A 60,948-nucleotide genomic window follows, 5' to 3' on the forward strand; every position below is an offset into this window, starting at 1 on the left:
CGCTTCTTATCCTTTCTTAAGATACCGCCGCAATGAAGTGCAGGCGCGGCTCCGTAACGTTCTGTTCTGTTCGCTAGGCCTCTGTCAGGATCCTGTTGTGAATTCTATTTTTGGGCTCCCTCTAGTGGTCACAAGCGGTACTGTGTAGTGTTGTCTTTCTGCAGGTTGGCTGCATCAGCTGGTTCGTTATCCTTGGTTGGTTTCCTATTTAGCTCACCTGGAGACTCAGTTCCTTGCCTGCTATCAATGTATTCAGTGCTCTTCAGATTCCTTGTGTCTACCTTGCTCCCAGTCTCTCCAAGACAAGCTAAGTTTTTGTTTGATCATTTTTTGATTATCAGTGTTCATTATGTTTTTTTTGTCCAGCTCGCTAAAATGTGATTTCCTCGCTTGCTGGTTGCTCTAGGGGACTGAGTTTCTCCCCCCACACCATTAGTTGGTGTGGGGGTTCTTGAAATCTCAGAGTGGATATTTTGTAAGGGTTTTTTACTGACCGCATAGATTCTCTTTTCTATTATCTGCTATCTAGTATTAGTGGGCCTCATTTGCTGAATCTGCTTTCACCCCTGTGTATGTGCCTTCCTCTTACCTCACCGTTATTATCTGTTGGGGGCTTCTATATCTTTGGGGATTATTTCTCTGGAGGCAAGAGAGGTCTTTCTTTCTCTCTAGGGGTAGTTAGTTCCTCAGGCTGGCTCGAGACGTCTAGGATTTTTAGGCACGTTCACCGGCTACTTCTAGTGTGTTTGGATAGGTTCAGATTTGCGGTCAGTCCAGTTTGCCACCTCCCTAGAGCTTGTCCTATGTTTGTTACTTAGCTGGAGTAATTTGTGATCCTCAACCTCTAAGGATCATAACAGGATCCCACCCCTGACAGGGACCCCCCTGAATCTTCCCCTGCAACACCCTCTGCCACAGGATGTTGCCTGAATCCAACCCAGTCAGCTTCTGACTAACTTCCTATCCAGCCCCCAGTTTTACCAGATTGTGAGGAGTGGCCTAATCATGTTGTGCATAAATATGTGATTCTTCAGAATTTGTTTTAGTCTTTGCCTGATGAAGAGACGTATGTAGTCTCGAAAGCTTGCAATTTGTTACCATCTTTTCAGTTAGCCATTAAAAGGTATCAACCACTGAGGACTCTCAATTCTAAATATTTTTCTATGTGGATTAAAGGGATAATCATTCAAAGTTTAAAAATTGCAAATTTTTTAACAATTTTCTCAAATTTCTGACATTTTTTTTTATAAATAAACACAAAACATATCAACCTAAATTTACCATTATCATAAAGTATAATGTGTCACGAAAAAACAGTCTCAAAATCACTGGGATTTGTTGAAGTGTTCCAGATTTATTACCACATAAAATGACACTGGTCAGATTTTTAAAAATTGGCTCCGTCACTAAGGGGTTAAAACCCTTTTTTAAAGCACCATTACAGTGGTTTTTATTTCACTTATGCATATTTTCTGCCCCATGTAATATACTTACCAGCTCTGTCTTCTCCTGTTCTCTGCGATGTTCCAGTCGTCTTCTGCTGGTTATGTCCTGCTGGATCGCTTCTGAGTTTACTGGGTGAGCTGGAGGGCACTTTCAATATAAGTCTATGAGAGCCACAATGAGGCCAGAACAAGGCTCAATAGACTGAAACTGAGAGCTTGTGACCAGTAGCTAACGGGGGACAGAGGGGCGGTCGACCCAGGACCTGCGCTTTATGGGGCTCACCCGGAGCTACACTACACTTAAGTCTATTGGCATCTACAGCGCGCTATTTCAGTCAAGCACTGAGACAGAGCAAGGAGAAATGGTCTCCCCGCACTGCCACTATCTGTAGGCCGCAAACGGTGACCTAAAAACGGTGGGTTCAGGGTGCAGCAACGCAATGGCAATATCTCGCCACGCACCACCCGTCAGATTGATCGAAACGTGCAGCTGTCTGCTGGATTCACCAAGTTTAGGTGAGTATATGATCCATGTTTTTATTTTAAGATTGTGTGTGTTTGTGTCTTTATATATGGGTGACACTCCTAAGGAGGCAATAATAGAGTTTATTATGCTACATATGGGAGCCATAATGGAGTGGTGGATACTACTGAGGGGGACATAATAGGCTGGGGGCTACTACTAAGGTGGCCATAATAGACTGGTGGATACTACTAAGAGGGCCATAATAGACTGGGGGATACTACTAAGGGTGCCATAATGGACTGGGGCTGCAACTAAGGGGGCTAAATTGAGTGGGGGATACTACTAAGGTGGCTATAATAGTGTGAAGATTACTAATAAGTGGGCCATAATAGCATGGGGCTACTAAAGAGGGCCATAAATAATAGCGTGGGGGCTACTAATGGAGCCATCATATTGAAGGGGCTACTAAGTGAGCCCTCACACATAGTGGAGGTTACCAAGCAGGCCCACTCACATAGTGTGTTACTAAGGGGGCATGATAAGTGTGTGAACTACTAAGTGGGACCATCATACAGCATGGGGACTACTAAAGGGGCCATGATACAGTTTTGGGGTTACTAAGTAGTCCTATGGAGTTTTGGCTACTAAAGGGGCCAATATATAGTTTGGGGGCTACTAAGATGGACCATCATACAGCTTGGAAGTTACTAAAGGGGCCATGGTACAGTGTAGGGGCTACTAATGGGGCCCCCTACAGAGGGTGAGCTACTAATGGGGCCCTTCTACAGAGTGGGAGATGATAAGAGGGCCCTCCCACAGAGTAAGGGCTTCTAGTGGGGCCATCAGAGTGAGGTCTATTAAGGGAGCCATCTTACAGAGTGGTGGCTACTAAGGGGGTCAACATACTTTGTGGAATACTGTGGAGGTCATCATACAGATTAGGGACTACTGTTAGGGGGCCTTCATACAGTGTAGGGGCTACAGGGAGGCATCCTATAGTATGGGAGCGATAAAACAGTGTGGGGGCTACTAAAGGGCCATTATACAGTGTGGAGGCTACTGTGGGGCCATCATATAGTGTGGGAACTACTGTGGAGGCACCATGTAGTTTTCGGGCATAATACAGTCTATAGTAGAGCTGTAGGGACATACTGTCTAGAGCTGAGCTGTTGGTACATTATACAGTGTATAAGGGAGTTCTGACTTATTGCGTAGAGGGAAGCTGTACTGGGGAAGACTCAGTGGACATTACTAATATTAAGTAAGAACTTATTGTTATAGGGGCACACAGGGTATTGTGACTGTCAAAGTGGCACACAGGGGACATTATTATTTTAAAGAGGGCAAAGCATGGCTACTGTTTTCTAGGGCACTTGCACATGGGCATTAATACATTCTAGAGGTCTATTTTCCCATCTAAAGGACACAAAGGAGGCATTTTCCTTTGTAAGGAGCACAGTGGTAGCATTACTACATGGGGCACTGAAGAGCACTGTTTTTGCACCACACAGCAGGTGCAGTAATAAAGTAAGTAAAGAAGCCCACGTGAAACGCGCATTGGGGCTGCTTGTCTTTGCTCATTTCCACATGGGGCACTATGGGTAAGATGGCCCTTTAAGGTGTATACTCTCTCCCATTCAAAACTGGCATGTGAGTTTTTTGTACTTCTACTGCATAGGACTGACATCATGCTACATGTAACCCTCCACGTATAAATATTGCTAACCTGTTCCATTTGTGCATACATAATGTCTGGGGGATATAATCATGATTGTACTGTTTACCTTATAGTGTTAGAGACTAAGACCCTTGCCAGTCATTGACTTTTTTCACTTTGACTTATATGTCTCCTAATTGTAGATAATATATGCCATGTTGAATGTACATTTACTGGCCCATTTTTGTCTGTACCCATTACAATATTGTGGATCTGAAGCATGCTAATACCTTGTGTCATGACTGTTGACTTTTTATTATATTTTTTGCCAGTGTTTTTGTAATTTTTGTAATAAACATATTGTTATATTTTAATTATATTTTATATTTTAACTCATTTGGACTTGGACTCCTGATCATAGAATGTTAGAGTTGGAAGGGACCTCCCGGATCATTGTGTCCAACCCCGTGCTCAATGCAGCGCAAGATTCATTAAACCTTCTCGGACAGATGACTATCCAGCCTCTGTTTGAAGACTTCCATTGAAGGAGGATTCACCACCTCTCGTGGCAGCCTGTTCCACTCGTTGATGACCCTCACTATCAAAAAGTTTTTTCTAATATTTAATCTGTAACTTCTCCCTTTCAGATTCATTCCATTGTTTCTCATGTGTCCATGTGCAAACGAGAGTAAGGGTGATCCCTCTACACCAGTGTTCCTCAACTCTGGTCCTCAAGAGCCACCAACAGGTCATGTTTTCAGGATTTCCTTAGTATTGCACAGATAATGGAATTCTTGTCTGTCCAGGTGATCCAATTATCACCATGACAATACCAAGGAAATCCTGAAAACATGACCTGTTGGTGGCTCTTGGGGACCGAAATTGAGAAACACTTCTCTACCTTGTAACAGCCATTCAGATATTTGTAGACAGCTATTAAGTCCCCTCTTAGCCTTCTTTTTTGCCCCCATACATATCATGTTGTTTGCAACGCATCTCCTGTTTAAATGGGATGATATGCTGTTGAGAACAATGATTTTTTTATTCTGCCATAAATGATCCAACTACCCAATGAATGAACATCATTTTGCTAGTTGCTTTGGCGATTGCTGGCAATAATTAAATGCCCTGTTTATGCCCTCCAAATGGTAAAATTGTCTCTAGATAATATGAAGTAATTTACTGTAATCTGTAAATGCCTCAGAAAATAATACTGCCACGTTACAGTATGATAGCCCCTACAGCCATCCCACACAGTATGATGAAGCCCCACTGTCCCCCCGCACAGTACTATGACCCCCACTGCCATCCAAACACCCCACAGTATGATGGATACCACAGCCCCCCTCACAGTATGATGGCCCCCACAGCTTTCACACACAGTACTGTGTGTCACTATAATATAATCATGCCTCTTGAGTCCCCACTTATCATTTAATATTGTCCCTTTCGCTCCCCTAAAAAGTAATAATGTCCCTTGATGCCCACACAAGTGTCCCACTGTATTATGGATCCCATATTCCCTCACACAGAGTATAACAACCCCGCAGCCCTGCCACACAGTATGATGCCCCCACACAGAGTTTGATGGTAGCCCCCACACAGTATAATGGCTGGTTCCCACAGTCCCATTACATAGTATGACAGTGATATGACAGTATCACAGCTTTCGCACACGCTATTGTGTGTCCCTATAATGTAATCATGCCTCTTGAGTGCCTACTTACCATTTAATATTGTCCCTTTAGTTCACCTAATTAGTAATAATGTCCCCTGATGCCCACACAAGTCTCCCACAGTATAATGGATTCCATATTTCCTTACACACTGTATGATAACCACACATCCCTCAGACACAGTATGATGCCCCCACACACAGTATGATGGTAGCCCCCACACAGTATAATGGCTGGTTCCCACAGTCTCATTACACAGTATGATTGTTCCACACAGAATGCTGAAACACACAGCACCCCACACAATATACTGCCCCAAGCATACTTGCAGTACGATGGCCCCGAGATAGACTACAGAGCATCCTTCCCACTATGATGGATCCCACAGCTCTCACACACACAGTATTATGACTGCCACAGCCCCACAGTCTTCTCACATAGTAAGAGGGACTCTACACAGTAAGATAGCCTTCCAGTACCCCCATACGGTATGATAGACCCCGCAGGCCCGCATAACAAAGAATGATGGAACCCCACACACAGTATGATGGCCCTACAGATCATTACCCCTCATAAAGAGTACAATAACCACTCACAAGGTATGATTCCACCATGTATGGTGGCCTCACTGTAAAGCCCACCACACAGTATAATTCCCTAAAAAACTGACTATAATAAACAAAAAATGATATGCTCCCCTAGCCCTTCATCCTGAAAAGTCTGCCGGCACAATCCATAGTCATACCAACATGTTGATGCTTTAGGACCCAGGCCTAAAGCAACCTGTGTTTTACAGAACGGGAAGCTGTAGGGCAGGAAGACAATAGCTTGGAGCTCTACCACAATATTTAGTTGTATTGGCATGATGTGCACACCAATACAGTTATAAGTGGTGATCGCTCTAGGTGGGTCCCAACACGTGAGTGAGCCTGGGGAGACCATCCCCTTTGCTTGCCTATTAGCTACTCCATTGCTTGAGGCCTGTTTGAAGAAGGAGACCCTGGTCATTTGTCCAGTTTACACCCCTTAATGCCGTCCCTGGCCACTGTATGTGTGTTTTTTAAATTATTTTTTACCACCTCATTTGGGCCATTGACACATTCTTGAAATGTAGTGGACCGACCTTTTAATGGGATGTTTATGTATCTACGCATATCTATCTCAATACCTATTTACATTAGGCCACTCACATGATTCTACTATAATATAAATGAAAATTGGTGCAAAGCATTTCACTCCAGGAAGCTGTATTCTCAATACCTTCATGCCAAGTGAAATTTGGCCCTGATCTTTACCTCCTCTTTCATCTGACACCAAAATGTTTCTTTTATTATTACACCTGTGTGTACAGTTTCACCTACTAAATAAATATCATAGATATTCTCCTTCCTTCTGTATAGAGAAAAGGTCACGTATGCATCGGTGAACAGTCTGTTGCTTCTAAACAAGCAATCTAAATTCTAACTGAAAAAAAGAGATGGTCCAAAATACAATTTAATTTTCATTGGAAATACCCACTTATTTAAAATGCCATAATCTAAACTATTTTATAATATACTAGCTGTACTACCCGGCTTCGCCCGGGTTAATGACTGCTGTTAGCAAAATAGAATGTGTTAACAAAAATTTATTCTGCACACAAAAACCACAAAACAAATAGATAGAAATGTAATTATTAAAAGGCAAAAACTAAGCAAATAGAAGCATTTCACAACATATATTAGCTTTGTTATACTGAGAATGTCTTTGTTGCCTATATTAACCAATCAGAGCTCAGGTTAATTAACTGTAGCAAAATAGAAGCTGAGCTGTGATTGGTTGCTATTGGCAGCCTGATAAATCCCCAGCCAACAGGAAGCCCTCCCCCCTGGCAGTATATATTAGCTCACACATACACATAATAGACAGGTCATGTGACTGACAGCTGCCGTATTTCCTATATGGTACATTTGTTGCTCTTGTAGTTTGCTTATTAATCAGATTTTTATTTTTGAAGGACAATACCAGACTTGTGTGTGTTTTAGGGCGAGTTTTATGTGTCAAGTTGTGTGTGTTGAGTTGCGTGTGGCGACATGCATGTAGCGACTTTTGTGAGATGAGTTTTGTGTGGCGACATGCGTGTAGCAACATTTTGTGTGTTGAGTTGCATGTGACAGGTTAGTGTAGCAAGTTGTGTGCAGCAAGATTTGTGCATGGCGAGTTTTGCGCGTGGCGAGTTTTATGTGTGGTGCATTTTGAGTATGTGCAAGTTTTGTGTGAGGCAACTTTTGCATGTGGTGCAACTTTTGTACATGTGGCAATTTTTCTGTGTGTGCAAGTTTTGCATGAGGTGAGTTTTCCATGAGGTGAGTTTTGCACGTGTGGCGAGTTTTGCGTGAGCCTAGTTTTGCATATGGCGAGTTTTGCATGTAGCGAGTTTTGAGTGGTGACTTTTGTGTTTCGACTTTTATGTGGCGAGGTTGGTGTGTGTGTGTGGTGAAATGTGTGCTGAGGGTGGTATATGTGTTCAAGCACGTGGTAGTGTGTGGCGCATTTTGTGTTTGTGTTCATATCCCCGTGTGTGGTGAGTATCCCATGTCGGGGCCCCACCTTAGCAACTGTACGGTATATACTCTTTGTCGCCATCGCTCTCATTCTTTAAGTCCTCATTGTTCACATCTGGCAGCTGTCAATTTTCCTCCAACACTTTTCCCTTCACTTTTTCCCCATTATGTAGATAGGAGCAAAATTGTTTGGTGAATTGGAACGCGCGGGGTTAAAATTTCACCTCACAACATAGCCTATGACGCTCTCGGGGTCCAGACGTGTGACTGTGCAAAATTTTGTGGCTGTAGCTGCGACGGTACAGATGCCAATCCCGGACATACACACATACATACATACACACATTCAGCTTTATATATTAGATATACCTGTATGTAATCTCCTGTATATAGTATATACCTGTGTGTCATCTCACCTATATATAGTATATATCTGTGTGTCATCTCCTGTATATAGTATATACCTGTATGTCATCTCCTCCTATACATAGCATATACCTGTGTCATCTCCTCCTGTATATACTATATACCTGTAGGTAATCTGCTCCTGTATATAGTATATACCTGTGTGTCATCTCCTCCTGTATATAGTATATACCTGTATGTCATCTCCTCCTGTATGTAGTATGTACCTGTATGTCATCTCCTCCTCTATATAGTATATACCTGTGTGTCATCTCTCCTGTATATAGTATATATCTGTGTGTCATCTCCTCCTGTATATAGTATATACCTGTGTGTCATCTCCCCTGTAAATAGTATATACCTGTGTGTCATCTCCTGTATATAGTATATAGCTGTATGCCATCTCCTCCTGTATTAGCCCTCGTTCACACGTTATTTGGTCAGTATTTTTACCTCAGTATTTGTAAGCTAAAATGGCAGCCTGATAAATCCCCAGCCAACAGTAAGCCCACCCCCTGGCAGTATATATTAGCTCACACATACACATAATAGACTGGTCATGTGACTGACAGCTGCCGGATTCCTATATGGTACATTTGTTGCTCTTGTAGTTTGTCTGCTTATTAATCAGATTTTTATTTTTGAAGGATACCAGACTTGTGTGTGTTTTAGGGCGAGTTTCGTGTGTCAAGTTGTGTGTGTTGAGTTGCGTGTGGCGACATGCATGTAGGGACTTTTGTGAGATGAGTTTTGTGTGGCGACATGCGTGTAGCAACTTTTTGTGTGTCGAGTTGCATGTGACAGGTTAGTGTAGCAAGTTGTGTGCAGCAAGTTTTGCGCATGGCGAGTTTTGCGCGTGGCGAGTTTTATGTGTGGTGCCTTTTGAGTATGTGCAAGTTTTGTGTGAGGCAACTTTTGCATGTGTTGCAACTTTTGTGCATGTGGCAATTTTTCTGCGTGTGGCAATTTTTCTGCGTGTGCAAGTTTTGCGTGTGGCGAGTTTTGCACGTGTGGCGAGTTTTGCATGTGGAGAGTTTTGCGCGTGGCGAGTTTTGAGCGGCGACTTTTGTGTTTCTACTTTTATGTGGCGAGGTTGGTGTATGTGTGGTGAAATGTGCACTGAGGGTGGTATATGTGTTCGAGCACGTGGTAGTGTGTGGCGCATTTTGTGTGTGTGTTCATATCCCCGTGGTGGTGTGATTATCCCATGTTGGGGCCCCACCTTAGCAACTGTACAGTATATACTCTTTGGTGCCATCGCTGTCATTCTTTAAGTCCCCCTTGTTCACATCTGGCAGCTGTTAATTTGCCTCCAACACTTTTCCTTTCATTTTTTCCCCATTATGTAGATAGGGGCAAAATTGTTTGGTGACTTGGAAAGCGCGGGGTTAAAATTTCACCTCACAATATAGCTTTGACGCTCTCAGGGTCCAGACGTGTGACTGTGCAAAATTTTGTGCCTGTAGCTGCGACGCCTCCAACACTTTTCCTTTCACTTTTTCCCCATTATGTCGATAGGGGCAAAATTGTTTGGTGAATTGGAAAGCGCGGGGTTAAAATTTCACCTCACAACATAGCCTATGACGCTCTCGGGGTCCAGACGTGTGACTGTGCAAAATTTTGTGGCTGTAGCTGCTACGGTTCAGATGCCAATCCCGGACATACATACATACATACATACATACACACACACACACATTCAGCTTTATATATTAGATTTGAATGAAAACGTCCCTATCCTTCCATAACTACACGATCTAACTGCTTTTCTTTCCTTTTAAGCAATTTACTTTTTGATGATTCTTCGTTTGAGAATCCTAGTGCATGCTGGGATACTCAAATGAAATGTCATCATGGGGCAGAGGTAACAGTTCCTGCTGGAGACCCGGCCCCCTCCCAGAAATGAAGTATCATCAGTGATGCTTGTTTCGGGGGCTGTGCTAGTCCCTGTGTTCTGTGTACTGCGCGATATGCACAAAGTCAGTGCGCTCTCTGGCCAGCTTAGATCAGTAGTAACAAGTCAGCTCTAGAGCACACTGTTAGTATGTGTTGTAAGACTACCTGGCAATATGTTTCTAATCAATTAATCTGTTAACTGTCAAACTACTCATGTAGTCTATCTGATTGAATGTGGTTGCGGTCTACAATACACTCACCGGCCACTTTATTAGGTACACCATGCTAGTAACGGGTTGGACCCCCTTTTGCCTTCAGAACTGCCTCAATTCTTCGTGGCATAGATTCAACAAGGTGCTGGAAGCATTCCTCAGAGATTTTGGTCCATATTGACATGATGGCATCACACAGTTGCCGCAGATTTGTCGGCTGCACATCCCAAAGATGCTCCATACAAGGCAGGATGGATCCATGCTTTCATGTTGTTTACGCCAAATTCTGACCCTACCATCCGAATGTCGCAGCAGAAATCGAGACTCATCAGACCAAGCAACGTTTTTCCAATCTTCTACTGTCCAATTTCGATGAGCTTGTACAAATTGTAGCCTCAGTTTCCTGTTCTTAGCTGAAAGGAGTGGTACCCGGTGTGGTCTTCTGCTGCTGTAGCCCATCTGCCTCAAAGTTCGACGCACTGTGCGTTCAGAGATGCTCTTAGGCCTACCTTGGTTGTAACGGGTGGCGATTTGAGTCACTGTTGCCTTTCTATCAGCTCGAACCAGTCTGCCCATTCTCCTCTGACCTCTGGCATCAACAAGGCATTTCCGCCCACAGAACTGCCGCTCACTGGATTTTTTTTCTTTTTCGGACCATTCTCTGTAAACCCTAGAGATGGTTGTGCGTGAAAATCCCAGTAGATCAGCAGTTTCTGAAATACTCAGACCAGCCCTTCTGGCACCAACAACCATGCCACGTTCAAAGGCACTCAAATCACCTTTCTTCCCCATACTGATGCTCGGTTTGAACTGCAGGAGATTGTCTTGACCATGTCTACATGCCTAAATGCACTGAGTTGCCGCCATGTGATTGGCTGATTAGAAATTAAGTGTTAACAAGAAGTTGGACAGGTGTACCTAATAAAGTGGCCAGTGAGTGTATGTAGGCCGCACCATACAAACGATGCATGCGAGACTAAATAAACATAGACAGAACATAAAAAATGGCTTCATGTTACACAGCTTATCAAAGCATTTTTTATTGATGCACCAAAAAAATTGGAAAGCGATGCAATTAACAATTATTGATCATATACCTGAGTATGTAACAGACCGTTTGAGTGGTTTAATAAAAAAAGAACGCTTCTGGATTTTTAAGCTTAGTACACTGGCCCCCCTGAGGGTCAGAACCTCATGATTGAGAAAGTTATTAACTAGACGTTTATTTGTAATTTTTTTTTTCCTTATTTTTTATGATAATTTTTTATGCTGATTTTTTATTATTATTTTGGTGATTATTTTTATTTTTTTATTCTTATTTTTTCTTTTAATTGGTTTGTATTAATTTGTTGCTGCTAAAATCTTGTAACAAATGACACATGCCCACTATCTGCATGTTATATTTGCTGCTTTGCTGCTAAAATGTTGTAATAAATGATACATGCCCACTTTCTGTATGTTACATTTGCATATGTAATTGCCACTGTTCTGTGATTTGTCCTTGTAAGGTTAAATAGTACTTCCTTGCATATCGTTAATAAATATCCACCTGAAGAAGACAGCGCACGCCGTTGAAACGCGTTGTGGTTTTACCCTAAACTGGTGTCTGTCTTCTCCTTCTGCGCTCCTGAGACCGGCTATTCTGTTCCTGTTGCAAGTCTTTCTCCCCCGTTGTGGGGTATCCGGCTGGAGCTGCGGGGACCTGCGCACTCATTTCCTCCTCATTGGGACGGCCGCTAGCGCTCCTTCCGCAAACCGCCATTTGTTGTTCTATAACTCCATTCTCAACAGACATAGGGGACATCATTGATTCCAAGTGGTATTACAGATTGAAACCTTGGTGGAGAAAAGCCATACGGTGTACAAGTTACTGCCGTGCCTCTAGCGCCTGGTCACCCACTGGCTGGCCCCCTGTGAACTGCACGTTACATATATTGCCAGCATGTGGCCCACATCCTGATTTTAATTGTGCAATCATTTTTTAGCAAATATACCCACTTGAGGAAGGAAGTGGAAGTGGCAATGGCCAGGAAAGTGTCAGTTCATTTCAAGTGATCTTATTTAAAAAAAAGTCACACCCTTCTGGCTTTGCGAAAACAAAATGATATGCTAGAGTGCCATCTGATTTACAGAGTTGTAACCTGCTGCAATCAGATCCTGTATGAGCTGCAGCATCTCTACGAGCACTGAAAAATAGTGACAGACTACATCAGTTGGCAGGCAAACTGCAGTGTCTCCTACTTAAGCCTTTCGAAGACGTGACAATATTTGGCAGTAGAGAAACATGTGGAATCAATTATGTCACCCCTTGTATTTTTCGTGCAAAAATGCTTACCAGAATGCAAGAAAGTATGGTGGAAAAACAGCAGATTGCGCCTGTTCATTGCCGTAATGTGTTTTTTGGGGATCTCAAGGACAATTGGGTCGCCCCGCGGGCAAAGGGGGTATTTACTCGGTACCGGGTCCTGCTGTTCACAGGGGGATGTCTCGGTGGCTGCGATCCGGTCCGTGGCCCTGGGCGCCTATGTAAAAGGGAAGGTCTTTAAAGGGATAAAGTTTATGTTCGTGACGCCACCTGTTGTATTCGGTCAGTGGGGACCGACGCTGCTTTAAGGGGTCCGCTGGGGTGATGTTATGACAGCTAGATGGTATAACTTCCCACAGGTGAAGTGTATCTCCAGGGCTCCCGGTGTGTAGATGGTGGATGGTGAATGGCGCAGAGAAGAACGAGGACACAAGGTTGCAGTCTCTTTACCTTTACGGAAGACTTCAGCGTCCACAGTACAGAGCATCACATCACAGGGCAGGCAGAGTCCAGCCAGTTTGGAGGCAAGTCCAGAATTCCCTTATCCAGGTGGAGAATAGAAGCCTTCCTTTGCGCTGTGGTGGTGTAGTCCCTTACTGCTAAGCTACACATAAGGTCCTCACAGATGATGTCTCTCTCTCTGTCCCCCGGATAGGATAGGACAAAACCCGTATGACTGGTGACTTGAGCCTGTTTATAGGGTCTCTTAGATGACCCGGCTCTGTGGGGTGTCACCGTGCCTCCTGGGTGTGGGTTCAGACAGGTAACGTGCAATTAGCTGTCCTGCCGGTCTCTGATGTAAGGCGTGGAGGTCCTTACAACCTCGGTGTTCCGGCTACCGGATTTCTGCACCTCAGAAGGAGGCAGCCTGCTCGGGGTTGGTCCCCTTCTGGTATCCTCTCCTGTGCTTCCTCTCTGGCACGCTCACTGCAATCAATTCTGCTTTCAAAATGTCTCTTTCCGGGAGCTGCAGCTCTGGGGGCATGCACAGTTCCGCTGACCCTCTGTCCTCCTCAGACTGATGTCGGGAACTTTCTGACTTTCCCTACAGACTATCAGTACCGCACCTTGAGAAAGCGAGGCGAAACGCGCATCGGTGTTGGTGTGGCACATGCCCAGACTCTGATACCCTATGGGTAAGCAAGGTTAACAGTGGGAAGTATGGGCTCCATTGATCAAGCGCGCACTTACTATGATCTCTGGTAATTCTTTTTTGCCTCTAACTGTGACTTCCCTCTGAAGGTACTATGCACTATGCACTTTACTGATTACCTTGTAGTTTATTTGAATATCTGGACACTGACAGCCATCATTATCTGATCCTAGTATGTTGTAATTTATTTGTATATGATTAATAAACTTTATACGATTGTATTGGACATTGTACTCCTATTATTTTTTTGTATTGATAGACTACCGGTTATATATATATATGGGGAGTCACCTAGTAAATAGGATCAAAAGCTCCCCCTGGTGGCCTGGAGTATGAATGTGTTGCATGTTTGTGGTACCTGGATGCAGTTATCCTTTCTTGCCTCCAAATGTAGCATCACGCTCCCTGGGAGGAAAGCAATACCACTGTGATGACCAGGACCCTGTGGCGCCACACAATGTTACATGCTGCAGGATTTGGAGAAGAAGAAAGAGGAGGAAGAGCAGCAGCAGATGGTTGTAGATTGGGACATAAACTTTAAACAGGAAGGGGATGAGGTTGATAGATTGAAAATGATGACCCTGGCCATGACAACCAACAGTTGCAGCAAGGTGATGAAAATGAACCAATGGTGTTTTCAGCCTTGCTGGCCAGCATGGCAAGCTATATGTTGGAAAGCTTGGGAGATGACAGGAATATTGTTAACTTCAAGCAATGGGATGACTATTCCGTAGCCACAGTTTGAGGCCCTATTATAAAAGCAATGAAAGGGAGTCCAAATTGGTCTATTACCAACATAAGTTTTGTTACGTATTCTGCAAAACTTTCACTGAGCATATGCCTGTTGTTGACATGACTGACCAGAAAACACCTTTGAAGAATTGTGCTGATGTAGTTGTTGGCCTATGTCAAGCAGCATGATTTAAAATTAAAATAATAGAGGTATGCACAATGCAGTATATCTAACAGTCTAGGTCTACATTTGTTTGTCTACTGATATGTAGCGTATACTTTTTTTGTCAGAATTTTAATTAATGTCTAATCTAGATGTTAATGATACAGTCAGGACAACATATACGATTTAGACATATTGAAATTTACTGCTATATGTTGCAACATGTCTCTGAAAATAATTGAAAAAAAAATATAACCTCTCATACATTTCTTCCAAGACGAAAAATCTTGGCTAATGATGTTTTTTTGTACATTACTGCCCCACCTCCCCCCAAAAAAGAACATTTGTAAAATTATAGCTTGACCATTTTATAGATATGTTGCCATATACATCTAAACACTGTTTTTTGCAATTGAGGCGTTGTGCATTGTATAAGGCTAGGTTCACACTGCGTTAACAGCAGCCCGTTCAATACATGCGTTAATGGGCTGCTGTTAACGCAACTGCCAACTTGTCATACCGCTAGCGCAGATAGAGCTAGCAGATGCTCTATCTGCGCTAGCAGTGATGGACCCGGAAACGCTGCAGCCCGCGTCCCAGGGTCTGTCACTCAATGACGGCACATCACTAGCGCACGCCCATTATGGGCGTGCGCTAGCGATGTGTCCGCCATAGGGCTTAATGGCGGCCTTAAGGGACTGCGTTACACCGCGTTATGCCGCGGTGTAACGTCGTCCGTCTAGCGGACCACTAAAACGCAGTGTGAACCTGGCCTAAATGGGAACCTAGCATTACCGAAATGAGTAGTTAGGAAGTATTCCTGCATTTACGGATGCAAAAGACTATTGCCCAGCAGGTTTCCAATCCTATATTTTGTGATGTCCTCATTGACACTAGGAAGTTTGTACACACTAACATTTTAGAATTCCTCCATAAATCTGATGTGAAAATGATTCAGCATTACATTTAACGTTATGAAAGTGGTGACAGACTAGTAGTCGGGGATGGCATCCAATGGTGACACACTAGAAGTTGGACATGGCTCCCAGTGGCAACACACTAGTAGTGGGGATGGCTCCCGTGGAGACACACTAGTAGTCGGGGTCCTCTCCACTATGTCGATACACTAGCAGTTGGGGTTGCCAAGTTACTGACAGTTACTCACAGAGTGTGTTGCCCAGGGAGACCTCTGAAATGAGGATAACCTGGTTGGCCTAGTGGAAAGATATCAGGTGGTCGAGAAGTCCCTAAGGAAGCTGGGCGTTATTGCATCCCCCAAGGGGTCGCTGATGGTTTGCCACTGAAAAAACTCATCTGCCTGGGTTACCACTGAAAAACTCCTCTGCCAGGAGTATAGACCAAGAGCTAGTCCATATTTTTTCAACGGGCCTGTTGAAGGAGATGTTGACGGACCAATGAACTCTTTTCATGTTCAAAGTGATGAGGAAATTGTGTAAGGCTCTCCAGATTATAGTGAGGAAAGAATGGTTGTAGATGACGAGGAAAAGGCTAACATATTAAACACCTTCTTCTCCACGGTATTCACGGTGGAAAATGATATGCTAGGTGAAATCCCAAGAAACAATGAAAACCCTATATTAAGGGTCACCAATCTAACCCAAGAAGAGGTGCGAAACCGGCTAAATAAGATTAAAATAGATAAATCTCCGGGTCCGGATGGCATACACCCACGAGTACTAAGAGAACTAAGTAATGTAATAGATAAACCATTATTTCTTATTTTTAGGGACTCTATAGCGACGGGGTCTGTTCCGCAGGACTGGCGCATAGCAAATGTGGTGCCAATATTCAAAAAGGGCTCTAAAAGTGAACCTGGAAATTATAGGCCAGTAAGTCTAACCTCTACTGTTGGTAAAATATTTGAAGGGTTTCTGAAGGATGTTATTCTGGATTATCTCAATGAGAATAACTGTTTAACTCCATATCAGCATGGGTTTATGAGAAATCGCTCATGTCAAACCAATCTAATCAGTTTTTATGAAGAGGTAAGCTATAGGCTGGACCACGGTGAGTCATTGGACGTGGTATATCTCGATTTTTCCAAAGCGTTTGATACCGTGCCACACAAGAGGTTGGTACACAAAATGAGAATGCTTGGTCTGGGGGAAAATGTCTGTAAATGGGTTAGTAACTGGCTTAGTGACAGAAAGCAGAGGGTGGTTATAAATGGTATAGTCTCTAACTGGGTCGCTGTGACCAGTGGGGTACCGCAGGGGTCGGTATTGGGACCTGTTCTCTTCAACATATTCATTAATGATCTGGTAGAAGGTTTGCACAGTAAAATATTGATATTTGCAGATGATACAAAACTATGTAAAGCAGTTAATACAAGAGAAGATAGTATTCTGCTACAGATGGATCTGGATAAGTTGGAAACTTGGGCTGAAAGGTGGCAGATGAGGTTTAACAATGATAAATGTAAGGTTATACACATGGGAAGAAGGAATCAATATCACCATTACACACTGAACGGGAAACCACTGGGTAAATCTGACAGGGAGAAGGACTTGGGGATCCTAGTTAATGATAAACTTACCTGGAGCAGCCAGTGCCAGGCAGCAGCTGCCAAGGCAAACAGGATCATGGGGCGCATTAAAAGAGATCTGGATACACATGATGAGAGCATTATACTGCCTCTGTACAAATCCCTAGTTAGACCGCACATGGAGTAATGTGTCCAGTTTTGGGCACCGGTGCTCAGGAAGGATATAATGGAACTAGAGAGAGTACAAAGGAGGGCAACAAAGTTAATAAAGGGGATGGGAGAACTACAATACCCAGATAGATTAGCGAAATTAGGATTATTTAGTCTAGAAAAAAAACGACTGAGGGGCGATCTAATAACCATGTATAAGTATATAAGGGGACAATACAAATATCTCGCTGAGGATCTGTTTATACCAAGGAAGGTGACGGGCACAAGGGGGCATTCTTTGCGTCTGGAGGAGAGAAGGTTTTTCCACCAACATAGAAGAGGATTCTTTACTGTTAGGGCAGTGAGAATCTGGAATTGCTTGCCTGAGGAGGTGGTGATGGCGAACTCAGTCGAGGGGTTCAAGAGAGGCCTGGATGTCTTCCTGGAGCAGAACAATATTGTATCATACAATTATTAGGTTCTATAGAAGGATGTAGATCTGGGGATTTATTATGATGGAATATAGGAATATAGGCTGAACTGGATGGACAAATGTCTTTTTTCAGCCTTACTAACTATGTTACTATGTTACTATGATTACACAACTCAGGATGTCGGTGTACCATCTGCAGATGGACAACCTGGTGAAGAGGTTCAATAAGACCTTGAAGTCCATGCTTAAGAAGGTTGTGGAGAAGGATGGTCAAGATTGGGATAGCCTACTCCTGTAACTGCTGTTCTCTATAAGGGAAGTTACACAGTCCTCTACGGGGTTCTCACAGTTCGAGCTATTATATGGATGGCATCCTCAGGGACTTCTGGATATTGTGATTGAGACCTGTGAAGAGGTTACACTCCACCGGAGCATCATCCATCATGTTGTCCAGATGCAGGACACGATCACAAGGGTGATGCCGATTGTGAGGGAGAGCCTCCTTCAAGCAGAAGAGGCCCAGGCAAGGGTCTACAATCGGTCAGTGAGGCTGAGACAGATTAGCCCTGGAGATCGGGTGTTGGTTCCCAAAGTTGAAAGCCAGTTTCTGGTCAAGTGGCAGAGGTCATACGAGGTGGTCAAAAAGCTGAGTGATGTGAACTACAAGTTCCACTAGCCAGGGCGAAGAAAGCCACACCAGGTGTACCAAATCAACCTGCTTAAACTGTGGCGAGCCAGGGAACTGGTGGAAGGTATGTTCCTGGGGGCCAATTCAGAAGCCAAGGTCAACCATGTCACAGTGGCAGAGACACTGTCAACAACCCAGAAACAACAGTGATGAGAATTGCTTCAGCGAAACTGGGACCTATTTTCGGAGTTGCCAGGATGTACATAGGTTGTTGAGGATGAAATCCTCACAGAACCCCATGTGTGGGTGAAGCAAATGCTATATAGAATTGCTGAAGCCCACTGCGAGGTACTTTTGAAGGAGGTGAGAAGATTGAGTCTGGGTATCATCAAGGAGTCAAAGAGTGACTGCTCCAGCCTCAATGTCACTGGTTCAAAAACCTGATGGCGTTTTTGTAACGATTACAGGAACCTAAATGAGGTGTCAAAAGTAATTAATTTAGTGGATAGGGTCAGCCAGATACATCACCACCCTAGACCTAACGAAAGGGTACTGACAAATTCTCCTGTCCCATAGTGCCAAGGAGAAGATGGCCTTCTCTATAACTGATAGTTGCTTCCAGTATGCCAGATTGCCAATTGGGCTGCAAGGAGCCCCGGCTACCTTCCAGAGAGCCATGCACTAGATCCCAGCCCCTCACAAAAAGTGCGCTACAGCTTACCTGGATAATATTGTGATCTTCAGCCCAGAGTGGGAAGTCATTTGAAAATGGAACAGGCGGTACTAGATGTGCTGAGGAAGGGGAAGAATGCTTGAGTGACTAGGTGGCTTCTAGCTCTCCAGGGCTTCAGCTTTCATGTTTAGCACAGGCCCTGGAAACTACACGGTAATGCAAATGCCCTGTCTAGAGACTTCCCTGTTTAGTGACTGAAGGTGCCAAAACCCCTAGCTTTGGGCATGTGACAACATAAAGTACTGGAGGGGAGATAAGTATTGCTGATGATCTTACATTAAGTGATATGAACCTGGGGAAAATGCTCCAGCATACTAAGTGCTGAGGGGGATTGATCGGCCATGTTAAAGACTGTTTTTTTTGTGAACATGTGAAGTGTTGTGAATTCCGTTCTTGGGCTCCCTCCGGTGGTTGTAAATGGCACTTTTGTGAATTCTGTCCTTGGGCTCCCTCTGGTGGTTTTGAGTGGAACTGCTGCTCCTTGGGTTTAGCATTAGCAGCTGCTTCCACTGATCGTCTCTCCTGGCTCTGCTATTTAACCTGGCTCTGGTCTTCAGCCAGTGCCAGCTGTCAATGTTTCTTGGTTGGATTCAGATCTCTCCTTGGATTTCTCTGATTGCCTGTCCATTTCAGTAAAGATAAGCCCTTGCTTTTTCTTTTGTTGTCCACTTGCTGTGGGCTTAATCGCTCAGCTCATGTTATGTTTTTTCTTGTCCAGCTTTTCAGTATGATATATTCAACTTAGCTGGAAGCTCTGAGGAAGCAGATTTGCCCTCCACACCGTGAGTCGGTGTGGAGATTATTTTTGTAAACTCTGTGTGGATTTTTTAGCTTTTAATACTGACCACACAGTATCCTTTTCTGTTCTGTCTTTCTAGGTAGTTTTGGCCTCCTTTGCTAAATCCTGTTTTCATTCTGTGTATGTCATTTCCCTCTCCACTCACAGTCAATATTTGTGGGGGGCTATCTTTCCTTTGGGGGTTTTCTCTGAGGCAAGATAGCTTTCTGTTTCCATCTTTAGGGGTAGTTAGTTCTCAGGTTGTGACGAGGTGTCTAGGGAGTGACAGGAACATCCCACGGCTACTTCTAGTGTTGGTGTTAGGATTAGGAACTGCGGTCAGTACAGATACCACCTCCTCAGAGCTTGTCCATGTTGCTTCTTAACCACCAGGTCATAGCAGTGAAGAGTGCGTGGAAGGCTATTCACCATATCTCCACCCCAGGGTGGGGTCTAGAAGGTAAAATAGTCAACCTTCTGAATTATTATGCGTTCGGTGTGCCTGAAGACGAGAGCTCCAGAACTGTGTTTATGGTAAAGACAGCTGAACCCTATTGTTTTCCCTGAGTGGGCGGATCCCTGCAGCCACATAGACTGTGCTATATGTTATCTTTTGTTTTCCTGTTACGCCAGAAAGGGTGTGTTCATTTTGCTGAATTTTGCACTGGTTTATGCCGTACTTTTTTAATAAACCAGTAGATTCAAAGGAGAAACGATCCTGTGTCTACCTCTGTGAGCAACCGAGTGAGCCAATCTAACACACCGTACAGAGAAACCAGTATGAGGAGAGCTCTTGTTCAGCACTATGTCTCCTGACTATATGAAGCTTTACTACTTTGTGGAGGCCACTATTTGAACAAATGTGGCCCCCCAGCATGAACTGAAATAGAGATTCTTGGAGAAATGGGGCTTACTCTCCGCTTTCAAGACTAGACAAGACTGAACTGGTTTGTTCCAGTTTAAAGGAAGTATATCAGCACTGACTTGGGAAGCTCCTCCCAGCCATTTCTATGGCAGATTGGGTTGAGGAGATTGAATACCTAACTTTCATTCACATCTATCTATATAATCGTCTATGCAGCATCAATAGTAAAAAGATATAATGTTAAAAATAATAAAAAAATAAAAAATTGTGCTATTCTCACCTTCCGACGTCCACCAATGTGCGCGATGCTGCCGCCAGCTTCCATTACCAGTGATGCATTGCGAAATTACCCAGATGACTTAGCGGTCTCGCGAGACCGCTAAGTCATCTGGGTAATTTTGCAATGCATCACTGGCAACGGAAGCTGGCGGCAGCAGCGAGCGCATCGGGACAGCTTCGTTGGACGCCTGAGGGTGAGTATATAACTATTTTATATTTTAATTTTTTTTTAACAGGGATATGGTGCCCACACTGCTATATACTACGTGCGCTGTGTTATATACTGCGTGGGCTGTGTTATATACTGCGTGAGCTGTGTTATATACTTCGTGGCCTGTGTTATATAATACATGGGCTGTGCTATATACTGCCTGGCTGCTATATACTACGTGGGCAGTGTTATATACTGCGTGGGCTGTGTTATATACTGCGTGGCGTGTGTTATATACTACGTGGGCTGTGCTATATATTACGTGGGCTGTGTTATACTGTATACTGCCTGGCTGCTATATACTACGTGGGCAGTGTTATATGCTGCATAGGTTGTGTTTTATATACTGCGTGGCCTGTGTTATATACTACGTGGACTGTGTTATATACTACATGGGCTGTGCTATATACTACGTGGGCAGTGTTATATACTGGGTGGGCTGTGTTATATACTACGTGGCCTGTGTTATACACTGCGTGGGCTGTGCTATATATTACGTGGCCTGTATTATATACTGTGTGGTCTGTGTTATATACTACGTGTCTGCTATTTACTACGTGGACTGTGTTATATACTACATGGGCTGTGCTATATACTACGTGGGCAGTGTTATATACTGGGTGGGCTGTGTTATATACTACGTGGCCTGTGTTATACACTGCGTGGGCTGTGCTATATATTACGTGGCCTGTATTATATACTGTGTGGTCTGTGTTATATACTACGTGTCTGCTATTTACTACGTGGCTGTGCTATATACTATGTGGCTGTCTGTCCTCAGGAAAATGTGCTACTAGAGGGATATTTTGATTCACATTAAGGTAAACACTGCCATTTATGAACCATATGTTGTTAAAATTTACAGTGCCCTGTACTAGCACCATGGTGATGGCTATTACTATTTTACATGCCTGGGACCTATTTGTTTGTTACTAGGGTCTTTTGTGCTCTTAGTTTATGCTTTGATTTGTGATATTTTGTAAAGTATTAAATGTAATAAAATTTATACATTTTTTAATTTATGTGTATGGAACTCCATTTTTTCTTATTGTCCTTATTGTGTTACGTGAGCTGTGCTATATACTATGTGGCTGCTATATACTAAGTGGCTGCTATATACTACATGGCTGTCCTATATACTATGTGGCTGTGCTATATACTACGTGGCTGTGCTATATAATATGTGGCTGTCTGTGTTATATACTACGTGGCTGTGCTTTATACTACGTAGCTGTGCTATATACTACGTGGCCTGTGTTATATACCACTTGGCTGTGCTAATCGACATACATACATACATACATATTCTAGAATACCCGATGCGTTAAGGCCCCACATAGCGAGATCGCTAGCGAGATCGCTGCTGAGTCACAAGTTTTGTGACGCAACAGCGACCTCAGTAGCTATCTCGCTATGTGTGACACGTACCAGCGACCCGGCCCCTGCTGTGAGATCGCTGGTCGTGTCGGAATGGCCTGGGCCGTTTTTTGGTCGTTGAGGTCCCGCTGACATCGCTGAATCGGTGTGTGTGACACCGATCCAGCGATGTCTTCACTGGTAACCAGGGTAAACATCGGGTTACTAAGCGCAGGGCCGCGCTTAGTAACCCGATGTTTACCCTGGTTACCAGCGTAAATGTAAAAAAAAAAAAACAGTACATACTCACCATCTGATGTCCGTCAGGTCCCTTGCCGTCTGCTTCCCACACTGACTGAGCGCCGCAAAGTGAAAGTGAAAGTACAGCACAGCGTTGACGTCACCGCTGCGCTCTGCTCTCACTGTACGGCCGGATCTCAGTCAGAGCAGGAAGCAGACGGCAAGGGACCTGACGGACATCAGATGGTGAGTATGTACGGTTTGTTTTTTTTGGTAACCAGGGTAAACATCGGGTTACTAAGCACGGCCCTGCGCTTAGTAACCCGATGTTTACCCTGGTTACCCGGGTGCTGCAGGGGGACTTCGGCATCGTTGAAGACAGTTTCAACGATGCCGAAGTCGTTCCCCTGATCGTTGGTCGCTGGAGAGAGCTGTCTGTGTGACAGCTCCCCAGCGACCACACAGCGACTTACCAACGATCACGGCCAGGTCGTATCGCTGGTCGTGATCATTGGTAAATCGCTATGTGTGACGGGGCCTTTAGAATCGGGCCACCATCTAGTACAGTATATTGACCAGTAGGTGGGAGCAAAGTACAAAGCACATTTATCAGCGCTCAGTGTGCGCACATACAATGTATTACACATCTCCTAGCGCACAGCATCCAAAGTAGTTCTGACGCACTGAAACAGATCTTCTGTCATACAACAACCGTTTCACGCCGCAGTAGTAGAAAGGGTACTGGGATACCACAGGAACTATTTTAGAAAACATTCCTTCTATGTGGTGCTTTTTTACATGTTTATTTGTCCAGAAGTGTTTTGTTACCAATTTTCCTGCATCATTATCTCCTGTAAAAAAAAAAAAGTAACACTTTTTAATCATTTTTGTTGGCGTTTTCCTCACATATTTTAAAACCATCACACAATGAATAAAACAGTACTGATTTTTTCAAGTGAAAATACCTCAAAAACTCTTACTCAGTGCTAAAAACAAAAACCGCAGTCATCTCTGGGCCATGTTTGTAGCCTTCCCATTGACTTCTATTGTAAGATATGGATTGGCTTTATTGCATAAACATGTGAAGGATTAAAAGGTCACTTTTTTTAAACAATTTTACACTAATGGGGATATTTTAAACTCTAAATCCTGTTCATTACAGAACGCTTTTCAAAAGGCTCAGGTTTATAGAGGCAGGTTTAGAATGACAGGTAATACTAATATACACAGCTGATAACATTATCCATAATTCACAATAGGAGATGCCAAGGCTGACCCTGCTCCCCCTCCCTTCACAATTACCTTTGCACATGCTCATTAGAGTCTCCAATACAAAAGATGGAGTTATTCTTTTGCTGCCAATGAACATGTGGATTTTCTGAAAGCAAAGGAAATTTAGGAGAGTTTACAATAGCCCAAGTGGCCAGTGTAAAAATGCCAAGATTTCAATATTTTAATTCAATATCAATCGAAAAAGGTAAAAAAAAAGTTCATTAACATAAAAATTGGATTTAATTAGTAATTTTTATGACATATTTCCATGGATGCTATTGACTGTGGCTTATAAAGGATTAAACTCTCAGCTCCATATACACCACTCTATCGTGCAGTACATCACTCTTCTCAACCCCCTCGTTATACAGTCCCATCCTGCAGTACATCCCTCCTCTCAGCTCCTGTATACAGTATACAGTCCCATCCTGCAGTACATCCCTCCTCTCAGCTCCTGTATACGCAGTCACATCTTACAGTACATTGCTCTTAGTTATCTTCATTTAACCACATTCTTGCCGCTTCCTGTTGTGAGCTCTGCAGTGTATGGGGGAGATACCCACCACTTCCCATGATATTATCCAACACAGGAGCAAGTTTATTCTTGACGTGGCTGTGAGGAAACCATTGCTGGCTGCTGAAACTCAAGATGATTACTGATGCAGTTGCCCAACACACATCGCACCTCTAGTAGTTGAAAAAAGCAGCTGATTAGTGATGACAGAAGTGATCTGTGTGGTGGATGGCAGCAGCAGCAATAATAATAGCCCCACACCTCTCCACTCAGTATGATGGACCCAACACTACCATCCACACTGTATAATGGCCTCTGCTAGTTCTCTACTAGCCCTCCAAACAGTATAATGGCCCCACTAGTCCTCCAAACAGCATACTGGCTCCCACACAGCCCCCTACATAGATTGATGGACCACACAAAAACTTTCACACTGTATAATTGCTGTTATACAGTATAATGACCCCCACATAGCCCTCCAACCAGTATATTGGCCCCCACATAGCCCTCCAACCAGTATAATGGCCCCCACATAGCCCTCCAAATGGTATAATGGCCCCCACATAGCCCTCCAAACGGTATATTGGCCCAGACATAGTCCTTCAAACAGTATAATGGTCCCAACATACTCCAAACAGTATAATGGCCCCCACATAGCCCTCAAACCAGTATAATGGCCCCCACATAGCCCTCCAAATGGTATAATGGCCCCCACATAGCCCTCCAAACAATAAAATGGCCCCCACATAGCCCTCCATACAGTATAATGGTCCCCACATAGCCCTCTAAACAGTATAATGGCCAATCTTCACACAGTCTGATCTCTTTTTTCCACCTTCCTCTTCTACCCTCTTTACCACTCAGCTGTCCCGCCACCACCATGCACCTGCATCTGGTCCTCTGTACACTGCTGCCTATTTTTTCCGCCTTCTTCTTTTTTTCTGATATCTTCTTGTTTACTCTGTGTTCATGCTTTGCAGCAGACTAAGTATCAGATGGCGCACGCACATTATACGAGATGTCACGAATGACATCATAACACACATTGGGACGTCACAACATGCACTGTGATGTCAATGGCCTAATTGGCACCGTAAACCATGGAATTATTTTAATGTCAATTGAATTTTTTTGCCAAATTCAAGTAATGCGGTGAAATAAAATCTCAGCAGATTCGCTCCTCTACAGCCGCAACGAACAACTGCATGCTCATATTTTTCATTCACTATATAGCAAATGGGATTGTTTGCTCTCAAATGTTCAAGACTGAATTCCAGTCCCAGCTCGACACAACATGGGTGTAATTTAGATCTAATGAAAAATCATTAAACTGTATCATTAATAAGAACAAACCAGAAACATTGATGTTGAACAGAAAAGCAGCTTTACAATGAAAAGTATATAGATATGAAAACATCGCCATCTGCTGGGTAATCTTGTAGACGCATACAGTAGTTGAAGTTTTTGTTGGGTAACTTCCATTGCCTCTGTTTGATAAGGTTCAGTTCATTAAAAGTTTGAGTTATCCCACAACATGTTTTTCTGTTTGGTAGGTTAATACTAACCTGTACAGGAAATACCGGTAGCCATTTTTTATTTTTTTTGCTTTTGTTTTTTCTTTTCCACCAACTAAAACACATTTTTTCTTTTAATTTTTCTGTCGATATGTTGACCTGTTAACTTTGTTCTACCTCTCAGCACAGTTATGCTGAATACTAATGTCTCTAGTACCAAATACCAAATGTATAAAACGTTTTGTATGTGTAGCCACATGATATTCTGAGAATCAAAACTTTTTATTTTTTTCTTGGTCACTGTAGCTATTAAGAGGGCTTGTATTGAGATAAGGTGTAGGTTCTATTGGTACCAATTTTAGATGCACATGACGTTTTGATTAGTTTTTGTTACATATTTTAGATTAAGTGAAGTGACCAAAAAACAGCAGTTCTGGTATTTTGATTAGTTTAAGCCATTCGCTATTACGAATCTGCCTCGGCTCAGTATGGCTTCACCACGTTTCCCTATGGCTGCTGCCCTCTGCTGTGCTCCATGTCAGTTTCTCCAAGTGGCCCGGCATGCTCCAATGACTCTTAGTGCTGTGTTTTTGCTCTCGGTCAGGATCTGCCTGCACTGTTTTGGACTTTCCTACATCCTGTCTGCTGTGGTCTCCAGTGTTCCAAGTCCTTGCTCCACACATGCTTTCCTACTGTTGCATCAGGCCCAACATCTGTGTGCCACCTGGACCTGGGGCGTAGAGGACCCAACTCACCTGATGAGCCTAACATTCACCATGCAGGATAAATTCTAATTTTACTACTTTGGAATGTCATCGACTAGGCTACACCCAATATGTTCCTTTTTCTTATATTGTACTTGATATTTGTTTACAAAATTCACAATAAAAAATATTTTCTTTAATTTTTTTTATCCAGTAAGAAGCTTGAACCTGTTATCACTTGTACTATACACCTACACTCCTATGAAGACATGCATGAGAGCTTTGGTCACAGCAGTTACAGGCTGATGTCTGCTGTATAATACAGCCAGCACCAGCCTCCTGAGCCTTTGTGCACACATGTACTGTACATTTAGGGCAGACAGGGTCAGACTGGGTTGTCTGGGGATCACAGAGGAAATTGACTCTAGGAACCCACCCTACAGCTATAAGCAAATATCTGTAAGCCTGTAAGCCTTTATCCCTCTTATTGTGGAGCATCGACTCTAAACACAGGAGGCTCCTGCACATCTACTGTGCACCACTATAACTAGGATGTACAATTAGGGTAGTTTACATTAAAAGGATTCTTTGGTTAAAACAAGTTATCACCGATCCATGACCTCTATAGGATAGGTGATCACTTAGGTCCGACCATTAGAAACTGCACTGACTGGAAGAATGAATACGTTTTTTCCTTGACAGGACACTTATCCCTATTTTAAGATGCAGCAGCAGGTGGGATGTCTGGAGCAGTTGGATCAGTGGTCAAGAAGCATGTCACTCCAGTCTAATAGGGATAAAATTCCACATTCTGACGACTGGGTCCAAGCAGTCAGACCCCCACCAATCAATACATTATCACTTATCCTGTAGAGAGGTGAATACTTTTTCTCTCAGGAGAACCCCTGTAAGTGCATCTCTGCCGCTGTGTACAAAGCATTTAATCTCTAATGAAAATAAAGACTCTTCTCCTAATTAATATCAGGGAAAACAAATGACCACCATACACAACACAATCTTCTATACCAAGACCAATACTACCACATACAGCGAAGATATGCCACCAAACCATAACCAGACCACATAATGACTGAATAATACCACAGACAAGGAAGAAACACGCCACACTATGAACAGACCACATAGTGACCAAATAATTCCACATATTACCATCATATAGCGACCAAATAATACCACATACAAGGAGAAATACCACCACACCATAACTATACTACATATTCCACAACATAGTGACCAAATAATATCACATACAAGGGAAAAATATTGCCACACAGTGACCAGACCACAAATTTCCACAACATAGTGACTGAATAACACCACATTCACATGACAAATACTGCTACACTGTGCCACATAGTGACCGAAGACTACAAAACTGTTCACGAATACAAACCACAATACTAACAACACTGTTATTACCACCAGTGTCATTATACACAAGAGCCCTGTATATCCTGTCAGTGTACAAGTAATACAGGGATCACCAGTAAGATTATATACAGGTAATACAGTGATCAACAGTGACATTATACACAGGAGCTCTGCATATAGTGTCAGCGTAAAGGTCATACATTGATCACCATGGTCCCTTGTCTTGGCCCCTCTATATATCCATCCTGTCCCTCCATATATCCATCCTGGTCCCTTGTCCTGCCTCTCCCCATATATCCATCCTGGTTTCTTGTCCTGTCTCCCCCCATATATCCATCCAGTTCATGTAATGAACGCGGCTTGCGCACACCCATGCACATACTCTGCCTGCACTTTTAAAAGGCATGTGCCCCTAAAAAAACGCAGATTTTTTCCCTCTTCTTCCTATTGCCATCTATCTGGTCCACTGCAAGGGCCCACTGGGGATTTGCCCAATACACTGCCAGGCCAGTCTGACCCTGATGACAGATATTGCCAAGAGGTTAAGGAGTATGAATCTCTTACCTTCTGGCATCCCCGATGCAGCTTTTGATTAGCCAGGGTTGGTGTGACAGGGAGAAGAAGAACATCAGTTGGCTAAAAGCTCCAGTCATGTTGCAACAAGAAACTCTCGGCATGTCAACTAGTGTTGACCTCAACAAACAGCATTAATATTAAAATGCAAACAAACTTCATCCACTACGGTGAAGTCACTGTTGTTTGTGGATGTCGCTGTTTTCTTCCAAGCATATTGTTGTTTAAGTGATGGAGCACAATGAAGGTGTGATTATGACTTATTGATGAAAAATAAAACCAGATGGCTTTACATTGTTAGGGCTAGCAGAACGCACCGAGTAATAGCGAGATAGATACGAGGTGCGTTCGCAGCCTGGGGTCCACCGTGCAGAGATACCTGCTGCTAAGTAATGGGGATGGACACTGAGCTCACATGTGGGTTAACCTCACCCCGTGTGAAATGTAAGCAATCTCTGTTGCTTCACAGAGTCGCGCTGTACACAGAAACTAATATCCTAGCTAGGGTTGTGCTTGCTCTGGTACTCTTCTGTGCTAACCACACACATGAAGGAACCAGATGCTAAGCCAAGGCTAATTGCCCCCACTGACGCTAGCTGCCTGCCTGAGTGTACGGCCCCAGAGCTACACAGACTCACACCACATATGTACAGAGTGGTAGAGTATCCACTGGTAACTGCCAAGCACAAATGATACCAGCGCATGGCCGTGTGGCCATGCAAACCTTTTATAGCTGTAGCTCTTCAGGACCTTCCTAGAGGACCAATAGAAGCCGCTACAGGACCTGAGCGCGTGACCCCCGACCTCCAATGAGAGGTCTTCCCTTGGGCATGCTCAGATGGAGAAAAGCAGGACTTAGTCCCAGGAGCGCCTACTCGCCACCGAACAGTACTGGTTACAATGGCTGAACCTGGAAGGGCAGCAGTAACCAAACATGCAGTATCTGTCCGAGCTAGGCGCTGGGCCCGACATCTCCGCTGAGCAGGCTCCACTGCGGCTGGAGAAGAATAGGAGACGGCAGCGGACATGGTTCGAGATTCCCCCTGTGCAGCGGCAGGAACTTCGACACCTAACACACACACACAAATAAAATAATGTTTTTGAATAATATGTTATTTAATTCAAATTCATCTGGAAACACAGATCATATTACAAATTAGAAAACAACAAAAAACACATTCACATTATTTTTTTTACAATAATAGAAATTCATTGATGAAAATACTTTATTTCACAATATACAAAATCACGGTAACAACGTGCACTATTGGTGCGTTGGTGCATTCAACATATACAGAAAAAACAGGCCGCAATTGAATCTAGAAATGTAAATAATTAAAAATAAATGTAAAGGCCACAAAACCAAGGACAGCATGAATCAGATCCTGACTGAACAGTTGTATCCGGGTATATTTTTCTGTGAAATGCTCTGATGTTTCAGAGAAAAACATAGCTAGAAGATCCGGCTGAGGACTAAAGCCGGAGATGAGACTAACCTGGCACTGTCCCTATTCCCAGCACCGTTACAGGTAATGGAAAGGTCTCTTGTATGGTAGACATCTGTCAATCACCTTTAGGATATCTGTGTGAAGAAAAAACATTACTAAGAGTAATGCAGGAATTACAGCTCCGTCTCCATATGCTAATATGAATCATGGATGTTTGCAGCTCTCTGCCATTGAACAGTAACACTGTCTTATCGGCCGATATTTACCCACAGACCATTGGTCCATGTATAAGATCGCTCTTGCGCTCTAGCACTATGACTTTCGTTGGTCAGTGTGCGGTCATTGGTGATGGATGGCACACTGACTGATAATATGTTCATGTGAGCAAAGTCTACAGCTAGGATTACTGGCACAGAGTTTGTGCCCATCAGACCAATCCTTTAGAAGATAAAGTCGCATTACTTTTATGATAAGACTTTGACCGATTTGGGGGTTTCCAACTGTAGTGTCCAATGATGCATTTATCAAATTAAATAACAGCTAAATCTGGCAGATAGAAAAGCTGTAGGGTAAAAACAGCATCATGGTATATTAATGTTTACATTTACTGCAGGATGTGGAATATTGGCAAATGTTAAATGTTGTCTTAACTAAACCAATAAACTTGATTGAAATAGTTCTAGCATCAAAGTTACCGCCATCTCGGACAGTTTCCAATGTGCGCAGGGTCATATTGTGTGTTTAGGGTTGCCACCTGTTTTAGGGCTATAAAAGAAGGGCATTGACTGGTTCCGTTCATGCCTTGAGCTCCACTATCTGCAGAATGAAGATGATCGTATTCCTTGTACTGGCTGGTCTCAGCCTCGCTGCAGGTATGTACATAGATTGTGATGTTGTGCTACATTGATTATATTGATGCAATATGAAATAACGTGTTTGTGTTTGTTCTATTTGTGAAGGACAAGCAAATCCCAGTAGCGGATTTGGATGCTTGGATACTACACTACAGGTAAGATTCTTGAAGTGAAAAATGTCTGTAATTAATTTCACACTGAAATTTGAACACAGCTATAATAATAAATGATAACTTGTTTTTATTCAAACATAATTAATTTCTGCATAATAGCAGCTGTACACTGTATAGTACATACATATGTTCATTTGGTTGTAACAACATTATTATGCCTACACTGACTGATTATTTTGATTGTCTTCTCTCAATTAGACGGCGCCAGCTGCCCTGCAATCATGGGCTGCATTTATTTGCGCCTATAGAGGCAAAGTAAGTATATCTCATTATGTCAGTCTTTATTAGTGATGATAAAATAAATTAATTGCATTTAAAAAAATATGAGAATCAATTAGCAAAAGCTCTGTTCTTACAAGTGCTCAGAGCTTACTGTGCTTTTCTATTATAAAAAAGTACAATCTACAGTGTCAACAATACCAGATCCCTAAAAGAACCCCATAAAATTGATAGTATTTGTTAGAAAATGGGTTCAGCATTGTTGTTGATGATTGTACACAAAATCCATGATGCTAGTGTGAACAGAGCCATTAGCAGCCTGTTCCTATAGTGTACGTTTGTTCTAATTCACACTTACGATAGTGCCTCCTCTCTCCTGGCCTGTAGATGAGTTACAAAAGAAAGTATGACGGAAAACCGACATGTGTTCTTGCTGTCAGTCATTAATTTTCCCTTTAGTGAACGATGTAAAAATGGTAGAGATTATTCTACATATATCTATTACTCCTTTATAGAAGTTTAAGAATAAGAAGTTATAAACCTCAATGTCAAGTTATTCCGCTCTACAATACTACATCATGGCAGTAGAAGGATGATAACTTGTCACCAGCGCTCAGAGTAACTTTGTATTAAATGTGTGTGTCTATGCATCTAATGTAGTGTGAGTGTATTAATATACTCTATAAAAAGGCCAAAAATCCATCAAAGGTTTATAATTAGTGATGACGAGCGAATATACTCGTTACTTGAGATTTCTCGAGCATGCTCGGGGGTCCTCCGAGTATTTTTTAGTACTCGGAGATTTAGTTTTCATTGCAGCAGCTGAATGATTTACATCTGTTAGCCAGCATAAGTACATGTGGGGATTACCTAGCAACGAGGCAACCCCCACATGTACTTATGCTGGCTAACAGATGTAAATCATCCAGCTGCTGCAATGAAAACTAAATCTCCGAGCACTAAACAATACTCGGAGGACCCCAGAGCGTGCTCGAGAAATCTCAAGTAACGAGTATATTGGCTCATCACTATTTATAATAAAACAATTATCCAATCTCACCCATTAGTTTTCTGCTGCAAGTTCACTGACTGCAATCTCATATCTCAGCAATGGGAAAATCTATAATTACTGAAGACAGATTTTACCTGTGAACTGAGAATGAAGATCAGTCCAGGAGGAGAAAGAAGTAAATTTCTCTGATGAGATTTATTACAAAGTATTTTATTTTTGCAGGCACTATTGATTAATAGAGAGAAAAATAAATAAAATGATGTTTACTTTTTGAACTCATGACTATTTCTACCAAACCATATTGTGTTAGACTTTACCATCAGTCTATGTGATCTTACTTAATTGGAAAACAATATAAAGGAGTAAAGGGGTGCATGTAATTGCATATTAATTTTACCTATTTTATCTTTTGGCATTGACATTTTTAAAACGTCGTTTTCTTGTCATTGAGTGTAAACATCTACTGAAAACTTGGCCAATCACTTGCTAATCACATAAACGTCAATATTTCAGTATGAGCAGGAATAAGGTATTATAAATAAATAATAATAATAATAATAATAATAGGCGGCTTATTCTGCGAAGTAATGTATAATGTATATAGTAACAAAGACACAGACGGTCATATGGGCCATCCTCAAGACTCCAGCTGCACCACCAACCTGACCTACAGAACGCATTAGGCACTTACACTACTGATTTAGTATTGCCCACCAGCCTTATGGGCCAGGGAAACTTCTGAAGCTTAGAACAATGGTGCCCATAGGCTCCCATTAACTTGACAAAGGCTAAAACTTTATAACCTCCGTCAGGTGAGTGTACTGTATATTGGGAATGCCTCTAAGTTGATTAGTTGATAATTTAATTTTGCAAACATTTAATTATAGATATTTTGTCAATTCTTATTTCACAGTTTGACGGAAATGTAAAAAACTATGAAGCGGCCTTCAATAACTTGAAAGTCACACTGGTAAGAAATACTCAATAACAGTCTGTTGATGAATGTCAAGATATAGTGTTCTCACATTAATTATAGTGTAACCCTTTAAGATCCTGTACATATAAGAACATATAAAGGCCAAGTGCCTGGTTTGCTTTATACCTAAATCAGCTTAATGTCCTGATCTTCTGCAGAGCTGCCGACTGGGGGAGAAGGGTCATGTATTACACAGTGTGACTGGGCAGAAGTTGGAGGTGCTTTCTTTACAGCTACCCCCCCGTATGGAGAACTGTCTAATGGGTGCAATAATATCTTCTCGTATAGCTCTACTTGGCTATTATACCTTCATGCTAATTTTAAAAGGAACTTGTCACTCCATTCATGATGTCCAACCCATGGGCAGCATGAGTCAGGGTCTGGCTGCATGATTGCATCCAGGTATGTTTTTCTCAAAAACGTTGGGCTTTCCACAGATAGCATAACTTAAAAAGCTGACCGGGAGCTATAGAGAGAGACCTGCCTAGTCTGCTCCAGACCGGCTTCTGCTTGCACCACTGCAGGTGATTGATAGTTCTCTCCCTTGTGTGCACATAGTGAAAGACATATCAGTCAACTATAGCTGGGAAAGGAGAAGCCGGAAAGGGGCTGCACTAGACAAGTAACGATTTACCCCATGGTCCCCGGCCACCTCTTCAAGCTTCAAACATACCTGTCTGGAGTCCCACAGCCAGGCTCTGATTTATGTTACCTGTGCTTCGGACTGCATGAATCTAGTGACATGTTCCTTTTAATACTGTAAGCCTATCATAATTCTCTAAATTCAGTGAAATTCTCTTTAAGCCACTTGCTTACCTTCCTATAGGGATTGACCCTTTTTCGTATACTGTACCTATTAGGAAATTCTCAGTTAATGTAGTTAACATCTTCATCTCCTGATAACAGTGGAGAATGGTTAGAAAAATATCTCCTAGTATTTCCTTTGTGAGCCCCTATAGTTTCTCCTGGCTCTGCTCCTCCTGTTTTCTCATGTGAGGAGTTTTTGTAGCTTTTTTTTACCTTAAGAGGTTTTGAATAATTCCTGGGAGGAAAATATAAATTGCATGTCACTTCAAGTTTACAACATCAAAAAGTCATCAAAAACTCATTGTGGGAACGTAGCCTAACAGCGCACATGCAGTAATTGGATCCTGTATGTTACTGACAAAGCCCTGAGATCCGCAGGCATTTCCCAGCAGTTTTTGTAGTATATTAGCTGCTGTTTTCTGGTAATTTTTTTTTTCCAGTTTATTAAATAGTGAAGAAACCGCTAGCATTTCCTTAAGTAAAAAAAATTATGGTATAAAAGTCCAATTGACATCCAAGAATCTGTGGGCATACTTTTAGCTTTCCCTTTGATTTGCATTATAAAGTACAGAGCATCTTCCGAGGGGAGAAAATGGATGTCACCTCTTTTCACCTCTAGATAGTTCTAGAAGTCTGAAGTGGTCAAAAGCCTGAACATGTGCACCAAAAGTCATTTATACATAAAAAAAAAGCAGCTTACCGTATGTTCATTCTTTTGAGGTTTTTCTAACAGGTTTTTGATACGGTTTATATGGTGAAATGTGCCTGAAAAAGACATCTTATGCAAATACCTTAAGGATGTTTTTCCTACTTACTTGTAAAACTCCTGTGGCAAATGAAGAAATAATACAACTACAATAAAATTGTTTTCATTTAGATTCAAAGCTTGAACTTCACTTTATTTTTCTTTCTTCTAATCCCTTAATAGGAAGCTCTTGGATGCAAAGTTGATGAAGTACTTGGAACAGATGCAACAATTGTAAGATAACATAGAAAACAAATGACAATTTCACTTGATTATGTTCACATTTTACACTATGTTATACAGGATAGCGTCTTCAGGAGATTCAGTTTCACTTCTTATTTAAGTAAAAAAAGAAAGATAAGAAAGAAAAATCTGACTCTAAAAACAGTGCAATTAGTACAGAATTCGAGTGTTATTCCCAGCTGTTTTGCTGGCATCAGTTGGGACTGAAATCTATCTTGAGAAAATGTATGCGAAAAGAGAAGCAAGAGGGCAAATCAAATCTTCAATTTTTGGAAATTTCAAACAAATAAATGGAGACAGCGCTGCACGTACAGCCAGCTCTCCGCTGACAGCAATGCACGATAGCGCCCCGCCATTCTAGAGAGAGATACTTGTCTGCAAAGGTATTCCACTAAATGATATAATAAAGGTATAAATGGCATCAAAAGTTCCTAAGTGGAGCAAAAGTAGTGAGAAATTTGATTTATATATATAAATATATATACAGACACTTGCACAGAAAAACCGCAGCCTAAATTTTTCATTCAATATATAATGACTTTAATTTGTTAAACTGTTATGAACAGCATTAAAAAGGAAATTATGGAAAGATACTTTACATTTTCCTCTAAAAAAAGGATTGTTTTATGTACCCCTCGATCCATAAAAAAGAAGCCCTAATTCAGCTGCACCAATGAAACCATGACAAAGTTACCTGATATATGTGCAGAAGGTGGGAGCAGAAAAAGCACAATAGGGTCTTACCCAGGATACCTCAATTAAAAATATATAGGTTGTGCTAACACCCAATAAAGTATAGTTATAGAAGCTCCAGCTGCTGCAGATCCATAGGTCATCCCACCAATCCATCGGTCCTAGGAGAGAAAATGTGGAAAGTTCCGCTCTGCTAATGAGTAAATGAAGGATCCAAAGCCTGGAGTCTGTATAATAGTTTCAAAGTGCACACACGTCTTCCTCAGGACATAACCGCATATAGTGCAGCATGTATGTCCTGAGGAAGAAGTGTGTGTACTTAGAAATGCATAGCTAAAACAACTATTATACAAACTCCAGGCTTTGGATCCTTTATCTACTCGTCAGCAGAGCGGAACTTTCCACGTTTTCTCTCCTAAGTCGAGGAAAAAGTTATGTCAGACTGTGCAATACATTTGAGACAAACAAAAAGATTTCTATAAAATGAGATCAATAATTTTAGCTTTAATTATTAACATTTAGTTACCTTAACTTTAGATACCAATATTTGTAAAAAAAAATCCCTTTTGTCATATTAAAATAAACGTGTCCATATCTAAAGTCTGGGCTCCGAGCATCTCAGCATTCACTAGAATATAGGGGTACAGGCTGAAAGTCATTTGTACTTTATCCAATAAATTAGGAGAATAGCATTACCCTAAATATACATATATTTCAAGTAGGTACATATAAATATCCAAAAGAAAAAAGAAACTGCTTGAAAGAATTTTTTACTCACTCAAATTATGGATTAAAAATCAATAAATCTTTTTATTTAAACACCAAACAGGAACAATACACAAAAAAAGAAAAATATAAAAACAAAAGGGGGCAGGTCAATATATATGATTTTTTTGTACAATAAGTCTCAATATTTTGTATAATTCCACAGCACTGGTCACTTAGAGAATTTAATAAATAACTGGAAGGGGAGGGGACAAACATATAACCCTTTACCAATAATTTGCATAAGTAGCATATGTCTTTTACAAGACTACTACACCATTATATTTTCAAAAACCACATAATGCTATGTTGCCAGTAGTTACAAAGTAATGGCATAATAACTCTAAGAGCCTCCTCCACCCTTAAATTTCAAAAGAAACGCAATACATACAAACCAGTGCTCATGTTTAGTATAATGGTCCTGCCACCTCACACTCCAACGTACGTTTCACTCATTGCTTCGTCAGGGAGTGAAGTCCCAGTGTTAGTTCCAGACAATCCCTCTGAACCTCTTGAAGGGGACTCTCAGGATGAGATAAAATGGCGTCACTGATATAATTGAAACTGCAGCCTGTTCCTAGTTACGTGTCAGTACGGGCTGCAGATTGCAGACATACAGCTCCGAGCCGGTGTTGCACTGCACTAGAGCTGGATCACACGTTCTTAAGACAGAGACCGGAGCACGACTGTCATTGTTATAAAATTCTGTCATTCTTTTATGAGTTCTATTTTTATGGTATTCATTATGCGGTAAAAAAAAGCCTTGACATCTGATTTTTCAGGTCTGTAGAATTTGTATTTCTTTACGTTGTAAAGAAAAAAATTCTTACGTTTATAAAAAAAAATGTTGGTTTCTGTCACCATTCTCCAAGCCCCGTGCTTGTCGTGTGGTGGGAGCTCAGCACACACACGATTGGGCACTGAGGGGTTAATATTCAGTTTAACTCACATTTTACTTTATTGTGGATTCTACTACGATATACTATACTCATGTTCTATACATACTGTATTTGATAACACATCCAATCCGTTAAAAAACAAATTAAATAAAGCATTAAACAATATGGGTTGTTTCTTTCACAAAATTGAAATCAATTCATACGGTATATTTGTATTAACCAATAGAAAGAATTCCAAATCTAAATTATGAAACTGAAAGTCTGCATTTCATTTATGCATTCATGAAAGTTTTTATATCTATGTCAAATAATAAAATAATGATTAGAAAATCTATTTGTTAGTCTGAAATGACTGTAAAATATTTATACATTTGTATCCGACTACAGGCAAACACCGCTGGAAGTGTAACAGACATTGCAGATCAGGCTGGCAGAGTTGCTATCAAACTTACCGTAAGTTGTTTATTTAGTTTTGTTGGTTTGTTTTTTAATTACTACGACAATGGTTACATCTTAGTTTTTCATTATCATTTTTCCAGTTTTAAATAAAATAAGCAATAACATCTAAAACATCTGAAAAGTAAATGACTATTCATTGAGACTTTTGCCAGCACAGACTTGGTTTGTGATGAAAGGTCCTTAAGATAAAGGTGAATGCAACAAATAATGATGTAATCAGATCAAAAGGGCGCTAATACTTACATGATGTAACCCTGGATGTAATCCTGGCGATACACATAAGATAACTGTCACTAGACGCCTATCTACCCATAGACAAGGCCTAAATTCCTTTTGGGTTTATTTTTGCTGTTTATGTATTGTGTAATGTATTTTATAATAATTATTGGGCATTTTTGGTGCAGATCTGCCATGTTTAAAATGACATTAGCGCACATTCGAATCTATCGGGTATGTCCTGTTATTTTGAGATGATTTACTAAAATTGCTTTTAAATGCTGTAAAGGTTGAAATTGAAGCAAATCTTCTGCATTTTGCTGTGAATTTGCAGTAGCCGCAACAATAAACAACAGCATGACCGATACATTAGAATATACCCTGAGGCCATTTCAGATTTGTTTCTAATCCGGACTGAGGCCGGGGTCAGAGGATCATATATATTTGGATCCATTATGTTAATGACCCTTTCCTCAAACTCTGCTTCACGTTTCATCCAAGTGTCACCTTAGTGTGATCCAATTCTGTCGCATGAGAAAATCGCAGCAAAGATGTAGAGAATATGGATTTAGCTTCTCCATCTTCTCCATTGTCTGAGTCTTCGGAAACTGGACTGCACTTAGATGACATCTGAGTGCAGTCTGATGTTGTACACGCACCCATAGACTTGAATGGGCAAGTGCCATCCGATTGGTGGATCCACTCGCAGCATGCGGTGATTTTTTTTCTCATGCACAATCGGTATGAGAAAAAAAATACAGATCTGCAGTGCCGCATAGATTAATATTTGGCTGAGTGCTATCAGATAAAACACCGGATACGTTCATGTTAGCGAGATCTAAGGCCCATTCCACAAGGCTGTGAAACACGGATCAGAAGATCTGACCTGACCGCCAGGTCGCACAACCTGAGCTAACTGCTTCATAGCCTACATGGGCTGGGCCAGGTCTTCCGATGCAAATACAGTCCGTGCTTCACAGACGTGTGGGACATGCTAAGGGTGGCTGAGATCCCTAAAGGAATATTCACATAATAGGATCAAGTTGCGTGTTTTGACAAGATTTTCACAAAAACTTCAGAAATTGCGCTATGTCCTCAATTGGAGCAAAGCAACTCTATTTTTGACACAATTTTAGGAATAATAACAAAATCTGTTCCCTATGATCTGTGTCTTATGAAAATCACAGCAAACAATGTGCACTATTGCAGCAATTGAGAAATTATTACCAAACCCTGCAAGGTTGGGGTGCAGCTGAGATATCTGAAGAAGATGCCTGGAGGGCTTACCAGCATGTAGTGGAGGAGCCTGACTGATAGATGGGCTTTCTGCCGGCATGAAGCTGTTGGACAAGAATATACCTGGCTTTCTCCGAGCTGCTGATTTTATGCTGCTTGTGCAACATCTTTGTCAGTCACCTCGCTAAGAAATGGTCGGGGGGCCCAGGGCCGTCCTAACGTCAGGTCGCAGTCCCATCTGCAGCTGCTGCATCCTCTATCGTTACATCACATATGTCTATTAATTAATCAATTAATATAAAGCTTCCAATACATTTTCCTTGGTTGCTGCTGATGAACTCTGCCATTTCCATCTGTCTCAGTAATCACATGATTGTGCTGAGCTTGAAATATATTCAGCGTTAATAATCAGCGTTCATATAGTAATAAAACAATGACATTCTGGTCACATCAGGATAAATTGTCCAATTTTAGGAAATCTTTATACTAATGCCAACCTGATCTGCTTGTACTATATCAACGTTTCCACACATAAAATAAAAAAACACAATGTTTAACCATCTTGTGCTTTTTATCACTGCAGGATGCACTAGACTTAACCCCCGCCCTTACAGATGTGTTGTGCAAGCTGGTAAGGACATGATTATACTTTGAAATAATATTTTTCTGGTATCATAAGTAATTTTTGACTATATAGAAAGAATAAAGTAGTAATGTAGAGTGTAATAAATTGAAACTATGTACTTATTTACTATTTTTATAATTAGCAATAATAAAAGTGATAAAATAATATAAGATAATTAATTGGACACTACAAGTCAAAATGGGGCTCTGACATTATTAATTGGAATTCAGGGGGTGGCCGCACATTCTGGCCTCTGATTCACTGATTGTGTGTGAACTGCCAAAGATAGCGGAGAACATTACACATGTGTGGCCTCCGCTGCACTCCACAGCGGCACTTCAGAACACAGGACTCTCAGGATTAGTGGGGTTTCCAGTGGTCAACAAGTTGTAACCTGTGCTGTGGATAGTTGATAACTTGCATAGATGGGAATAACTGTTTAATAATGTCATGGATCCGAATATTTGTCAGGACTTTCTTAATCCCACAAATCCCTGATATCACAGGTCGGGAAGGTCACGAGTGCCACCCGCTGTGATCTTTGGAGCGAACAGCTCTCTGCTGCCTCCTGTCGTCCGGACAATTACACAATTGGCCGATGATCCACAGAGAAGGCCACAGCCTGTTCGCACCACTAGGCTGGAGATCAGAAAATTAACCGTGAACGTATGGCATATATACCTCCGGATTCCAGCACAGTGAATATGTGCACATTCCCCGGTACGGTCACAGACTACTCGCTGCCACCACCACTCTGATTCGGTCGAATGGACACCGTTTACGGCAGCTATCACTTCGAGGCGTAGCTGACAGAACAGAAGGAACAGAACTATTACATTATATATTTAATCCAAAGCGAGGCAATGTTTATGAAAAATATACAAAAAAATTTACAATGGGGACAGAACAATACAGCATAGACAGTTACATAAAATAATAGGAACTAACAGGAGAACTTACTACACCGATCGCAGAGACAATTCAGTTTAGCCGAAAGCGAGCGCTTCTATTGGTCTGTTGATAAACAGGGTCCCTACATACATGAAATGTAACTATCTTTATGAACACTGATGATAATTGGCATTGATCTTTTATCAGACCCTGAGTCCCACCCACACACCCCTCCACGATGACCTCACAAGGTCCCGGTTGTGGGCCGGACTCAGCACTTCATAATTGTAGGCAATCCCAATTTATGTAATAACTCCTCATAGAGCGATCACAGAAGGTCGAGACTGATGTCATCTTTTAGCTATGCTTAGAGACTAAACATGGCCGAGCTGCTGGTGGTTATATGGCCCCTATGGATTTGTGACTTTTTGGTAGGGGTTATAATTATGAGAAAAAATGTGTATTTTGGACTAGTTATCCCAATGCCAACAATGTGTGTCTCATTAATATTGGATGTATAGAAAATCCAATATTCCATATTTTCTCCCGGAGCCGTACTGTCTGCTCTGTCACCGTGGCGATCTGTAACGGGTGTAATTTCGTCTTTGATCCACTTCGGGCCCTAACAAGGTTTTTTCCTGTCTCTTTGTGGGGACAATAGACTTCATTTGCAGTCACCTGACATAAAAGGGGAATCCTCGCATATTTATCAAACTGGATTCACATCTGTGTCACTGTCACTTTACATACAGGCACCCACCATTGTCTCCTCAAGACACATGATAGATGAAAGAATAAAGGGAGGGGACATGAGGGACCAAGGATTTCTAATATTTTCTATGACAAATAAGAACATAATACAGTGATGTGAAATAGTTTAGCATTTTGCTTTAGCTGACTAACATTTTTCCACATCTCTTTGAGTTATCGTGTATTACACACATAGCAGAAAATAAAAAAAGAATATATATATGTAAAATGCACCATTACTGGAAAAGAAATAAAATGAAAAAAAAAAAGCGGTTTAGTATTGTGTTAGCCAGTAGAAAAAAAAAATATATATAGAGAGAAAGAGAGAAAGTGCTCTCAGTGGGAGAAACAAAATAGCAAACACCCACAAGATTTCTATTTAGTTTCTCCCACTGAGAGCACTCTCTATTTTTTATTTTTTTTGGAAAATAAATGACGCAATGAATGTTTTGCTTTTTTTTTCACAGCTCAATGGAGCTTTGACTTCAACCTGTTTGAAAAACATTTTGGCGGTAACATAATTTATTAACAATGAGCATATAGATATATAATTATATATAATATACAGCATTAATAATGTGCTTAAATATGTATTTAGATCTATTATTTATAAATAATGTATTTTATAAATATATGAAATGTATTTATAAATGAAAATATTGAAATAAATATACATTAGTAGAACATATTGTAATATTCAGTATTAACCTGCCTGATACTATATAATAGGCTGAATATATTAATGTTCATTGCTGGATCAGCCTAATCTACAGTATTGATGGGCAAAGCAAGTCTCTTGAGGCTTGATGAAAATAATTTCATAGTTGGGCTCAATTTCGTTTCAACTCCCACACACGTCATGACAAAATTCAAGGATCAATGAAAATTATTTTTTTTCACGGTTTCATGTACTTTAATTTAAAAATTCCATCTATATTTAAGAAAATCTTTAAAAAAATTCTTAAACATAGGTAAAAATGTGTTTGAAAACAAAAATTACAATAGTTGCGAAAAACTTTTAGGATAAATTCAGTATTACTGTGACTTAGGAGTTTAGTTCGTTTTGTGACTGAGCTCTTAACTCAATTTGCTCTCACATCAAATTCAATGTCCCCATTAAAATGAATTGAAATGCTATTAATCCATTCTAGTCCTCCCAAAAAATGCACCAATAATTTTTGTTAGGTGTTTTAAATAAGAAAAATTAACTTTATTAATAAACAGTAATGTACTGTACGGAAAACTATTAAACGTGTAATAAACTATTGCACTGCACTTTTACATTTTTTTTTTCAATAACTTTACTTAGTCATCTTCACATATAAATATAGCAAATATTGAATTGTAAAGCCAACACTCCAAAGAGTCAGAGAGGGCACATAATACTGCAGTATACTGCACCTGGCTGCACATGTGAAATAACATACAGCACTGCCACAGAAAAAAAAGCAGAAGCATAAAGCAAAAAAATCATCATCCTATGTACAGCCCCATGTAAATTGCATGCAGCATGCAGTACAAAAAATACACCCCAGGTCAGAAGTGCAACAGCAAAGACAGCGCTGCTTGCATGGCAGGATAGTTACGTGGCTGGTAAGCAATAAATCAACTAAGCGCCAACTCGTATGTTGGAATATTCCTGAGCAGACGCACTCCTTAGTCAACGTATCACTGTATTATGTATTTCTCCTCAAATTTAATTTCTAACTACAAAATGGAAATGAATAATAACATTTTTGTTTTATTTTGTTTTTATTGAAGAACTTAACCCCACAGCTGCTTAACCAGATATATGATGTGTTTTGTAAGGTAAGAATGTGAATATCCTGGTGAATAATAAGCACAAAGGAGGACTTCAGCCTTCTTTCTGTGCTCATTCAATGCTTTTCTGCCATCGGTATTGTCACGGCTTGATTTTGCTTTCAGCCCATCTTAGTTCCATCTTTGCATTCCCCTCCCCCTTCTTTATATGTCAGGTGATGTAAAGTCTGACAAGTAGTCCGGCACATACACTAATGTCTCCTCCTGGAAGATTCCTTTTCTCGCTACCTAGTTTAATCCCCTGGCTGAAGTTCGTTTTCTAAAAACAAGCTGTCCCTTACTCGCCCTCCTTGGATCCAGCGCTGAGTCTCTGCTACTGCTCCCAGTCTCTGTGATTGTCTGCAGCACTGACACAACATCAGCAGCGCTGCAGCCAATAAGCGAGCTCAGCGGCTCTGCCCGCATTGATGCCACAAGCTGCTCAAAGTTGCTGAGCTTTTTGGCTGGCTGCGGCGCTGTGGACATGATGTCAGCATGGCAGCCGATACCAGACCCTAGAAGCAGCAGCAGGGACTCAGCACTGGACCTTACAAGGACGTGTAAAGCACAGTTTGTTTGTTTTTTAACCCCTTTAATCATATATTATGCTATTATACTATTTAGTTACAAAAAAGTACCAGTGCCCTTCATTAAGGCCGTCCTCACAAACACTATTTTTTAGTATTTTTAAACACAAGAAAAAGTATTTACAGCATTTGATAGTGTTTATAAGATTATGGGAAAAACACTGATAAAAAGGCATACCCAGAGCATGCCCCTATGAAAAAAAACTCCACAAAGTTCGACCCCTTTCCCAAATGGATATAACGCACGTACATGAAAAAAACAGACCCATTGTCATCAGTGTTTTCCATCAGTGCGTCATCCGTGTGTCTGCTCCTTCCATCAGTCATCAGCAGATAAAGAATTACATGACAAAGCTTCTCCGATACTTCTCAGTGTTACACACGGACAGCACGCGGACTGCAGACTGATGGCTTCCATGTGCTGTACATGTTTTTCATGGATCCACAGGCTTATAGTAGCCGTTATCATCCATGCTACAGAATAAAAAAACAGACATGTCTCCGTGCATTTTGTCTCCGGACATTTGAGCAGCCCCACAGGTTATAATGGGTAAGTTTTGTATCTTTAAAAAAAACGGGTGCACACATACTGGAAACAAGGACAAGTGATGGCGGCCTTAAAAATACTTTAAAATGACAAAAATATAAGCTGCGTTGCATGTAGATTTTCCAATAATTTGCCATAGATTTAAGAGTAACATCTGAATTCAATAATTTTTAAATAAATAAAATGTTGATAATTGATTTGTGCGAATCAAACAACATTAAGATTTTCACGATTGTGTTGAAAATTCTAGGGGAGATTCCACAACAAATCAATTGAAGCAAGCTACTGAAAAGGGCAGAGGTGCACAATTCCAGTCCTGAAGGGCCACCAACAGGTTATGTTTTCAGCATTTCCTTAGCACAAGGTGTTGGAATCATCACATGTGCAGGCGATTAAATTATCACCTGTGCAATACTAAGGAAATCCTGAAAACATGACCTGTTGGTGGCCCTTGAGGGCTGGAGTTGTGTCCCCTGGAATAGGAAATCACACGTCAGTATTTGTTCACTCTTTTCCATCTGTATTTGTAATCCGAAATGAGAAATAGGCTCCACATACAGTAAGATTCTCACCTCTTCTGAGTTTTTAACCCCTTAGTGACAGAGCCAATTTGCTACTTTATGACCAAGCTAATCTTTACAATTCTGACCACTGTCCCTTTATGAGGTTATAACTCTGGAACGCTTTAACGGATCCCTCTGATTCTGAGACTGTTTTTTCATGACATATTGTACTCAGTGGGCACACTGCGCATGCGCCTGCCATTTTCTTTCCAGAAAACATCAGAGGAAAGAGAAATTAAATGACAAATCGGACTTTTAAAAAAAAAAAAAAAAAAAAAAAAATGACCTGAATCATGTTCTCTGGGGTCACAGTTACCCCTGGTAGCCGAGACCCCGGAGAAAATCTGACTCTGGGGGGCGCTATACACTTTTACACTTTTTCCACAGCGCCATTAATTAACAGCGCTGTGGTTTAAGTACCCTTAACTACCGCCGTTAAAAAGCGTATTGGCGGTCGTTAAGGGGTTAAACTATTCCTTGGTTTGATTTACAAATACTAATGTACTGACCAGAAATACAGATGTGTGAATTAGGTCTAAGTGAACCTGACAGTTGGTCCTTGAACGACAGGCAGCATGGACCAGAAACTGCGACACTCTGCCTTTTGGATCAGTCGCCCGTGTGTCATGGCTGTTAAATGTATGTCTTTCTCTGACCTACCATAGCGTTACAGAATAGAACATACCTGGCTGAAATGATGGAGTCAGTGTCTGATACATGATGTCTGTGGTTCGGGCAGCACGCGTCAGCTGTCACGTTCTCCGTAAGATGTGCTCAACTCTACATTAGGGGCTTTGTTAGGAGCCGCTGTTTAAGATTATGGTGAAAATATTGGACAAATAGCACTGTATGCTGCCCTTGATTGACGGATGGACACAGTGGCAGAAACCCAACAGAGATCATTATGGTGAATAAAGCTGAGAGCTCACTGTAATTTACCTTGTTACTTATTGATCTTCATTTCTAGAACAATATCAACGCTTTGTCTGCAGCTACAATCTATGAACTCTTGGTAAGTTTGTGATTTTTTAAATTAATTTATATTTAAAGAGAATCTGTCAGCAGAGTTTTCTACCTCATCTCAGAGCAACATGATGTAGAGAAAGAGATCCGGAATCCAATGATGGAGTTTACTGGGTGCAGCCGTTCTGACACTATTAGATTTAGCAAGGCAGCAGAGCTGGGAAAGCTAACACCGCCAACACCAGGCTCTCTGTGTACATATCTATAGACATTTGCCTTAAAAATAAAAACCGTGTATAACACTCTGAGGTCTCCTAGGATTGTGTCCAATTCTTTTCAAACTCTAGGGTGCAAACACAGCCTTAATTATGGCAAAGTGACCTCAATATATATTGCTATAAGTAAACAGATGGAGACCAAAAGTCTGTCTAATAACACAGTGTTGGGCTGTTAAAAAATAAAATGACATCACATGGTCTGGTCACATGCTTCCCCATCAGCAGCCATTTTCTAGACAGAAGTGCTGGTGCAGGGTCGGGTTCCCAGTAGCAGCGCAGCATAGAACAGAATGGACAGGCAGGAGCAGTGTGGCTGTCCAGGAGCAGTTGCTTAAAGTGAACCTGTCAGCAGGATTGTGCTCAGTAAACTACAGACAGTGTCAGGTCAGCGCCGTTACACTGATTACAATGATACCTGGGTGATGAAATCCGTCCTGTGGTTGTTGTTTCATCTTTATTTGCAGTTTTCAGTGGACGGGGCTTTATATGCCTCAGTATGGACTTATGACAGGTCTCTGATCCTTCAGTCACTTGCCCCCTATTTTACATACTGAATATACTATTGTTTGCGGAAAAAATAACATTCATCATGTAGGTGTCTGCTCTGTAGCATGATACAATGTAAGTAGGTATATATTCATTTTATTTAGTCATTTTGTTTTGTTGGAAAAAAGTTATCTTAATCAAAATGGTGCCTGTGACGATTGGTCATCATGACTAGCTTTAATATTGAGTTAATCAAAAATGCCTCCTAATGAAACTGACTACAACATGATTCCTCATTATCAGGACCGGAGTGAGCAAAGTATAGCAGACAACTGACATAAGTAGGCTGACGATTCTCCAACTCCTCCACTTCCCGGCACATGATAAAACTCTCCCTGAAGCCAGTATTGGGCAGAGCTCAGATTTCCATGATCTGAGATCCCCTTTGTGGTGACTGCAGGAAATCACTAATGCTATATAGCTCCCAGCAGTGGTGCAGCCGCCTCTGGGGAGTATGGCTATGAAACAGATATATAACAAATAAGAGAACCGCTGCTGATGGATTCATCATCAATGCAAAAATAGACCTGGAGCAGATATACAATTACTGTTACACATAGAGGATCAATTACAACAAGTGACACATACCCAAAATAATATATGTGGGGAAATTATCAGCTATTCTTTAACTTTCACAATTGTTTGGAATCTCCATTGCTTATTCCATCAGATTTCGCTGGAAGACTTGATCTACATGCAGCACTGTGTCTCCTACGGAATGGTATAAAGTAGCACGAGACAATGGAATCTGCCGGGTACTGATAGTATCTGAAATTTGATAAATAAGTCACTGTAGTGTTTCTGTTAGGCTACTTTCACACTAGTGTTGTGCACTGCACGTCGCTATGCGTCGTTTTGTAGAAAAAAAACGCATCCTGCAAAATTGCTTGCAGGATGCGTTTTTTCTCCATAGACGTGCAGTAGCGACGCATTACGACGGATTGCAACAAGCCGCAACCGTCATGCGACGGTTGTGTCTGACCGTCGGCACAAAAAAACGTTACATGTAACGTTTTTTGGCGCGTCGTGTCCGTCATTTTCAACCGCGCATGCGCGGCCGGAACTCCGCCCCCTCCTCCCCACACATCACAATGGTGCAGCTGATGCATTGAAAAACTGCATCCGCTGCCCCCGTTGTGCGGCACTTTCACAGTTTGCATCCGTACGTCGCAACGTCGCATTGCGACGCGCGTCGTACGATGCTAGTGTGAAAGTAGCCTTATAGAAATAAACCATGACACAGTTGTGAACAGTTACAGTAATACTATAAAATTGCTACTACTTCAAATGCATGAATATCGTGGAATGTTTACAGAAATGTTAGAAATATTTTATTTTATTTCAGAAAAACATTGGTTGCTTTGCGGATGATACTATTGGGACCAAAGATGCAGTGGTAAGAAAATATGTCCTCATTTTGTTCTTAAGTTGTCTACAAATAAAGTCTAATAAAGTATATACAGATTTTTTAATCACAGATCTGTTACTTATTTAATTAATTTATTAGAGAATGATGTCTGATAATGATCTGTGATATCATTGTGCAGAGGAGGAGGGAGGTTGTGACCATTATCAATTGTGATGATAGTGAGACGACCACTGAGATTGTCCAGTGAAACAAGTTATCATCTACCACAAGTTAGGGGAGAACTTGTTGACCTCTTTTTCTTCTTGTTACACAGAAAACACGTTACAAATATCATATTGTTTTGTGCCTACAGCTGATTTTCTGTTGCCACCTGCTTTTTTGCCAATCTAACAAATGTACATTAGGAAGATGTAGACGACAGATAGAAACGTAACAACTAACATGACATATTTTACAGGAACAATTGATTGCTAAACTTGGTGAGGGTCTTGCTCCTGCACTGCAGAACGTTCTTCAAGGTCTGGCTGTAAGTATCACACAAATTACTGCTCTGTGCTAACATCATTAGAAGAGACGTCTCTAAGTTTACTCATTTAGTTAATTAACATGTTGTGATATTTTATGTGGCGGCTATTATATGGCAGGAGATGGTATGTTCTGTGTTCCCCTGTGTTTGGTGTCCTATAGAGAGGTGGAAGCAGGTTATGGAGGACGGTCATTTAGTTTCAGTGTGAGGGAAGGGACCGTTAGGTAACATGGCCGTGAGTGGTGTTGTGTAGTATTACCTGGTACACGGGGAAAGATAGAGGCTGCTGAAATGAGTTTCTATAGGCAGGGTAGGTAGGTGAACAGTGCCCAGTAGGGATGGGGTAAAGGAAATGATTACGCCACAATTATAAAGGCTTGTTTATATGCTCAATTATTGCTCCATGTTTTTGCTGTGGAAAAAGCACAGTGTTTTACAGTGAAAGCAAAGTGAACGCTGCTTATTTTTTCCTTGCAGATTTGAACAAATGAAAGTATTATTTATAAATCTGCAGAATGACAATTCTTACAGTGTTTTTCACCTATTGAAACAAATAGGAAAAAAAACACGTAAAAAAGCACACGAAAAAGTGCACATTTTACGCAGTGTTTTTCCTGCCAACATGCTGGACTTTTCCTGTAGAAAAATCTGGTGCAAGAACTCAGCATCTGCACATGCGCTAAATCAAAAAGGACTTTTCAACAATATACAAATTAGGCTACGTTCACATTTGCGTTGTGCGCCGCAGCGTCGGCGCCGCAGCGCACAACGCAAACAAAAACGCGGCAAAACGCACGCTAAAACGCTGCGTTTTGCGCCGCATGCGTCGTTTTTGCCCGCAAGTTGGACGCAAAAAAAATGCAACTTGAAGCGTTTCTTGCGTCCAACGCTTGCGGCCATGCGGCGCAAAACGCAGCACAACGCATGTCCATGCGCCCCCATGTTAAGTATAGGGGCGCATGACGCATGCGGCGCCGCTGCGGCGCCCGACGCTGCGGCGCTGACCGCAAATGTGAACGTAGCCTTAGCAAGAACTGATAATATACAGGACCAAGATGAGAAATAGCAGCAGGAATAGGACTCTCGAATGTAAATTAAGCATAACTAGTCAGTACTGGCCCATTCTATGAATCCAAAAGGCTCCTGGAAGTAAGATCTTAACCAATCACTTATGATCTGACTCTTCAAGTCATTTTTGATTCAACCTTTATATCGTGCTGCCTACAAGAAGAACATTTTAATGTATTCTCCAATATGAAAGTTTTATCCCCGGTGATATACAGCATGCACACAGCTGAGATCCTGCAATGTATAACATGTTCTGAAGCATTTAGCTGAATAATTAGATTTTACATTTTCATTAACCGTTCATATATTATCACACAAGAAAAATAATAATTCACCTATAATCTCATAGAAGAATAAACTATACCGAGCATCACACAATGTAACAATGTTATTTTACTACAGGGTGGTATTGTTGCTGCAAAAGGAAGTCTAGTCGTAGCAGGCCCTCTTACCGATCTTACATCCGCTGCTATATGCACTGTGGTAAGTTTTATTCTATACAGTTTGTCATCAATCATTTCAAAGATAATTGCTGAGATATATATATATATATATATATATATATATATATATATATATATGTGTGTGTGTGTGTGTGTGTGTGTGTGTGTGTGTTAGGATGCCAAGGAAAAATGAACTTTGCAAATTGGTAAATCTTACCTCCCAAATTTGTTCTTTTTGGCACAAGAATTCACCATGTAAAATATGTTGACATTAAATTTAGATTTACCACTTGCTCAAGGCATGTGAATTATTCCATGTTTCTCATTTTTCACAATATTGTAGACACAATAACCACTCAGTTTGTCATCATATCTTTAGCTGTATAAACTATTTATAATTCAAAAAACATAGAATGACAGTAAGCATTCTATTACAGTAAAATATGCATTACACAATTATGTACATTGTACATGTATCAGTACTTAGTAGCAGTCAGTTCAGTTTTTCGCGTAAATCAATTAATCTGATCGGTAAATGGCATAACATACCATACATAACGCCGGATATGCATGACGATAAATACTAAACAAACATTTAAAACAACAATATGATGCGCCATTGAGCAACCAGTAAATGATAACTAATCTTAAAAAAAGAAAATTATAAAACATCTATGACCAAAAAGGAACAAAATTAGGAGGTAAGACCTTCAAAAACTTGCTACTTAATTTTTACCATGAATTTCCTTGGCATCCTAATATATATATATATATATATATATATATATATATATATATATATATATATATATATATATATATATATATATATATATATATATATATATATATATATATATACACACACACACAGGTGCTTCTCACAAAATTAGAATATCATCAAACAGTTAATGACTGAGATAATGCCTTTTGGGTTGACATTGGCTGTAAGCCATAATCATCAACATTAACAGAAATAAACTTGTGAAATACATCACTCTGTTTGTAATGACTCTATGTAATATATGAGTTTCACTTTTTGTATTGAAGAACTGAAATAAATTAATCTTATAAATGTGTCCCTGCTGTGTACTGTGTAATGACTGTGTCTGACCGTACAGGAACATGGTCTGATCATACCACATCTACTGGACAGGGGAGGAAATAAAAAAGTATTCTGATATCACAATATTACAACATAAGATAGTAAATAATTCTTTCTTTGATGTAAAACTTTTTTTAAACAAGGAGGGAAAGGTTTTACCGCCCAAAAAGAATAATTTGCGATCCCGTGCTGTAATGTCTGTATACTCTTTTGCACTCAGCCACACTGCCCAGGAGATGTGGAAAGATGAGACAATGTCCTTGCACGGTCAGACACAGACATTACACAGTACACAGCAGGGGCACACTTACAAGATTATCTCAGCATACAGACATTTTTTGTAAATACATCCCTTTATGGAAAATATTATTATTCCAAGATCTATTGAATAAAATCAACTTTAAAATTGACTTTGTTAGTGAGAAAACCCCTTTAAGAGTCACACACCTTTTAATGAATGGGACATGAAAGTGGCGACTGCCTCTATACCTCTTGCCACAAATCTTACCCCAATAAGGGGCTGGAATAAGATTTCTGGTGTAAGGTATGCCGCATCTCATAAATTAGACAAGCCGTGGTGTCGTGTTGATATTCCAACTTGATCTCTGCTTGTTTTGGTGAAACTGCTGTGAAAACACCAAAAGTTACAACATTTTTGAGAAACCTCTGGTTGGAAAAATATTTTACGACTTATCAAAATGTGTCATCACGTCAGATTTGTGGCGATCACACTTTGATGAATTGTGGCCCTTGTATATTATGAGTATCCTTTGCATACACTTGTATGGCGGAGAATTTAATAGACTTGTTTTCCCCTTAAGATGAAATAATTCTGTATGAAGTGATAGATATTTATTATGGATGTGCTGTAAATGCCGTTCCTGAAAATGTTATCTGCTCTTGAATGATTATTTATTGCTATAAATTAGAAGTAATGTAGAAAGTACCGAATATCATAACTTTGCTTCTGTCTCATGAAAATCTTCTGCAGAAAATGTAATTTTTAGAAATTCATGGAAACGTTGAGCTTTGTGTGACTAATTACTAATATTTATCTTATAATTGTTCCATTGTTTTCCTTAAACGTTTACTCCGTGTTTCAAGTGTTTCTAATTTTTATTTAGCTCAACCTTCTCAAAAACAATCCTAATCTCCTTGGAGTCCTTACCGGAGGCCTTGGAGGTCTTGGAGGCCTTGGAGGGCTTGGAGGCCTTGGAGGGCTTCCCGGTTAAGATTTAATCCTACCTAGCAAGGAAATCTGGTAAGTTGTGATAAAATGCAAATAATCCTCAATATGAACATTTAACACATCGTTCTATTAGGAAATTAAACATTCCCAATCATTAAAGTGATAATACTGAGAAGGATAAGTTGCGGAATTATGGAGATCACAGAATTTATAGACATGTTCATTATATGCAAAAATTATGAAAAAATGGAGGCAACATTTTCAAAGCATCTCAATTTATTCTGTATTGCGTATGAGCGCTACACATGGAAATCCTCGATGTGATCACGTGCCGTAAATTTACAATATGCGGTCAGCATAGAAATGAAAGGAATTCATATTATATTTCTTTTTCTAACCATTACTGACAAATTCTATGTATTTCATGTTTGCAATGCAGATCTGTGACAAAATCTATACCATTTCCCTCATTCTGGTACCTACACATCACCCTATTACTCTGCTCTAAATTTGGCGGTAGATGATTTTGTTGTACATCCGAAATGTGACATACCCTGGACAATTTCTCCCATAATGTAGATGTTGTCACCATTTTTTAATCTTCATCACTTGCTATGGATTCTGCAACTTCTTCAAAAGTTCATTTAAGGTGTGTCTACACAGGTCAGATACACAATGGATATTCTAGGCAAGATTTTCCAGAAGGAAAATATGTTGCAAATCACGGCATTTTATGAAATCTCATCTAGAGGTTGTGGAGAAAATCTGCAGGGTAAATTGACCGACAGTGCGGATTTGACATCCTCATTCTGTGAACTTAAGCTGTGGAAATTAAAAACAGATTTCACAATTTGAGCTTCTACTTCATTGTGCACTAAAGGCCAGTCAAAGGCATATAACACAATAATACTGCAATAGTATGAGCCTACATGACTGCACGTTATAAGCTAAATACTATTTGAACTTGGTTTTCTGAATAATTTGTACTAGAAAGCTGTGAGTATTTCTTAAATATATGAAGGCAACTTAATTTTTAATTATCTATTTTTTTCTAGGGTCATTGGACACAAACAGTAGAATAGAAGAAAGCATGCAATAAAAAAGAAAAAAAAAAGTATAAAATCATTTGATTCATTTTTTTTAATTTTCATGATGATTCATAAAACTTTCTTTAAATCTTATGTTCCATTCAATCAATAAATAATCGAGAAATCAAAGTATCTGTGTGTTGTTTTAACAAGCTGTCCTTATTGTCAGGCTGAGGTCTTAATGGACCAGAGAGATTTCTCCATCTATAATAAATGTAATAAGTAGGTTTCCATGGCTTCATTTAATATCAGGAGTAAGCAACCTGAGACTAGATTCACATTGCACTCAGGAGGTCTGCGCCAGACGATGCGCATGGGACCCACTGTTACACCAGCGTAGAATACGGACGAGTGCTGTGCGAGAAAATATCGCATAGCACTCGGGCCAGTGTTAATTTATGGGGCAGATCACATCTGCGATTATTTTCTCATACCGAATCGGCATGCGAGAACAATCGCAACATGCTGTGATTGGCTCTGAGACTCGGCTAAGTCTCCGCTCATTCGCACCCATATCAGTCTATGGATGCAAGTGACACAACGCACATCACTCAGATATCATCCGAGTGTGGTGCGATATACGCAGACGCCAGCAGTGTAGAAATTAGTTTCTCCGCCTCCTCCGCAGCTGTGCTTCAATTCTCTCTGTGCGAGAAGATCGGACCACAGTAGCATGACACTCGGCTCCCGCTCACATCAGATGACATACGCAAGTGTAACCCCAGCCTTAAAGGAAATCTATCACCAGGTTTTGCTCCTCTATCTGAGAGCAGCATAATGCAGGGGCAGAGACCCTGATTTCAGCGATTTGTCACTTAGTGGAAGGCATTCTCTCATTGTGACAAAATCAATGTCTTATCTCCTGCAGATCTATAAGAGCACTTTATAACTCAAAAAACACTGCTACATCACTGAGCTTTCCTATACAGTAAAAGTACGGCATGCAGGTGAATCCCAGCCACACTTTCAGCTTTCGTCTGGTGAATGGTCATCAGTGGCATATGGAAAGGCTTCTTGACGTACACCGTAGACTAGGTGCACAAACCTTAGATCTTGTGTTGTTGCTTTGGAGAGTCTTAAGATCTACTTGGCACTAGGTTGTGATTGAACCTTGGGGATTAGTGTGAAAGTTATCATCAGTGGTGCTAGGATCGAAAGAATAGTGGCCTTCAGTGGGTTTTACTTTTTAAATTCAGTTTAATGCAATAGAATAGACAGGAGAAAACTCTACTGATAAGATTCAGTCCTAGGCAAAATACCATGATTACCAACATGGTTATTGCCAAAATAGTCCATCATTGCTAATTAAGTCCAGCCCCAAGTCCTGCCGAGGAACATCCCCAAACAGAAGAGAATCACCCACTTGTAGAAGGAATTTTTTTAGAAAAAAAATCTAGTTAAAAATAGTGATTGTCTTTGCCGTCAGTAGCTGGTATATGAATTTATTATTATCTTTAAGAAAATTTGTAGAAAATTCTCTATCCACCCAATGATCACATCCAATTCAATAAGATCACAAGTAATTCTATCTTTAGAATATAACAAAAAATCAAATAATATCGATAGCAAAAGAGTAAAGGGATCCAACTCAACAATAAAGCAGTACATCCTGACTATGGTGTTGCAAAAAATACATAATGTGGAGCCAAATAAAACCAAGCATCCAAGGTGTATACTAAGGGGCTGTATGGTTAACATTAACTGTAAAGGGCAACAGAAACTCTTTGTGAATATTGCCATAACAAAATCCCATATACATAGACTATGCCACTGTAAGAAGCATATACCCTTATACATAAATGTATAGCTCACACATAGAAACATAAAGTAAATAATAGAATTACACCTGTAAGAAGACGATACCAGAAAGGCCGGAGAGGTCAGGTGTCCCCCTACCCCGACGCGGTTTTCGCCTCTAGCTTCTTCCTGGAGACGCTGCATCTATGAGATGTCAATTAGACACTCAAATTACTAACCCAGTAATAAAAAAAACACACAGAAAAAAATACTTTTTTAAAATACAGATTTACTCAGCCATCAAGTGCATCTAACAGTTGAGGGTGGATCTTTGATCCACCCGTGGCTGTAAAGAAGTTAAATGCCGCTGTCAATCACTGACAGTGCATTTAACACTCATCAACAGGAAGCGCATCATTGATCATACTCATCGGCGCGCCCATCCCGTGATCGTAGGGTGCCGATGGGTTGTCATGAAAGTCGGGGGTCGCAGAGGCTGACAATCATAGGAGATATTGTTTTCTGTTATGCATAGCAGAGCTGATGAACTGCAATGTATAGCACAAGTGATAGGGCGATTGCAGCTTTGAGTCTCCTAAAGGGACTATTGAATACAATAAAAAGTTTAAAAAAGTTTAAAAAGAATAAAACACAAAAATTCCTAATCACCACGTTTTCCCCCCATTAACCCCTTACCGACATCGGGAGTAATAGAATGCCGATGTCAGTATCCCCCACTTTGATCCGGCGGTGAGCCCACATCTTTTCCAGGACATATCAGCTGTTTTGAACAGCTAATATGTGCCCGCAATAGCCTCTGGTGGAATCGCAATCCACCCGCGGTTATTAACTAGTTAAATGCCACTGTCAAACTCTGACAGTGGCATTTAACGCGCGCTTCCAGCCATCGGACCAGAAATACATGCACTGGTGACACCCGTCACGTGATCGGGGGTCATCGGTTCATCGGCATGACAACCAGAGGTCTCCTTGAGGCCTCTATGGTTGTCAGTACTGGGTTGCTATGAGCGCCACCCAGTGTTTGGCGCTTATAGCAAGTCAGCAATTCAGCTACAAAAAGGCGATCTGATAATCGCCTCTATGTAGCTGAGCCGATGGAGTTGTGCCAGCTTCTAGTCTCCTATGGAGAAAACATACACATATTTTGTATCGCCACATTCAGAATGGTATTATTAAAAATGTCAGCTCGGTGTGCAAAAAATAAGCCCTCACCCAACCCGAGATCACAAAAAATGGAGATGTAACGGGTATCGGAAAATTGCGCAATTTTTTTGTTTAGCAAAGTTTGGAATTTTTTTCACCACTTAGGTAAAAAAGAACCTAGACATGTTTGGTTTCTATGAACTCGTAATGACCTGGAGAATCATAATGGCAGCTCAGTTTGCACTTTTTCTTTGCAATTTCACCGCACTTGGAATTTTTTTCCCATTTTCTATTACACGACATGGGAAAACAAATGGCCTTGTTCAAAAGCACAACTTGTCCCACAAAAAATAAGCCCTCATATGGCCGTATTTATGGAAAAATAAAAAAGTTATGGCTCTGGACAGGAGGGGAGTAAAAAACAAAAACACAAAACCAAAAAAGCTCCGGGGTGAAGGGGTTAAAAATAAACCTAAAAAAAAGAAAAAATGAATGGCACAAAGACAAAAATCGACTTACTGGTGGAGATGATGGACTCTGGGTCAACGACACCCAACACGGTATGTTCACAGTATATAGAGGTGCTCGCTGGGAAACACATGCGAAGTAATCCAAGAATAAGACAAAACAGCCGCACAACTCAAATCTTCCGTGGAATAAAATAACCTGTGTCCTTTATTTCATTTGCACAATGTGGACAAGGTTACAAAGGAGGGACGTTGACAGGACATGCTGGGAAACAGAAAAGGACTACGGCCGTTTCGCGTATTGCACACTTCAACGGGTCCTATGTTAACAGATGGTATGTCATTTCCTTTTATACCGCAACACCTGGTTTAATTCATTAAAAACACAATTGCGTGAATTTAAAAACATGACAAAATATCAGCAATCAAAAACGACAAACCACATAAATATTTTTCGTTGATAATGGATCTATCAAATTGCTATACAATAAAACTTACAAGAAACAGGAATAATCAAGTCTTTCATTCCTTCCTAAAGGGCCTTGTGCATTTGCCTTTATTATCTATTTACCTTCTTTCTGTAATAGAGCTTTATTGTGGTCTCCCCCACACCTAGGGAATTTTACCACTTCCAAACCTGCAAACCGCAGGGTGTTAACATAGGATCCGTTGAAGCATGCAATACGCGAAACGGCAGTAGTCCTTTTCTGTTTCCCAGCATGTCCTGTCAATGTCACTCCTTTGCAACCTTGTCCACATTGTGCAAATGAAATAAAGGACACAGGTTTTTTATTCCATGGAAGATTGGAGTTGTGTGGCTGTTTTGTCTTATTCTTGGAAAACCTATAAAAAAAACATATTTGGTAGCGCCACATTCAGAAATGTCCGATCTATCAAAATTTATAAAATAAAAATAATCTGAACAGTAAAAGATGTAGCGAGTAGTGTTGAGCATTCCGATACCGCAAGTATCGGGTATCGGCCGATACTTGCTGTATCGGAATTCCGATACCGAGTTCCGATATTTTTGTGATATCGGAAATCGGAATCGGAAGTTCCCAGTGTATGGTTCCCAGGGTCTGGAGGAGAGGAGACTCTCCTTCAGGCCCTGGGATCCATATTCATGTAAAAAATAAAGAATTAAAATAAAAAATATGGATATACTCACCCGTCCGGCAGCCCCTGCACCTTACCGATGTAACCAGCAGCCTCCGTTCCTAAGAATGAGGAGTTTAGGACCTGTGATGACGTCGCGGCTTGTGATTGGTTGCGTGAGCGGTCACATAAGCGGCTCGCGACCAATCACAACAAGCCGCGATGTCATCACAGGTCCTAAACTCCTCATTCTTTGGAACGGAGGCTGCCGGTTACATCGGTAAGTGCAGGTGCCGCCGGACGGGTGAGTATATCCATATTTTTTATTTTAATTCTTTATTTTTTACATGAATATGGATCCCAGGACCTGAAGGAGAGTTTCCTCTCCTTCAGACCCTGGGAACCATCCAGGATACCTTCCGTTACTTGTGTCCCATTGACTTGCATTGGTATCGGTATCGGCGATATCCGATACTTTTTGGATATCGGCCGATACCATCCGATACCGATACCTTTGAGTATCGGAAGGTATCGCTCAACACTAGTAGCGAGAAAAAAAAAACACGCCAGAATTACAATTTTTTGGTTGCAGCAGCATTGCAATAAAATACAATAAAAGGCTATCAAAACATTATATCTCAAAATGGTATTAGTAAAAATGTCAGCTCAGGTGCAAAAAATTAAGCCCTCACCTAGCATCAGATCCCGAAAAATGAGAGTGCTATGGGTCAATTTTTTTCACCACTTAAATTTAAAAAAAACTACATTTCTAATCTGCGTACTCGTACAGACCTGGGGAATTTTGTTGCCAGGTCATTTTTACCATACATTGAATATGTTAAGTAAAATAACAACAAAAAAATGTGGAATTTCAGCATTTTTGCAATTTTACCGCGGTTGGAATTTTATTCCTGCAAGACTAAGAAACAGGGGACACCGCTAATTAATAATTGAACTAAAGGGGTTCTGTTAAAGCATGCTGCATAGCAATAGAGAAAATAGAAGAGAAGAAGATGCATGTGAAAAAATAGGAAATGCCCAGGAAAATATATAAAATTAGATTTTTTTCTCGCTACGCCGTTTACCGATTAATTATTTTTATATATTGGCAATTCTGAACGTGGCGATACCAAATATGTGTATGTTGGATTTTTTTATTGTTTTATTTTGAATGGGGTGAATGGGCGGTGATTTGAACTTTCATATATTTTTAATTCTTTTATATATTTTTAAAAACATTTTTTTTTTACTTTTTACTTGCTTCACTAGTCTCCATGGGAGACCAGAAGCTGCAATCATCCGATCGCTCGTGCTACATAGAGTAGGGCTGCAGCCTTGCTCTATGTAGCAGAAATGCCCACTTCTTATGAGCGCCGACCACTGGGCATCACTCATAGCAATCCGGCTATGACAACCACAGGGGTCTCCTGCAGACCCCGGGTTGTCATGTCAACCCACCGGCGACCTGCCGTCATGTGACATGGGAGCCAATGGGCTGGGTTAATTATGCTCTTCCTGTGCGTGCATGTTAAATGCTCCTGTTAGAGCTTGACAGCGGCATTTAACATGTTAACAAACACAGGTGGATCGTGATTCCACCCGTGCCTGTTAGGGGCACATGACACATGATCAGATCAGCTGTCATGTGCCGGAAAAGGTGCTAGCTCTGCTACATCTTAAAGGTACATATACTTTGGGGCATTACATGCTCGTGGATTGCTAGAAAGATTATTTTCACATTTTTCCTACAGATGTAACAATATTGCAAAACATTAAAACCCATTTTTAATGCACAGTTACAGTGGTTCTTATTTCACGTATGCATATTATCTGCCCCTTGTAATATACTTACCAGCTCTGTCTTCTCCTGTTCTCTGCGATGTTCCAGTCGTCTTCTGCTGGTTATGACCTGCTGGATCGCTTCTGAGTTTGCTGGGCGAGTTGGAGGCCACTTTCAATAAACATCTATGAGAGCAACAATGAGGCCAGAACAAGGCTCAATAGACTGACATTGAGAGCTTGTGACCAATAGCTACCGGGGAGCAGAGGGGCGGTCGACCCAGGACCTGCACATTATGGGGCTCACCCGGAGCTACACTACACGTAAGTCTATTAGCGTCTACTGCGCGCCGTTTCAGTCAAGCACTGAGACAGAGCAGGGAGAGATGGTCGCCCCGCACTGCCACTCTCTGTAGGCCGCAAGTCGAATTAGACCTAAGAATGGTGGGTCCAGGGTGCAGCGACGCAATTGCAATATCTCGCCACTCACCATCCATCAGGTTGATCGAAATGTGCCGCTGTCTGCTGGATTCGCCAAGTTTAGGTGAGTATATGATACATGTTTTTATTTTAAGATTGTGTGTTTGTGTCTTATATATTGTGTCCTAAGGAGGCCTTAATAGAGTTTGGGATACTACATATGGGGGCCATAATAGACTGTGGGCTACTACTAAGTGGGACATAATAGGCTGGGGGCTACTAATAAAGAGAGCATAATTGACTGGTGGATACTACTAAGGGGGCCATAATAGACTGGGGGCTACTACTAAGTGGGACATAATAGGCTGGGGGGCGGGGCTACTAATAAAGAGAGCATAATAG

General features: G+C 41.0%; 1 protein-coding gene across 1 annotated transcript; it reads left to right on the plus strand.

Annotated features, from left to right (window-relative positions):
- The first annotated feature begins 30,986 nt into the window (after positions 1-30,986).
- Positions 30,987-54,013, plus strand: LOC143788101 (ranaspumin-like). The gene is made up of 15 exons (XM_077277489.1): positions 30,987-31,121; positions 31,209-31,258; positions 31,475-31,531; positions 33,421-33,477; positions 35,219-35,269; positions 38,023-38,088; positions 40,130-40,177; positions 42,280-42,324; positions 43,574-43,621; positions 46,277-46,321; positions 48,442-48,492; positions 48,923-48,991; positions 50,462-50,542; positions 52,732-52,868; positions 53,852-54,013. Exons 1-14 carry the CDS (start codon positions 31,073-31,075, stop codon positions 52,837-52,839), a joined length of 825 nt encoding a protein of 274 aa, XP_077133604.1. The 5' UTR covers positions 30,987-31,072; the 3' UTR covers positions 52,840-52,868; positions 53,852-54,013.
- Positions 54,014-60,948: the final 6,935 nt, after the last annotated feature.

The sequence above is a fragment of the Ranitomeya variabilis genome, chromosome 8 (genome assembly GCF_051348905.1).
Source record: "Ranitomeya variabilis isolate aRanVar5 chromosome 8, aRanVar5.hap1, whole genome shotgun sequence".
NCBI classification, from domain to species: Eukaryota; Metazoa; Chordata; class Amphibia; order Anura; family Dendrobatidae; genus Ranitomeya; species Ranitomeya variabilis.

Coding starts and splice junctions, on each gene's coding strand:
- LOC143788101 (XM_077277489.1), top strand. CDS start 31,073: ATGAAGATGATCGTATTCCTTGTACTGGCTGGTCTCAGCCTCGCTGCA. Junction 33,478..35,218: donor ATAACTTGAAAGTCACACTG/GTAAGAAATACT, acceptor ATCCCTTAATAG/GAAGCTCTTGGATGCAAAGT. Junction 46,322..48,441: donor CTACAATCTATGAACTCTTG/GTAAGTTTGTGA, acceptor ATTTTATTTCAG/AAAAACATTGGTTGCTTTGC.